The sequence below is a fragment of the Lontra canadensis genome, unplaced genomic scaffold (assembly GCF_010015895.1).
Source record: "Lontra canadensis isolate GAN:19392208 unplaced genomic scaffold, GSC_riverotter_1.0 scaffold5, whole genome shotgun sequence".
Taxonomy (NCBI): domain Eukaryota; kingdom Metazoa; phylum Chordata; class Mammalia; order Carnivora; family Mustelidae; genus Lontra; species Lontra canadensis.
In genome coordinates, this window is record NW_022630999.1 from 14,732,382 (window position 1) to 14,793,329 (window position 60,948).

At 39.6% G+C, this 60,948-nt stretch overlaps 1 protein-coding gene across 8 annotated transcripts; it reads left to right on the forward strand.

The window, feature by feature from the left end:
- The first annotated feature begins 5,672 nt into the window (after window positions 1-5,672).
- Window positions 5,673-59,438, forward strand: FBXO38 (F-box protein 38). Of its 8 annotated transcripts, none has more exons than XM_032851476.1 (22): window positions 5,673-5,767; window positions 13,985-14,175; window positions 17,935-18,068; window positions 20,894-21,057; window positions 21,263-21,428; window positions 24,152-24,289; window positions 25,612-25,749; window positions 28,174-28,267; window positions 29,484-29,614; window positions 33,067-33,237; window positions 34,875-35,017; window positions 36,104-36,314; window positions 42,807-42,926; window positions 44,255-44,434; window positions 45,957-46,691; window positions 51,694-51,794; window positions 51,994-52,096; window positions 55,136-55,302; window positions 56,575-56,720; window positions 57,354-57,457; window positions 57,730-57,843; window positions 59,250-59,438. In XM_032851476.1, exons 2-22 carry the CDS (start codon window positions 14,048-14,050, stop codon window positions 59,426-59,428), a joined length of 3,567 nt encoding a protein of 1,188 aa, XP_032707367.1. In that variant the 5' UTR covers window positions 5,673-5,767; window positions 13,985-14,047; the 3' UTR covers window positions 59,429-59,438. The 8 variants fall into 8 exon arrangements, with proteins under 8 accessions (XP_032707367.1, XP_032707369.1, XP_032707374.1 ...); XM_032851478.1 differs by having other exon boundaries at window positions 45,957-46,466; XM_032851483.1 differs by lacking the exon at window positions 45,957-46,691.
- Window positions 59,439-60,948: the final 1,510 nt, after the last annotated feature.

Here is a 60,948-nt window from a genome sequence, read left to right on the forward strand (position 1 = left end):
TTCGAGAATCAATTCCATTTACTATAGCACCAAGAACCATAAGATACCTGGGAATAAACCTAACCAAAGAGGTAAAGGAACTGTACTCAAGGAACTACAGAACACTCATGAAAGAAATTGAAGAAGACACAAAAAGATGGAAGACCATTCCATGCTCTTGGATCGGAAGAATAAACATTGTTAAAATGTCTATACTGCCTAGAGCAATCTATACTTTTAATGACATTCCGATCAAAATTCAACCGGTATTTTTCAAAGAGCTGGAGCAAATAATCCTAAAATTTGTATGGAATCAGAAAAGACCCCGAATCGCTAAGGAAATGTTGAAAAACAAAAATAAAACTGTGGGCATCATGTTACCTGATTTCAAGCTTTACTACAAAGCCGTGATCACCAAGACAGCATGGTACTGGCATAAAAACAGACACATAGACCAGTGGAACAGAGTAGAGAGCCCAGATATGGGCCCTCAACTCTATGGTCAATTAATCTTTGACAAAACAGGAAAAAATATACAGTGGAAAAAAGACAGTCTTTTCAATAAATGGTGCTGGGAAAACTGGACAGCTATATGCAGAAGAATGAAACTCGACCATTCTCTTACACCATACACAAAGATAAACTCAAAATGGATAAAAGATCTCAATGTGAGACAGGAATCCATCAGAATCCTAGAGGAGAACATAGGCAGTAACCTCTTCGATATCAGCCACAGCAACTTCTTTCAAGATATGTCTCCTAAGGCAAAGGAAACAAAAGCAAGATGAACTTTTGGGACTTCATCAAGATCAAAAGCTTCTGTACAGCAAAGGAAACAGTCAACAAAACAAAGAGGCAACCCACGGAATGGGAGAAGATATTTGCAAATGACAGTACAGACAAAAGGTTGATATCCAGGATCTATAAAGAACTCCTCAAACTCAACACACACAAAACAGACAATCATATCAAAAAATGGGCAGAAGATATGAACAGACACTTCTCCAACGAAGACATACAAATGGCTATCAGACACATGAAAAAATGTTCATCATCACTAGCCATCAGGGAGATTCAAATTAAAACCACATTGAGATACCACCTTACACCAGTTAGAATGGCCACAATTAGCAAGACAGGAAACAACATGTGTTGGAGGGGATGTGGAGAAAGGGGAACCCTCTTACACTGTTGGTGGGAATGCAAGTTGGTGCAGCCACTTTGGAGAACAGTGTGGAGATTCCTCAAGAAATTAAAAATAGAGCTTCCCTATGACCCTGCCATTGCACTACTGGGTATTTACCCCAAAGATACAGATGTCGTGAAAAGAAGGGCCATCTGTACCCCAATGTTTATAGCAGTAGTGGCCATGGTCACCAAACTGTGGAAAGAACCAAGATACCCTTCAACGGACGAATGGATAAGGAAGATGTGGTCCATATACACTATGGAGTATTATGCCTCCATCAGAAAGGATGAATACCCAACTTTTGTAGCAACATGGACGGGACTGGAAGAGATTATGCTGAGTGAAATAAGTCAAGCACAGAAAGTCAATTATCGTATGGTTTCACTTATTTGTGGAGCATAACAAATAGCATGGAGGACAAGGGGAGATGGAGAGGAGAAGGGAGTTGAGGGAAATTGGAAGGGGAGGTGAACCATGAGAGACTATGGACTCTGAAAAACAATCTGAGGGTTTTGAAGGGGCGGGGGGTGGGAGGTTGGGGGATCCAGGTGGTGGGTATTGTAGAGGGCACAGATTGCATGGAGCACTGGGTGTGGTGCAAAAATAATGAATACTGTTATGCTGAAAAAATAAAAAATAAATACATAAAATCTTAAAAAAAAAAGGTGGATCTAGAAGAGAGATTTGCAAACTCAAGGTAACTGAAACATTGTTCATAATAGCCAAGAGGTAGAAACAACCCAAATTTCCATAGATGGATGAATGGACAAACAAAATTTTGTATATACATACTATGGAGTACTATTCTACCTTAAAAAGGAAGGAAATTCTGACACATACCACACAGGGATGAAGCTTAAGGACATCATGCTAAGTGAAAGTAGCCAAACACAAAGGACAAATAATATATGTTTCCACTTATCTAGAGACAAAAAGTGGAATAGTTGCCAGGGGCTGGGGGCCTGGGCAGGGATGGAAGTTGTTTAGTGGGTACACAGTTTCAATTTGGGGAGATTAAAAAAAAAAGGTTCTGGAGGTGGATGGTAGTCATTGTTGCATGACAATGTAAATATAATTATTGCCACCGAAATCCATTTAAAAATGTTTAAGATGAAAAATTTTATGTTATGTATATTTTTACACAATTTAAAAAAACATGTAAAGAATGATTCATGTGCAGACTCAAAACTATTTGTACTGGTTCGGTTACCAGGCTTTCTTTTTGTCACCTGTGCTAACAAAATCTACAGATGTCCAAAAAAATTAAAAACAAACAAATGAGGTTGTTGGTAAATTAAAGATGGCCACAAATTCTTTGCTACTCCTTCAATTAAGAGGTGGAGTCTTACTCTTTTCCCCTTGAATTAAGGCTGGCTTTGTGTCTTCTTGACCAATAGACTGTGGCAGAAGTAACTTCTGGGATCCAAGGCTAGATCATAACAAGTCCTACTATATTGCTTGGAACAGCTCACTCTCTGCATGTACAGTCTCTGAGAGCTCCCCCAGTAAGCATTTTGTTGTGAGAAATCCAAACCAGAGAAAGAGGCCATGTGCAAGCACTCTGTGGGATAGCTCTAGCTGAGCCTCCAAAGAGGGATTCCAGCCTGAATTGCCAATAACATAGCATTCATTTGAGCCTGAAGTAAACTACAGTTTCAGCTGACATCTGACTGCAAATGTGTAAGAGACCTCCAAGCTAGAACCACATAGCCAAGTCCAGTCAACCCACAGAATCGTGATAGATCATAACAAATTGTGTTAAACCACTAAAATTTGCTGTGGTTTATTATGTAGGTACCATAATGGTGTTCATTTATACTTGAAAAACCTGAAGCTGAGAATGGAAATGCTTGCTCATGGTCTCTGCCAGTAAGCAAAGGAACTCACACTTGAAGCACATATTTCTAAACTTCTAGACTTGTAACGCCTGCTCTGCTGACCACTGAATACAGGTTTTTAGTTGAAACAGCTATAAAAGGATTTACTTCTCAAAAATTCCTGTATTTAATTCAGAGCTGAGTTCTGCCACATTACTCAACTCCAAGGGTAATGTGGATGACCCCAATGTGCATGGTACCTCCTGCAGTTGTGCATTACCCAGGCCCCAGAGCCATAAGAAAGGGACCTGAACAAACCTGTCCCCATCCTCAACCAGAGCTTGTTCTAAGTGTTAATGCCTTCTAACAAATAGTTGGCCCTTGTCTAAGGGCCTAAGAAATTTCAAGGGAGAAGAGAGGTTGGTACTAGAACCTCTGAGAGTACCAGAAGTAAGACATATTTAAAAATTTAATTAAGGGGCGCCTGGGTGGCTCAGTAGGTTAAAGCCTCTGCCTTCAGCTCAGGTCATGATCCCAGGGTCCTGGAATCGGGCCCTACATCGAGCCCTGCATCGGGCTCTCTGCTTGGCAGGGAGCCTGCTTCCCTCCCTCTCTCTACTTGTGATCTCTGTCAAATAAATAAATAAAATCTTTTAAAAAATTTAATATAGGGGCGCCTAGGTAGTTCACTCTGTTAAACGAGAGTCCTGTGTTGGGCTCCCTGTTCCTTGGAAAGCTGGCTTCTCCTTCTGCTTCTCTCTCTCATGAATAAAAAATAAAATCTTTAAAAAAGTAATTAAAAAGCAGGGAGTAAGAATTAAAAAAAAAAAAAACAAAACCCAGTGGTTCAGGGCCATTTAGCGTAGGGCAGATTTCTCTGTAGAGGGCAGAGCTTCCCTGGTGATGCTACTGTATAAGAGCAGGGAACACTAGCTTCTGACTCTAATAAAAACCCATATCACCAAGGAACAAAAAAATCTTGGAGTTTAGTAAAGGGAAGCACACCTGCTACCTTAAAATGTTAAAACTGTGGTGCCTGGGTGACTCAGTCGGTTAGGTGACCAACTCTTGATTTTGGCTCAGGTCATGATCTCAGGGTCCTGAGATGGAGCCCCACATCTGGCTGTGCACTAAGCATGGAGTCTGCTTGTCCCTCTCCCTCTGGGACCAACCCCCCAACAAAGGAATAAATAAAATCCTAGAAAAATAATGTTAAAATGGGTTTTTAAGTCTATTTATACACAGCAGGCACTGATAGCACTCAGAAAACATCTCTATTCAGCATTTATTACAATATTTGTAAATAAGCTTTCATTTCCCTTTCTAAATTTGAAGTAGGAAACATATCTTATTTGTGAGTATTTCTGGTCCCACCATAGTACTCTTTACTGAAGGAGGAATGCTAACCCCATTCGGTAATACATTCAAACAAAGATTCAACCCATTTGCACTGAAGTAAACTTTATTCAATCCCTTGTATCTATGCCAGGCTCAGTGCTAAACATTTTCATATATAATCCCTATTTGTTTTCCTAAACAATCCAGAACTCAGGAAGAGCCAAGGTTTGTTTTACTGTTTAAGTTCAAATATGAAAGAAATGGATGGAAGCAACTAACATGGGAACAGGACTTTATTTTCACTTACAGGAATAACGTCACGTGAAAATGGGGATTAAGATGAACAGTATATAAATATGATGAGGTTTTGTTGCTTTTTCTTCCCAGAGCCCTAAATCAAGACACCTGATTTGACACCTGGAATGACATAGCTAGAACTGTGACTGCCACGATAAGCTGAAACCTATGATGCTAAACCATAGCATCATAGAAAGAGGAAAAACCAGTTTGGGCATCAAGAAAGGACTAGGAAGGGCAGCGCCCCCCCCCCCCCCCCCCCCCCCCCCCTCCACAAAGAACATTTGGGGAGGGGCCCCCCCCCCCCCCCCCCCCCCCCCCGCCAAAGTTCATCTTCAGGTCTTTTACAGCAGAATCGTCTAGTTGGCCTTGTGTCTTGTCAAACTGGGTCTCATGCACACTAACTTTCCTAAAGGTTATTTGTACCTATTTTAGTTTATGCATTTTGATCAATTTCACTTACATGTATGCCCCGGTAAGAACGTGGGATGTGGAGGGTAAAATTCCGAGTTTCAGTCCACCTGTGTGACATTAAGTCAATTAATCTCTGAAGAAAAAATTTTATCCATTAAACAATGAAAAAACTGATTGATTCCTAACCGTCTGTCAGAGTGGTAGGGAGTTCTTGATGGGACACTCACGTGAGAGCCCTTTGGAACCTATAAAATACTGTTAATTATGTGCAGAAACAACGTCCCCAAAATAGAGAGGGGCGATTTTCTTTTTTCAGCTAAACGAATTCTGGAAAAATCCCTACTGGAACGCAGTGGTTTTGCAAATGTCAAACGCAAGGTCCAAAAGCTTACCCAAAGCCCGACAGCAGCAAAGTGAGACGCAAACCACAGAAAGTGACTGCTGCCCCAGCCTCAGACGCTGGGCACTTCCGGCGCAGCAATGCAGTCACGGAAAGATGGACGCGCTCCATCACCCCATGAACAGCCACGCTCAACATGGCTGCCATGAGTCGACGACAGCGTCCCACACCCAACATGGACATATGGAACGAGCCCAGCCCCGGAAGGCAACCCTCCGGAAATGCCCGAGCTGCGGCGGAAGCGGAAGCGCCGAGACGGTGGGGGCCGCGGGAAGTGTCGGTCGCGTTTCTCCCTCCCTCTCAACCACAATAACAGACGGAGGGCCGGCGTAGGTGAGGCGGCGGCGGAATGGGCCCGGGGAGCGGCAGCACGCCGCAGAGCGAGGGGTGTGGGCAGGGTGTCGGCGGGGTGGAGGCAGCCGGGTGGGATCTCCGGGGCTCCCGAACTCCCGACCGCCTGGGCTCTCGGTCTCGGACTCCTTTCAGGCCTAGAGCTCCCGGGAGAGCAAGGATTGGGTTTGTGGGTCTTGGCCTTGTAGGCCTTGGTTACGGGGTTTGCTTACCTTGTCCAGAGGTGGCCGAAGATTCTAGCATACAGAACCCTCTTTGGGTCTCGGGTTTCCTCAGATTGGGGGCGGGGAGAGGGGTTGGCCTGGGCAATTTATGGGACACCATCCCACTCCGAGCGTCACGAATTCTACGATTTTTACGTTGTCAGTGTTTAAGCCAGTAAGTTAAGGAAGACCTGTAGTCAGTGTACCGAGGGATGTCTCTGAGCAAGACGCAATGAGTACATTTTTTTGAGAGGCGGCCAGCCCTGGGATCAGGAGCCTCAAGTTTTAGTGTTACCTCGCCACCGACTCCCTGTGTGACCTTGCCCAGGTGCATTACCCTCTCTGTAGCGCAGTTGGCTTATCTGTAAAATGAAAATGTTAGTAGCTTCTGATACATCTCCCAGTTCTGAAGATCATGTTCTCAGCTCCTTTTAAAGGAGTCTTAGAGACAGACCTGAAAAGCTTGTTTTCCCTGCCTCCTGGGTAACCAGGAGTTGGCCGATAAGAGATGTCTACCGTGTTTCTTTCCAGGCACCAAACTGGCCAAGGGCAACTGGGTACTTAGGAAGGTTCTTGTGCAGGGAGAAGCTCTGTCCTGACGACTTCGTTTTATAAATCTAGACCAGCAGGGTGAAAACACTCCTGCGTGAAGAATGGGAGATCTTGTTTTTTGTCTTAAAGCTGCTTTTAACTTGCTGTTACTTTGGGCAAATTCCTTTGCACTCTCTGGACTTGAGAGTTCTCAGCTGGCAAATGAGCGCACTGGATTAGGACACTGATTCTTAATCCTCTTTCCCATACTCTCAGCACAACTGAAGAAAGAAATAATGGCTTTATAAGACCAGGATATTCTGGGAGAGAGAAGAGGTGGGATGTGGAAAGCTACATATTGTGTAGTCCTATAGACTGAAAAAATCTGTGCTTGTAATTTTTAATTTCTGACAGTTACTGGTTTAGGTGACCCTAAGGGTTCTTTCCTCCTTTTAAAATTTACAATGCTGTGATTTCTTATGTTCTCTTAGGGTAGTGAATATGGACTTTGTGTGTGTGTGTGTTTATTTATTTTTTAGGATTTTATTTTAAAATAATCTACACCTAGCATGGGGTTCAAACTTAGAACCCTGAGGTCAGGAGCCATATGCTCTATCAATTGAGCCAACCAGGCACCCCTTGCGTGTGTTTGTTTAAATGAATGTGTGCCTCCATGTACACACTTTAGTGAAAAAGATATGAAGGCATAGAATAAGAGAAAAAGGAAAAACGACTTTTCAGTAAGGCGAAGTAACGTAGTAAAATAAAATTAGTCTTGCACTGGAGTTTAAGACTTGTATCTTTGCTTCAGCTCTTGTACTTTCTGACTTTGTGTCTTTGGACAAACCAGCTTACCCCTTTAGGTCTCACTTTTCCTTATCTGGAAGGTGAAGGGTTGGACTGGATGATTTCTAGATCCTTTTGGCACTAGAATTCTATGTTTGTTTTTTTATTTGAGCAGTTTGGTCGATGTGCTGTGGCACCTCTTTAGGCAAGAGAGGCTATCCTGGGTAGTAGGCATGGAAGCTCTCTGATGTTAGGATCTGTGATGTTAGGTCAGATTAAGTGACATGCAAGATTATTTTGATATGAGCAAACTGAAGCCAATAGAAACTAAAGAAAGGCATTAGAACCTGAGCGGCAGGAAAGCCCTCGACCAGATGGATGATTGAAGATATTGGGAAGTTTTAAATGGGAGAGGGGTATTTTTGGTGAGGGTAATAAAAGATAATTTAGATTATAGTAATGGAAATGACTGAGTTATTAAAAAAAAACTGGTGTTAGAGTCTACCTGCATTCTAAGACAGTAAGTTTCATGGGAAGACAGACTTTTCAACACCTGGCACTTAGTAGGCAGTAAATGATAGGGTAGATAATGGATGAACAGATAACAGCTATCAAGAAAAGGAGTTTTTCCATACAATTGTTATTAATTAGATACAGAATGAGAAATTGGTTCAGAATTATGAAAATTCTATCGGACAAGAGATCCCACAGTTTTCTGGTTAGTTGTAAGTTAGTTTATCTCTTCGTTGTAAAGTGTGTTAATAAGAGACAAACGTGCTTGGGAAGGCCTGGTGTGGTCTGAGGAAAGGATTAATTAATAGAATAAGTCAGGGATGGTGGAGAATGTTGACAAGATGGTAGAGGTATAGGAAGATTTTTATACTAGACATTTAGGAAGTGAAGGAGTGGACTCATAAAGGATTTTTGTAGATATCACCAATTGTCAGAATTGTGAATAGTAGGTACTAAAACCTCTACAGTGGAAATAGGATTAAAAGGAAAAGAACTTGATATTGCAAGGAAATGTTAGGCCTCCCTTGCAAGAGGTGGAGATAGCCTTAAGGGTTAGGGATTAAAATAGATGGGGATAAATTTGGGGGCAAACAGAATGAACTGAATTAATAGAGGATAGTATAGTTCTGTTTGGGAAAAGAGGAGATTTGACTGGCCATTTGGAAGGAGAAGAGAGCACACCTAAGAGAAATTGTATTGTGGAAGGACTCCCTGGCTTAAAGAATACACACAGATAACTCAGGTTACTACTTAGAATGTACTTGCACCACCCGGACGATAAAGGTGCTTCCAGTGGCTAAGGTCTGCGAAACAGACAGCCACCGAAAGACCATAGGATACCCAGGACTGCTAAAAGCTGTGGTGTGGGACCTTAAATTAGATGGACCACAAACCCTAATTTGTGAAGCAGGGTGTGGCCAGCAGAAATTCTATCAGAGCATCCAGAAGCCCATCTCAGAGCACTGGGGCATAGCTCTGGAATGCAGAGGGACAGCTGAGGTGCAGAGCCTGACTTGATGATAGGGTGTGTAATGTAGGCTGAGAAGTTTGAAGACACTTAATACATGCCCTTGGGCAAGTGACTTATCCTCTCTGGTTCTGTTTATCCATCTGAAAATTGAGGGAGCTTGTCTTAAGGACCTCTGGATGAACTTTGATGTATCTGTGAAGCCCCTCAAATTGTGTATGAAATTCATCGTGCATGAGTATGTTTTATTTTCCTCTTGGGAAGAAGATGTGCAGCTTTTACCATAGCCTCAGATGGGTTTGTGACCCACAAAAAATTAAGAACTATGTGACTGGGTAGCCTCTGAGGGCCCCTTCAGCTTTTTACATTCTGGGATTCTAGACTTCTGTCAAAATGACATTTCTTTGTGATTTGGAGTCTGAGTCTCCAGAACTTGGCTGGCCCTAGAAATAACACCTAGTGCTGCAAAATAGATTCATCATGTATTTGTACTCACTTCTCTCTTACCGTCTATGACTCCTTTGCTAGATCTGCTTCAGTGTTTCATCTTCACCTGCTGTGGATTTTTTCTTCTTAGCCCTTTCCCTTCTAAGCTACTGCTGCTTTGCACCTTCCCTCCTTTTTTGAGTTTCTCAAGTGGCAAATGGTGATATGTGGGCTCTAGGGGTAGGAAGAAACCAAGATACAGAAGGCTATTTTTCTATTCTCAGTTGCTTTTGTCCTTTATCCCACTAAAAGAAAAGCAATTAAGAGAGGGAGTGCACAGACAAGAGAGACAGCATCATCATTTGGATTTTGCTCATTTTGCACAGTTTTCTTCTCACACAGAGTTGCCAGGCCTTTGTTACTCTCAGCATAGCCACCTCAATGAAGATGAAGCCAGCTTTAGTTGAAATAATTTTGTTTTCCTTTACGGAGTTTGAATGGTGGTAGGGGCAAAGAAATGAATTCTTTTTAACAAGGAAGCTTTTTTGTCTCCTGGATAGTTCCAGGACACCTACTTGGAGAGGACTGATGGCTTTCCCCTGACTGTGGGTCCTGACCTGTTAAACCCCTACATGTGGGATGGAGATCTTATCTTTTACCCTGGCCTTCATCTCCACGTGTCCCCCAGGGGATTCCTGCAGGGGAGTCACTACTCCACTCACTGCCAAGTAGGTAGCTACATAAATAAGTCTTCAATTCTAGGCATCATACAGAAAATATACGTATAATTTCACCTAAAAAAATGCTGCTAATTTAGGCCCTTCGACAGTTAGTGTTAATGCATACTGTAAGTTAAATAGATTTTTGTGGGCTCGCTAGGGACCCTATCTCTGCATAATGTTCTGTAAAGTCGTATCTGTGAGTAAGTACTTCTGAGTCCTAAACAAGAGAACATTTATAAACCAGTGATATTTAAGATGCAGTCAATTTGGTTTAAAAATTCAAGGGTCGGTTGTACACTGAAGCATTAAATCTGATTCCCACAAAATCACAGCTTGCAAAATAATAAGGAACAGCAAAATACAGAATCAGAAGATGAGGGTATAAATTGTGATAGAGATTTGGTGAAGAAAAAGAAGGGAGAAAGACTAAGAAAGATTTTTACTTACAGGATGAAAAGTTGGAAACATCATATTCCTGAAAGGCTAGAGCTGTCAAGATTCTTAAAAGTGAAGCATGTGCTAAAAATACGATAGCTGGAGAATTCATCGGTGGTTGGATTGGTCAAAACTGGTTAATAGTCCTGTTGAGGCATTTGTAGGTGCCCCTAGCTGTTTGTTTTGTGTTTCCTGATTGGATTAAAATCTGGTTGCATTTTGCTAGGTTATAAGCTTGTTACTGAGATTGTGGAGGGCTGTGGTAGCAAACAGGATGCTCAGAGAGCAATGGTTTCTAGCAGCCTGGAAGCTACTGGATGCCTCTGGAATAATGGAAAGACTGATGGATGTTCATACATCAGATATTTGAGGATTTATTATGAGCAAAGACTTGTTTTCACCTAGAGGCAGGAAACTAAGATTCCTTCCCTTTTCCTGGCTGAAAATGGCCAAAAAAATACTACACAAGTTTCTGTAGGAGAAGCACATGTTAAGTCTCAACAGGGAGCTCAAAAGAGGGGAGAAGTTTTCACAGAGGACTTAACACTTAAACTAGATTTTGAAAACAGATTAATGCTGTTTTAGGCAAAAAAAGGGAAGGAGAGGACATTCTAGTTGGAGTTAATAGCTTATTAGGAATGAAAGGTCAATATTTGGGGGAACTAAGGTTGCTGGTGGGGCAGGAGTGAGTGTCCTGAAGAACAAGTGGTTAAGGATTGAAAGATGAGATTGGGAAGGTGCCATGGATGAAATTAAAAAGATTTTATCCTGTGGAAACTGGGATTCCTTGTGGGCTGATTTGTTTTTTGTTTGTTTTTTAAGGGGTATAATATGCAAAACAAATCTAAATGTTCAAATAAGGGAGAAGAGTAGAAAAAATAATCTTTGTTACTTTACTAAACCTCTGTTCTCCCCAGAGGTAACCACTGTTGATATTTTGTTGTGGACCTTTCCAGAAACGTCCCATACAGACACAAGCATATTTGTCCTTTTTCTCTAATGCAAATGAGGTAATGCTTTTGAATGATCTACATTTTGCTTTTTTCACTTAATGTGCAGTCAGAGGAATGGTTTAAAAACATAATTCTGGTTTCAGTGTGGAGTATGGTATGGTAAGCATTTATTCAGCAAATTACTTATTGTCGGCATATTGTGCTGTAGGCTTTGTTCCAGGCTCTAGGGAAATCACTGAGGAAGACATTGTCATCCAGGTGAGGGTTGATAGAGGCCTGAAAGCCCGAGGAAGGGGATGCAAGAGCAGTATTGTGGTAAGATTGGTAAGAATAGCCAATCGAGTGCCTGGAAAGTGAGAGATCCCAGAATATTGAGGCTGATTTCACGGTTTCTGTTTTGGGCATCTGGTAAACTAGAGTAGGGAAAGTAGGGGTGTGTGTGTCTGTCTGTCTGTGAATGTGTTTTGGGAGGGGGTGGTTGTGGAGAGAGTTCAGTTTGGACATACTTTTGAAGGATGTTCAAAGTACTGAGATGAAGGTTTCTAAGAGGAAGTAAATGTCAGAACTCAGGAGAGAGAGGAGCCAGAAGTGGATTCTTTTTTTTTTTTTTTTTTTTTAGTATATTTGTAGTAGCAGTAGTGGAATACAGAGTGGATACAGTTGTCTCAGGCAGAAGAGAATTCTAGGTTGAATTGGCAAAAAAGACTGAGGAGTGCTCATAGAGGAATGAAGAGGACCAAGAGGATGTCACTTTGGGGGTCGCAGGATGTGAGCGTTTCAAAGAAAGACTGGTTAACAGTGCCCATGCTACAAATGGGTCAGGTAGGGGAGCCTTGAAGAGGGTATATTGGATTTCATGATGAGGAAGTCGAAATAACCTTAGAGCAGTTTTGGGAGCCATTGTAAGATGGAAAGATTGATTTTGCTGGGGAAAGAGCGGTGAATAGGAAAAGGTAGGCAGTGATAGGAACAGAGGAGTATATTTGTAACTGTTTTTGTGGGGTGTTCTGAGTACAAACATTTATTTCTCCCAAGGTAACCAAAATGGGATGGACATTGAGAAGGCAAAGGAGAGGTCACAAATTCAGTGCAAGGTATAGCTCACGCACCTACTTTCTGCAGAATCGCTTAGGTCTGTACTGCTGGTGCTTGTTGATACTAATCCACACACAGTTGTGTAAAGGTATTTCTTTGGTTTCCTAAGCCGTGGCTGAAGAGACAACAAATTAGAGGGGGGCTTAGAGGTAGGTATAGGGATATGTCTGTGCACGTGTGCGTGCGTGGAATGCAGGGAGAAGCGAGCATGCTGCCACCTGTGAGCAATTACAACCAGTGACCTGTCAGTGAGGGAAGAGACCAGAACACACACAGGCACAGGAAATTGGAGGATTCACTTAGTCGTGCAGTTTGCTCCCATTTATTGGCGATGCAAAGAATTCCCAAGAACTCCACAGACTTCTGTAGTTCCTGAGGAGAGGTATCATAGAATATAATGGATATTCATATAGATGTCCTGAGGTCATCAAGAAAGGGTTAAGTTTTATTGAGTCCACTTTGTAGGAAAATAAAAAGTCCGCTTTAGAAAGTTTCAGTGGTAAAGGATTATAATTAGGAAAAAGGAAAATGTGGTCCATGACATGGAGCCAGTACTATTTTAGAGAAGCACTGATTTGGAACTGCACTTGCGTGCATCACAGCAGCATGATGCAATTTAAGCTCTCATCTAGAGTTCTTTGAGTTTGAGTCCAAAGCATTTTGGAGAATTTTACCAGTGATAGTTGATCATGCTACTTAGAGGACACTGTTTTTACATGGTTCCCTCTTAAGCTGACCAATAAAATAAAACAAAGCCCTCTGGGTGCTTGCTCATCTGACTTTAATTCTCCTTCCACCCTCCATCCGTTCCTTTTTCTCCCTCCTCACCTCTCTTCCTCTGTCACCAAAGCTTATTCTAAAAACAGACAAAATATACGTACATTTGACACAAAAGTGAGTTAACCTTCGCTCCTTAATGTTTACAGGAGAGGGAAAAGGGTGATTTTATTCTCCATCTGAAGTTGTACATAAATAGTGTTTAGTTTTTGAGCAAAAGGTCTGTATATTTTATCAGATTTATAAAGGGACCTCGGACCCACTGATAGTGTCTCATTCCCTCACTTTATAGGTGGGAAAATGAAGAATTAAAAGATGACTCGAGTTCATAAAAGTAGTTTGGCACATCCAGGACTAGAACCCAATATTCCTCTTCTGCCTTCTGTGTCAGGGGCAGTTCTAGAATCAGGAGATCCCAGAACTGGAAGGGGTTTTGTTAACCTAGTTTAACTATTTTACCTAACAGGTGAAGAAATTCATGCTTGGGAAAGTTGAGTGGATTAATTAAGAAGCAACAGTACAAAATAGAATCCAGAACTCCGGATTCCTTCCATTTTATTTATTTTTTATTTTTTTGCTCATTCTAAATAATGCATTTTTATATTCTCTACTGCTTTTCAGAAAAAGATGTTCTGTGCATTTTGTGTAATGTTTTTATTAATTTGAATGTAGTCTGTATCTTTCTCTTTTATAAATTATAAAATAAACGTTTTACAAACTAGGTTTTTGGGATCATTTCTGAGTCTGAAGTTGGTATGCTTTCATCTTCTCTACTCTCTGCTTGTTTTCAGGTGCTTTGAATTCAAGTTATCAAGAGGGAAGATTTGTTCTTTGATACTGGAGCTAACACAGCAATGGGTCCACGAAAGAAAAGTGTTAAAACATGTCTCATGAATAATGAAATCATTGAGGAAACAATATCTGATGAAACAAAGGACTATATGAATCAACTTTCACATGAAGTGCTTTGCCATATTTTTAGGTAAGATTTTGTTTGGTTGACTTTTACCCCCGCCCCCCACATCGCGTGTAAGTAGGAGCAAATTCTAGGAGTGCGCTGTCTAGCATGGTAGTCATTAGCTACCTGTGGCATTGAAATAGAAGTGAAATTAAATTAAAAATCAATCCACTTCCTCAGTTACACTAGCCTGTATGTCTTGTGGCTGCTATGTAGGACAGCTTACACAGTGAAGATAGAGAATACTACTTGGTTGCAATAAGTTCTATTGTATAGCCATTTTCTACATTAACATCTCAGGCTTCTCGAAATTCGTAGTGACTGATTTGTTGACTTTTGTTATTACAGTACCATGTGTGTACAACATAAGGCAGTGTTTGACTTTTTTGACTACAGCCCACAGTGAGAAACATTTTCTTCATACGCACGTATATGTAAGTGATTGGAATCAAAGTTTCATGAAATAATACCCATCATTACTGTATGCAGTGCACACATTAAGTTGTTTTATAGTAAATTTTTTTCCAAAATCTTCTTTTAAATTACAGTTTTTTTCCAGACTTCATTATAAACAAAAGTCAAAGAAATCAAAACAAAAAACCCCAAAAGCCTGTCACTTCCAGTTTCCCCTGCTTTCTTCTTTCAGTCATTATCCATTTAAATAAACAACCCTAATACACTTTGGCTCTGGAGTTGGAGACCTGAGTTTAAATCATGAGTCTTTCATTTACTTGCCTTGGACCAGGGATCAATAAAGGTGTTATTATAAAGATTCAATGAGATAATGCTTTTGAAGCACTCCGTATACTGCATAGCATAAATGCTTGTGGACTGTTGATGGTTTTGATCCCGTTCTGCCTTTGTTCATATTGCTATATGGTCTTCATAATGACCACTATGTCACTATGTGCTCACTATGACACAATAATTGACTATGTCACAATAATTGTGACATAACTAAGTCACTATGACACAACTTTTCTCTTGTAGTCTGATGTCTGGATTGTTTTTCAGTTTTTCTCTTATACAATTGCAATGAACTTTTCTAAGCATTTGGATTTTCCACTATTTTATTTACTTAGGGGAAATTTCCATTTATGAAGTTTAAAGAAGTGTTCTGGATTTTTGAAAATTACTGAATATTTGCAGAAAAAGAAATTTTATTTTTTAAAATATTTATTTGAGAGAGAGAGAGAGAGTAAGCACAAGCTGGAGGAGGGGCAGAGAGAGAGAGGGAGAAGCAGACTCCCTGCTGAGCAGGGAGCTTGATGCGGAACTCAGTCCCAGGACCCTGAGATCATGACTTGAGCCATAGGCAGACGCTTAACCAACTGAACCACTTGGGCATCCTAGGAAATTTAAAATAGAGATAGCAGAGCTACTTTAGGGAACCACGGACATTTTATTTCTCTTTTCTAACATAAATTTGGATTTATCTTCTTTAGTCTTTTAGTCTTTATCATCTACAGTTTGTTGTTGTGTGACATAGCATAGTTTTGGCACAGTTCAGTTCTGTCCGGGAATAGGAAGTCCAAAATAACAGAATTTTTTTAACATAACAAAATGATACTGAAGTTCATTTGGAGGAAAAATGTCTGAAAATTTTTCAGAAAGTTTCTTCAGGAAAGGAGTCTAACCCTACCATACAACAATTGTACCTACAATACAACAATGAAGATTTGGTACTAGAGATGTTAAGCAGACAGCTGGGTAAAACCGTTTCCATATTAAGCCCCATGTGGGGATTCAAACGTATGTCGGGATCTAGTTTATGATGGTATTCACATCGGTGAGGAAAAGCTGAGTGGATTAATCCGTGATGATGTCATAACCCAGGAATCACTTGGAGAAAGTAAAAAAAGCATATCTGATACCAAATCCTAAATGCATCAATGAATTAAACAATAAAGCTGTTAAAATCCGGGAAGAAATCATATGTAAAATTGTTCCTAGGGATGTATGTTAGGTATTTGAATAATAGGAAGGCATATTATAAACAAATTGGCCATATTTTAAGTTGAGAGTGGATATGATAATATTTTGCAATTTAAGCAGAACATTCAAATGGAAGGAGTGGAATCTCGTGTCACATCTTTTTAAAAATGTATTTGAAATGCCTACAACTCTTCGATTATATATCTTTGAAGAAAAAATACATTTCTTTTCCTCAGGGCAAATACGAGGTAAGATCATCTTCATGAGACTATGATCTGTTTGGATTTAGAGGGAGTATATTTACTCAGGCATATACTTTGGATAACAATCAGTGATTTGAGGAAAAAAGACTTCAGCGTATAAGTTGATTCGGAAAACAAATTGACTGTTTTTCATTGTTTATAAAATGTTTATAATTTCTGGAAATTATCCTACTTAAATCTGAGTTATGGAGACTGTAAATTAAGTTAGCAATAATGCTTTTTTTTGTAGAAAATTACATTTTATTTTATTCTCTTTAAATAGTTTGAAGGGGAAGAGAGAGTGTCCAGAGGTAGCAAACATGGAGCAGAAATGCTCAGCAGGCATACTTGGACTTTTCTTTTAGAATTAGCTTAGTTTTTAGGAATTAGAGTCAGACCTAACTGTGTTGACATCCTTGCTCTTCCTTCCTCTTTCTAGCTGTTGATTTTCTGCAGGTTAACTTTTTTGAGCTGATTTCACCACTTGTAAATAGCACTTGCTATGTCAGTGAGGGTTCTAGCAGGAAACAAGTTATTTACACTTGACTGGAATTTGAAGATCATTTAATGAAGGGACTATTTATAGAGGTTTAGATGGGGTTAAGGGAGCTAATAAGGAGTGCTAAAGGATTCACCTAGGAGACTAGGAATAGCAGAAAGCCTTTGCCCATGGTATGTGTTGGCCTAAATCACCCGATAGCGGGAAGGGCAGGTAACACAGCCTAGCAGAGAAAGAAAGAAAGAAAATGGATTGGGGGAGGGCAAATAAAGAACCACCTACTTGGTAAAGTTGTGAAATAGTGACTATAGTACAGTGTCTGTGATACAATACAAGCTTAGTCAAGGGTAGTTTTTACTCTTTTTTTTTTTAATTTAGTTGTGTATGGAGGAGTATTCAGGAAGAGAGAGAGGTGAGATTTTCTGATCTTTCGAAATATATTGCTTTTATTGGAAACAACAAAAGTACAGGTTAGTTGAAAAGTTTCAAGAAGGAAGAGATAATGGAAAGTTGGAAAAGAGGAAATTGTAGTTGAAATGAGGTGTTTTCATTTAATGCTAGTGCAATACTTGTGTGTGATCTAAACGGTAAAAAGATCTAGGGAAAAAATTATATACTATAAAGTTGGTACATGTATGTTGATGGAGAAGATAGAGTTTCTGGGTGTGTTGAGGAAGCAGAAAGGAATTTTTTTTAGCTACTACAGGAAATGATTTCTGTAAAAGCTATAAAATTATATTGGCCATGTTTAAACTGATTGGTTCTCTCTCAGATTCCCTTATCATCAGGCCTTGAAATTCACTGAGATCCTTTTTCTTCCTTTTTTTTTTTTTTCTTGAGATTTTCTTTGTAAAAGCTTAAAAGGAGCAAAGCAGGTTTTAGCAAATATGGAGAGAACTCAGTATTTATTTGGATGCTTGAGTATTTGCTGACTCATCTGTTTTTAGTGAACAGCTTTATGTGCATGTTAATCTTAAAACCCTGCAAATATTCTTAAGGTCTTATTTCATTCAAGGAGTAGGAGAATGGAAGAAGGACAAAAAGTAACCTGTTGGTGAGAGGAAATACTTACCACTTGATAAATATGAGTTTCTTTCTCTCACAAAGGTACCTCCCTCTGCAGGATATCATGTGTATGGAATGTCTCTCCAGGAAGCTAAAAGAAGCAGTGACCCTATATCTGAGAGTGGTGAGGGTTGTGGATCTCTGTGCAGGGCGGTGGTGGGAATACATGCCGAGTGGTAAGTGGATCTAACCTATAAGGTACCCTGGAGTCCTACTGGAACCTCGTAATATTCCCACCAAACATTACTTGTCTTTAAGATAGGCAATATAAGTCACTTTGTAGGTAGGGAGGCAGAATTTATCTAAATTAGTTAGGTTCATTTGGGTTGAGAAAATGTGTTTTGCCTGAGGCTTTACTGGTTTTGTTCCTTAAGGGACTATATCAGCCCGTTCCACACATGTAGCACTGGAGAACTTAACATACGTCTATTATATTAGACAAAGTGGCCTTCGTTCCATGATGCAGGTTTTCATAGGTTCCCTGTACCCCTTAATGGCATCCTCCAGTTAAACAGATATTAATTTGTGTAGAGCTGCTCTAGCAAGCCACAGAAATTGCATTTCTGGCACTTTCATTTCTTTAGCACTTTTGGAAGGCTGTACAAGGTCTTAAGAGATTCTCAAATAAGGCATTGGTCTTGTAGGTGAAGAATTCAGAGTTAGTAGCCTAAGCACACAAGTGGATCTCAGGTAAAGAGACCAGAAAAGAACATTGATGACTTCGTTAAACAGAATACACCTGAAAGGGAAGAATTAAAATGAAGGGCCAATCAAGGCTTGTTTTTAGTTAACACCAATCTGTTAACTAGTGACTTTTAGTTATTGTTGTATACCAATTTTGAATGTCTTGTTTAATGACATTTTATCAGCATTATCCAGATCCTGATATTTTGAAAATGGGATGAGGGTGGTGGTGGTGGGGGGAACCTTGGCAGAAGTGAAGTGGAACCGGATAGGACTCTGCGGTACTGGAATATTTTTACAGTTTGGGGTGGTATAGCCTTTGGAAAGGGTCATCAGTCAACTGGTAACTCTTATCAATTGCCCTCTTAGTTATCAGTATATATACCTTTTTGTGAAGAACATTGCAAAGACCTGAGGGTAGAACTTAGCTTGGTGGAAGGCTAACTACGGTTGTCTTCAAATACTTCAAAGAAACCATCCTAAGGGAAAAGGACTCCTTTTATTCCAGAGCGTGCTCATTTATAGCAGGAAAGAAAAAAAAAATGAGGACAGTGTGAAAATGACCATCAGTCCTTAGATTAGATTTGCTTTCATAGAGGTTAGACCAGCAGGAATTCTGGCAATGGGATTAATGCACTGTGTAAAGAGGCAGGATAGCAGAGCTCCCATGTGATGCAGCTTTAGCCTTGACACTTCTGCCTCTTATCAAATTAGAGAAGAATCTGTCTGCACATTGCTGACTTCTTTCAGACTGTGACAAATACCTGTGAACCCAAGGCTTCCCATCCCCGCAATGAATGTAAAAGAGGATCAAGGCAGTCTCTAGCCTAGAATAAGATCTCATTAACCCTGCTTACTAATGCCACTCTGGCAATAGTTTAACTTGGAGTTTAAGCCCTGATTCTCTATATAATAATAATAATAATTCTCTATATAATAATAATAATAACAATTAAGGTTTTTACATAGTAATAATAATAACTAAGGTTTTTATGTAGTACTTTATGGTTTATATATGTGATCTCTTTGGGTTTTCACACAATCTCAATAAAGAAGGTGGAACTATACCCATTTTTCAATGGGAGGCAACCTGTATTGTATGACAAAAGAGGGACATTGGCAGTGGTCAGAGTCGGTTTTGAACTCTGGCTACTCACACAGTAGCTTTTAAATTCCTCCAAGCTTATTTTTTGCATTCCTAAGTGCAGTGATTACCTTTTTCATTGGGTTGGGAGAATAGATGAGAAAACATAGAATTGTTAGCATGTTGAGTGGCTCTGTTAGTGAAGGTTACTCTACACAGTGATAATAAGAACTCTTAGTATAATCAGACCAAGTGGTCTTTGAGGTCTCTTATTTTCAGTTTTGTGATTCTAAGGTTAATACAGTCATCTGGACCAGCCCTGTGCAAATAGAACAACTTGAAAACTTTAGTATGTTAAGACTTGTTGATTTGGGGCTTCACTTACATTCTTGAGAGTTAATATTTTTGTCATTAGTGGGCAGACAATTGGATTTCTGATAACCTCCGTTAAAGACAAAACACCCCAGATAATAAAGTATCAACTGTGTGAAACTTGTCTTCCTGCTTATCTCACCAAAACCCCTGGTGTGAAAGTAATGCCTCTCCATTCCCATCTGGTGCATGGAACACGGTCGGCCTCCCAGATAAACAGCTTTGTGTCAGCTCAGTATTCCTTCAGTTTGGTTCACTTATGTTCTCTTAGCTAACTTGATTTTTTTCAGAAGAATGAGCTCTCTGAAATGTCCAGGGAGTGGTGGTTAAACACAGGATAAAGTAATTTTAAGAAATGGGTAGACCAAGAGAACCTATTTTGAGAAGGGATTTTGGTTAGAACTGTGAACTTCCTAAAGGTGAGGATTATATCTTTCCCCTTTTTTAGTTGTGTGCCCTGCAGAGCCCTAGAGGTTCTCTGGACCAGAGAGCTGATCAGATAGGTGGTCCTTCCTCACCTAGCAATGCAGTAATAGGTGCGAGTTATCCAGGTTAAATGTGTGTTGTCCCATTGAAGATTTCTGTGCCTTAAAAGCAGCAGCAACAAAAAGGCGATCATAAATTAAAAACCTCAGCTCTGTAAAATATTAATTCAAGATAAGTGGGATTTCTGAAACACTTCCTCTATTACTAAAGAAATATATTATCTGTTTAATCATTTGTTCAGCCATAGTGTTAGTCTTACGAAACTTTAAAAAGGAAACCTTTTGTTGTTAACTTTTGACAGAAATGACAAGCGCCTAATAAAGTGTTCATGAACCCAAAGATGAACTTGCCTCTAAATGCTTCTGAATTTCTCAGGCTTCACAGATTCCAGTTTTCTAACACTATTGAAGAAGATGCCAGATGTCGAACAGCTTTATGGCCTTCACCCTAGATACCTTGAGAGGCGAAGGGTACGGGGCCATGAGGCTTTTAGCATTCCAGGCGTTCTAGAAGCTTTGCAGGCATGCCCAAACTTAGTGGTGAGTGTACCTAGTTGAATATTTGGTATCAACTAATTGATGAAATAATAAATCAAAGAATGAACAAATATGCTCACTCACATGCAGATTTCATCCATAACAGACTTTTAAATTCCATTGCATACTTAGCATCTTAGATACAGAAATAGAAGCTTTGGATACAAATTAATAGCCTTTCTTATGCTTGCTTTGCATTATTTTCTAGGGTGTAGAAACTTCTCATTTGGAATTGGTAGAATCTATTTGGACATATATGCCACATGTTCATATTTTGGGGAAATTTCGTAATCGTAATGGAGCATTTCCAATTCCTCCTGAAAATAAACTGAAAATTCCTATAGGAGCCAAAATTCAGACTTTACATTTAGTTGGTAAGTACATGTTTCATGGGTCACCTGTGACACCTCAAAATGTTTTATAACTGAATAGTCACTGAGAGGGAGTAATGAGAATTTTAGAAATAGCTTTGTTGATTGATGATGGCCAAAGAAATGCTTGTGAGACATGTATACAAATTTATATTTCCCATTAAGGAGTCCTAGATAGGGGCTGGAGGGTTAGAGAAATAACTGCTTCACAACCAGTCTGTTCTGTTTTTGAAAACCATCTGAGTAGTTTTGAAAGTTACTAGGGTGTGGTGTGGTGTGGTTTGCTTTGTTTTGTTTGATTTCACAGAGTGGGAATTCTGCCCTTGTTCTTTGCCCTTTTGGTCCTGGTTTGACCCTTCAGAGAAGAGTTCTCCAGTGAGACTTTCTGTGGTGATGCAAGTGTCACGGTTTTGTACTCTCCCGTGTGGTTCCCTCTGTGGCTAGTGAAACAGAGGAACTGAATTTTTATCTTAGGTTCATTTATCAGCCACATGCAGTAGTGGCTACTTTATTACACAGCTCAGCTCTAGAACACTAAGGAATAAAAAGCCAAATAGCTCTCAGTTTACTTGTATCTTCTCCAAGCAGAACATTCCCCTATGTTCAAACCAGAAAAAAATCTGCTACTTTTCTTTTTCTCTGAGAAATGGGAAATGGGGTGTTCTTTTTCTGAAGGCCCCTTATTTGGAGTGATTGTGGCGTACATTCTCCATGCAAATAGTCTGTGTCCCAATAATTTCTACCTAGGTAGATAATAAGGGCAGATATTTTCTCAAATTTAATTTGCCATCTCTGACTTACATTATTGAAAGGGTTTTGGGAGGACTCCTGTTACTGTAGTCTGACTTATAATATTTATTTATTACATATTTTATTTAAATATCTGTTGAGTATCTGCTCTGTTCTAAGCATTCTGGGCATTGGTGATGGTCTTAAGGACTAGAAATTTCTGAAACTGGGTCAGGTGGTATAGGGAGTGCAGCAGGATGGTAAGGAGTGGGTCTTAATTGGGGCTTATGTGCACAGTTATGGCAGAAGAAGAATGCTCTCTATCCCCCTTTTATTTACATGCTCAAGGGATGGTTGTGATTAGGCATTTGATATCTAGTTTGAGACTGGATTTTTAGATAATAAAGTTAGTGTAGTATCTGAAATTTACAATATAAGCTCTAAAGTCAATGTTTTTATATCTTTATATTTCCCATGATTCCTGTCATTGTTCATTGCAGGTACAAGCTGTTGGTAAATTTTGTTGAAATGCATTCATTCATTTGATTAATTCAACAGTTTAACACCGCGATGGTGTTGTAAATGTGTATAGTAAATTAGTGCACATGCTGGGAAGACGGTAATTGTGTCCTTTGTTTATAGAATGGGTTTGAAGCAAAATGTGGATTGGGCATAGACTAGAGCTTCCTTGTCTGGTGGATCTGTCTCACTCTTTCTACTCTGAAGTTGCTAATCAGAATTACCACTATCATGGTGGATGCTGAGTGTACATTTTTGAGTTCTGCATCTTTAGTCTTAGTCTATACTTCTTTGCCTCTGCCTTTCTTCCTTTGGTCTCAACCTCAATTTTATTTCCCATCAGCTGCCATACAGGGTATATGCGTAGTTCTAGGCTAAAGGTCGCTGCTTTTTGGGAAGGGGCAGGTTAAGGGATACTCCTTGTAGTAGGAGCATCCTGCAGAATTTAGCTTCTAAAGACTCAGTCATTCAGGGGCTCTGCTAGTTTGCTTTCTCTAGTCCCCTTGCTATCAGGGCTTCTACCAACTTCAATTTGAACTTGTATTAAACTGGTTTTTTGCCAGCTGCTCCTTGTTAAAAAAAAACTTTTTTTTTTTGCCAGCTGCTCCTTGTTAAATGCCATCACACTGGGTCCTTGGAATTTCTCTCAGATATTTGTGTCACTTCCTTGGCTTTTCATGAGGCTGTGGTGGTTAACTGTTGGGCAGGTTCCTTGATCTGCTTTCTTCCTTTTAGAACTTACAAGTTATCTATCTTTTTTCTTCTTTGTCTCCTGACTTTTCCTTCCACTTTACATCCCCTTTCTCTCACACAGTGTCCTCTGCAGGTATGACTCATAGTGTTAAGTCACTTATGGGTCTGAAGGATAAAATACCTTCATCAGTTTGAAATATTAAAATATATGACTGATGGGTTTCTCACTTTCTCAGAGTCATGCTGACTGGCTTCTCCTACGCATTTACAAATCGTTAAGGTTCATTCATTTGTAGAAATAGCTTTAATCTCTGTCTCTGGGTATTATGGTATTTGAAGCCAGCTATCCTGCCCATGTTTTAGTTTTCTCACTGGTGGGACAGTGGGCGTTGGTAATCAAATAGTACTTTTGTGTATTCCTTCCGCATAATTTTGTTTTCAGGAACCTGTTTTCATTTTATATCTGCTGGCGTATGTATGTATCCTGAAAGAGTTGCAGAGTTACGAGAAAGATTCATGTGTATAAATCGTGGAAATACTTTTAAGATCCCATCTCCATATGCCTTTCTTAAAGAACTAACGAAGTAGAGTGTTCATGGTTTGCTCAGATTGTTCATTACAAGCCTGTTTTAGATAAGCCAGACTTGATGGGCTTTAATTAGGTAATTCTTTCTGGCGAAAATCTCCATGAAGGACAAATTGTCAGCTTGAAAAGTAGACTGTTGCACTTTTATGCAGAATACAGAGTTTTTTTGTGATTTTTGTCTTTCCGTATATGTTTTTAGGGGTGAATGTTCCTGAAATTCCTTGTATCCCGATGCTAAGGCACCTTTATATGAAGTGGGTAAGACTCACTAAACCACAGCCGTTCAAAGACTTTCTTTGCATTAGTTTACGAACTTTCGTCATGAGGAACTGTGCAGGTAATGGCACATAGTTACGGTAGAATTATACCTATGCTATTCTAAAAATATCCTAAAGCAAACTCTGTAGCTATGTTTGTACATGGAATTACATTACATTACTATCATTTATGTTCAGTAATTTATTCACCTTGTGAAAATAAATGTACTTTTTGGTTTAAGGTCAGTTGACTCATGATTTGTGTTTTACCCTTAGTGGGGAGGGGGGGAAGCATCACGGTGTCTACATATTTTTTACAGGTACTTTTTACTTTCTTACTTTTTTAATTTTTTAAAAGGTTTTATTTATTTATTTGACAGAGAGAGAGGGAGAACAGGCAGGCAGGGGGAGCAGGAGAGGAAGCAGGCTCCCCACTAAGCAGGGAGCCCAGTGCAAGTCTCGATCCCAGGACCCTGAGGTCATGACCTGAGCTGAAGGCAGGGGCTCCGACTGAGCCACCCAGGCGCCCCTCACTTTTTACTTCCTGTAGGATTGTTATAATGGATCTCTGTCTGATTTCTGGTTATGTCACACTATGATCTTGTAAAGCAGAAAGCACTGCTTTATGGTACTGCCTTTCTGTTCAGAAACCTTCAGTGTCTCTGTTGCCCTAGAATGTCAAGTGGGAAATATTCTGCTTTAAAGCTCTTAATAGCTGGGGCCCCCTCTCGATATCTTTTTTCTGAGTCATTACCAAGATGTACCTTCTTTTATTGTCAGGCTTGCCTATTCACTGTCCCCTCTGCCGTCCTGCCAGCCTTTACCTCAGTGTCTGTCTTTACACTGTGTTACTGTTCCCTTGTCCTAGGGTGTACACTTCCTTCCTCTTCTCTTATTCTCTTCTTTTTTATGTAGTACAACAGATACTATTTTTATAGTAGATATGTCATGCCTTTGTATTCTTAGATTATTCAGTTTTATCTCCATGTCTTTTGCAAGCTCTGTGGTAGATAGGCCTGTGTCTTGTACTCTTCCATATCCCCTCCTGCGGCACTGCTCCCAGAGAGAGGTATTTATGATCCAGCTCTTTACTTGGGTGAAGGACCACATCCTCAACTCAGCTTTCTCCCTTTAGTTATTTTGAACTCATAGCTATTGAAACTTCAGGGGATTTACAAAAAATACTAAACATTCCTCCAGCGTTACTAAAAAATCCTTATGCTGAATAAATAAATACATCTTTATCAGGCTAATACGTTCTAATAGATAAAAAGTATAGAGAGTTACCTACTTGGCTCTCAGTTTCGCACATAGAATTTGTAAGTTATTTCAGCTGCTGGTTTGAAAATTCACTTTTAAATAAATTTACATTGTTCCATTGAAGTATTTTTTACTCCCCTAGGGCCCACAAACTCCTTGAAGTATGTCCCTTTAGTAACAGGCTTAGCGTCTGCCCGAAACTTGGAACATTTGGAAATGGTTCGAGTCCCTTTCCTTGGAGGTCTTATCCAACACGTGGTTGAAGACAGTTGGAGATCAGGTATTCATTTTTCTTTAGTTACTGAAAACTTTACAAATCAGTTTTAAAAATTACTATGCTTTTGTTTGTGAGTCTTTTTAAAAGAAATTGCTTGTTAGTAATTACCCTGTCTGGTGCATTTGATGGACAGTAAGTAACCGTGAGCATGGACTAGTACTCATTTTCTTTTCATGCAGTGCTAAGCCTTCTCAAAATAAATAGTAGAGTGTTAAAGCACGTTTTTTGGCTTATTAATCCATATTACTTAGTTAACCAGACAGCTGTTATATTTGGAATTTTTCTGAGAAATATTAACAGGGATTTCTAGAGTCCGTTGGTGAAAAGAGATGGGTTTTGAACTTGGACATTTTAGGTCTACAAAAGAACTAAGGGATTAGTAATGATAATGTCTCACGTTTGTCTAATACTTTAAGGTACATCAGTGCTTTCATGTTTACACTTGGTTATTAGCTTCATCTCAGATGATGGCTTTTAAAAGGAAAGTATATTTTACTCTCTAGGTCCTTTAATTATATTTTAAATAATGATATATAACAATGTGCTCCACGTTAAACATCTCATTGCAACACAGATACCACAGAATTTAGCGAGGTAGATAACTAACAGTTGAAAACAAAAATCTAACTTTGTATATTCAGAATACAAATAGAGTATCATTAAGTACTGTTGGTATAAGTTGATGTTATTAATACTATTAAAATATGAGTAAGCATGGCATTTTTAGGCATTCTGTCAAGTTTGGTGGAAGTACACTTAAATTAAATTGTGAAGGGGATGGAGCAGGCTCCCTCAGGGTCGACAGCTTTATTTTTATTGTTCATGGCTGTAGCTAACAGGAAAAAGTCAGAGAGGGGATAAGAAGACCACAGTGGAGCCATTCATTAGAGAGAAGACTACAGATGCCAAAAGTGAAGAGTTTGTATAAATGTCCTGAAAGAAAAACGGACTTTTCTCCCCTTATGAGCATTTAAGAATGACTCTGCCTTATATTTTAATTAAGGAGTCAGTTATACCTCACACAAAAGTTAATTCCAAATGAATCATAGATCCAAATGTAAAAAACAAAACATTTATTTAAAAAAAAAAAAGTAGGAGAATGTCTTTTTAACCTAGGGTAGGCAGAGATTTATTAAACAGGATACCAAAAAATACTTACCATAAACAAAAAATTGATAAACTATACTATATTAAAATTTTTTTTCTGTTCATCAAAAGGCATGATTAAGAATGAAAAGCAAAGCTTCAGAGTGTAAGAATCTATTTGAGATACAGGTATCAAATGAAGGACTTGTGTCTAGAGTATATGAAGTACTGCTAAAATTAATGAGAAAAAGGCAGACAACCCAGTAAGAAAAACAGAGATACAACCAGAATACAAAAGACTTCACAAAAGGGGATAACCAAATGGTTCATAGACATGAAAAAATGAGATATGCCCTTAATCATTAGGGGAATGCAAAATAAAACCACAGTGTGATACACAAGCACTAAAATGACTATGCCTAAGTATGACTGATAGGAAGGAGACTTACAGGGCTTTCATACACTGCTGGGGCTGCGTATAAATCGATATATTCCCTTGAAATATTGTTTGGTAGTGTCCGTGCATAGCAACAGCGGCCTTCCTGGTTTCATTTATTTATTTATTTTTTGCCTCTCTGGTTTTAAAGCCAGTAGAGATGCGTACGTCTCTTCACCAGGAGACAATGCCCCAAATTGTTCATAGTAGCACTGTTCATAATAGCCTCCCGATGGAACAGCCCAAATGCCCAGCACCAGCAGCGTGGTGATGCACACGTGACGTATTTGTGCGACGGAGTATTGCAGAGCAATGAGTGAAGGAACTGCCACTGTCTGCAGCGGTCTGGGTGAAGCTGCTAAACAGAAATTTCAGCAGAAGAAGCCAGACACAAAAGTACATATTGTGGGATTCTCTTCATAAAAGTTTAAAGTCAATCTTGTGAAAATTCACTGTGCTGTGTTCATTAATAATTTGCATACTGTTTTTGCTCTGTATTTACAAGTTTCGAAAACATAAAACAGCTGAAGTTAAAGGAGGGGTGGTCTTGTCCCAGTGATACATTGGAGGCTCAGACTTGGGCTAGAAAACGTCAGGATCCCTTCTTTACAGGTCCCTTATGAACTTCTAGCTTCCTGAAAATCCTTTCTTTTAACAGTCTCAAAAATTTGGAGTAATCTTCCAACACGATCAGAATGCCTCTTCAGGAAGACAGTGTCTGTTTTCATCTCTTCTTAGGAAATGACTGGTCATTGCAACTCATTTTGAGTTACTAATTTGAATGGAAAAACAAGTTTAGATTTACTTTTAACCAGATAAATGTCATCTAAAATGCATATAAATACTTTACTAAAAGTGCTGTGGTTGAAGGAAATACTGTTTTGTTCCTTTTCTCCCTTAACTAGGTGGTTTTAGAAATTTGCATACTATCGTTTTGGGAGCTTGCAAAAATGCTCTTGAAGTAGATCTTGGTTACCTCATTATCACCGCTGCTCGTAGGTATGTTTCTTCTTCGTGTTGTCTTTTTTCTTAGAGTAGTGTTTTTTCCTGTTTTGTAAAGATTGGGGGAATGTGTGTAGGAAGTTTGATTATGCCTTGTCTAGATGTGAAATATAAAGGAGTTGTTTAAATAGCATTAGAGCATCACTTGGTAGTGGTAGTCTTCTTTTACAACTGATGACAGCTGAACTGCCCTCCACACCCATCAAGCTCTTGCAGGGGTGTGGTCTCATCAGAGAAAAGCAGTCAACATTCTGGAGGTCCACTAAAAGTCAGCACTGATGCACTGGTGTCTGCAGCTCTCTTGGGAACCATTCTTTCAACCTTCTCTGATTTTTGGAATTATTTTAGCTAGTTGGTGACACTGTTTGCTATTCAGAAATCAGTATTTTAAGTCTGCTTTTTAAGAACCCTGACCTTGTAACACCTTTATATTTTTAATATAATACCTTTATATCAGTTTATGCCACGTTTATGGTGTCCTGCAGATCAAAGGTCTACCTCTGCTTTTATATTGCATTAAGATTGAGTTAACCATTTCTTTTTTTTTTTTTTTTTTAAGATTTTATTTATTTACTTGACAGAGATCACAAGCAGGCAGAGAGGTAGGCAGAGAGAGACGGGGAGGCAGACTTCCTTCTGAACAGGGAGCCTGATGTGGGGCTCGATCCCAGGACCCTGGGACCATGACCCGAGCTGAAGGCAGAGGCTTTAACCACCCATTGAGCTACCCAGGCACCCCTAGTTAACCGTTTCTTTTCAGTTCCAAAACTCTTGCTTTCCTTGTAAAGAATGTTATGAGTATAAATAAAACTGTTTCTAAGTTTTAGCAAGTAGGTATTCTTACCTGTTATGGAACTATGATCTTTGTTAAAATGGCACTTTTAACAGCAGCATAAAAAAAGATGTTGAATAATCAGCACCAGATGCAGATTCTGACTTTGACTTAATCAGGTTTAAGCAAACATTAGAAAGGATATACGATTCTTACTGTGTAACTTGCTGTTAATGTAACTGCAGTGTACCACCTAAGACATGTCCACACTTAACAAAATGCTCCTTTACAGGAAACATCTCTAATGTTTTTTAGTAGAGGAGAGGAAAGTTGTTTGCATGTGACATCTCAGTAAGGTGAATTTCTTTCGGAGCCTTTTGCTAGGAAGAACCTTTGATTCTGATGTTTTTTATTTTACTCTGATATTTTTCTTTTCTATAGGTTACATGAAGTTCGGATCCAGCCTTCCCTAACCAAAGATGGCGTCTTTTCTGCCCTAAAGATGGCAGAGCTGGAGTTCCCCCAGTTTGAAACACTTCATCTGGGATATGTAGATGAGTTTTTGCTGCAGAGTAAGACTCAATCAACCATTTTATTCCCTAGAATTGCTGTAGGGAACTTACTTGACAAACTGAAACTTGAATTGAGATGTGTGATATTTTCTTGAATATAAGACCGCTTAAAGTCTTAGGGGCTCTGCCTTCTTGAAAAAGGAACTTTTAATTTAAACTTGAAGTGTCAGTGATTTCTTTCCCCCCCGTATTGCCTCTGACGTAGTATATTATAGAAAATATAATGATTAACAGTATGCAAAAAAAAAAAAAATCCTTACCTACATTTGATATTGTCTTCATTTTACTGCCCAAGTTTCTTTCCCATTCTGCTTCATTTTTTTCACAGAATGTCATCCTTGGTTCCATTTGTTGAATTTGATCTGCCACACTTCTTGAAGCTTTTGATGGTCCTCTCAGATGAGGTCCCATTCCCTGTCCATGCTCTTCATTTCCATAATAAGCCCGCTGGGGGTTCTGGATTTCCCAGATAGTGTGAGCACATGATGGTCAGTATTCATTTGATGATGATTGCTGTTGGAAGGCTTGTTGACAGCATTTTCTGGAATGTATTTACAATTGGGAACTCATTCCTTTGGGTTTGAATGCATGTCAATTCATTATTCAAGCTTTTTTCCTACATGACATTAATCAGACATGCAAGAGCATTTCCACCGTCAGCATGTTTTTAGTTTTTGCAAGAATTGTTTCTTCCCCGTGTAATTTCTAACGCGTCTTTCTTAAACTCACTGTCATAGCAGATGGCATTTTTTCTTAGGATCTAGTTTGCACCTAAAAGAACACAAAACTTGATTCCTCTGGTCAGGACAGTCTAGGTCAAACAAGTGACTGTTGTCCTTTTTCATTTTTAGTAGACATCTCTGTTGTTTTGTTTGCTTTTTCTTTGTTGCAGTGCTCATTACTACATGTGAAGGATTAAGAAATCAAATCATTATCTTTTTGCCAGTTTATTGGGAATTATTTTTCATTGTATAACTTTGAAAAAGATTGGCTTTTCACCAACATAGCTTTAAAATGCTAACCTAGTATAGTCATTTCATGTAAAATTAATGTATTTGATACCAGGCTTTTCTGGTTTTGAATGAGGTTGCTTACATTCTCTGTTCTGTTTCTACAGTACCTTCTGTGTAACCCAGCAAAATTTTTAGCTTTCTGTAATTTTATTTTTTCCTCTTCCCCAAAGCTCAAAACTTCACAAATTTTGTATTTTCAAGATGGCCACATTTAGGCCCACTGAAAGATTTTCTTTTGAGGGTTATCTTTATAACCAGCTATTTCCCAATTGTGTCTCTTTCCCTGAAAGACACATTCCATAGAAAAGCACTTTATCTTTTGACTACTGCTACGTTACGCTTTTCAGCATGTTTCATAGTGTCTTTCATATTGAAATCTCTGTCTTGACCTTTTCATAAACATTTCTTGTTTTCATATTTGCTGCAGTTCATCCATTTCTCCAGATACATATTTGCCTTCGACCCTCCAAAGACAGCCCAGGATTATCTATCACTGTAGGCGCCAGGTGCCTCTAGCAGCATCCAGGGAGGAACGCGTGGTCACTGCTCATACTTTGTCACTTAATCTCACTCTTCGCAGTAATTTAGATTTTGAAGTGCCTCTCCTGAGGGTAGGGGTAGCATCACCTCTAGTAGAACTTGGATCTCTGTTTTGTTACAAAGACTTGGCCAAATACCAATAGAAACATCACCCTTGTGCCCCGTACATTTATGGGAAAAATGATAGGGCCATATTGGGGAAATGGATGTGCTGAAAAGCAGATGCTGTGTGTTAAGGTCGTAGAAGAAAAGTGTTCCAAAGATGAATACTTACAGGGGGTTTTTCCTTTCATAGATTTATGGTAGCAGAGTTTTATTTGAAGGTGATAGGGATGTAAAACTCGTTAAAAGCCAGAGCAGTGTTGTTTTTAGTGCTGGGGCTTTGGAGACGGGGGAGAGATGGAATTGAGACCTGCCTCTAACAAATGATGGGACCTTGGGCAAGTTACTTCTTAAGTCCATGGTTTCCCATTTGTTAAGTAGAGATAAGACCACTTGCCATTTTTTCCGTGGGTGGTTTGGCGTCTCAGTAATAAAACCACTGTTATCATACAATCTCTGACCCTTAGAAAGCATTTAGTAAATGGTAGCTTTTACTCTTTTACTTTAGGCTGATCTGTGGGCTAAAGAAAAAGAAACAGAAATGTGTTCTAGGTGATGTCATCAGAGTTCTTGAGGGAACATGACGATCAAGGAGAACCCAAGAGCTGGAAGAAGGTGGTGGTCTCAAAAGGAATCAATGTATGATGGATATGTTATGTCAGGTTACAACATTTATGCAGACAAGAAACAGGGTCAGTTCAAGATTTACCCAATCCTTAGAAAAATTTCAAGTCCAAAGGGCAAGAAAAATGTTTTTCAGCAGGCTAAAGAAAATGGCTCAGCTGAATTGTAAAGGACGGATTAAGGTAAATCTGCAGAAAATGGACAATAAATATAAAAAATGGGGACTGTAGGTGAGAGACTGAAACTATGTGGAGAGTAAAATAGGAAGAGTTTGGAGTTAATAGTTGTTTTAAATCCCTGTAATGTGTGTGGGGCATCTTCACCAGAGCAACAGTGTTTTCTTGTACTTGGTGGCAGGTGGTAGTAAGAACTGTGAGAGATGTTTATTAAGTTCCTGTCTCCCCAGCACCCTGCTGGTCATTGAAAATGTGACGGTCACCTAACTAGACACAGTCCCTTTTCCTTCAGGTTGCTTGTAGTTAAGCAGACCATCCTGGAGAGTAAGGACAGGAACCGGGGGAAAATGAGGACAGGAGGCAAGGAATGAGGTTGATTTCCAGTGCCACCACAGTTTAGGACGAGGATTGTCTTTTACTGATACCCATCCCCCACCCCCATCCCCATGCGTGTCTACACGATGGGGGGCACTAAAGCTCATTGGCAGAGGGGGTGGGTGTATTTGAGTTAGAATTCCATTTTCTGGGGATGGTCACATCTTTACTAACCAATACCATGTGTTCTAAGAATGACCCTGAATTACCAGTTTACTCTTTTCTATGCCTGGGCATACCTAACTCCAAAAACATGATCCCGATACCGTAAAAGAGAATTACATATTTAAGATCTTATTTTTCTTTTTAAAAGCTAAAGCTAAAACTTCACTGTAAGTGTGAACCAATGCAATATATCCCTCAGTTTTACTTTAAGAATTTTTGCTTTTTTTTCCCTTTTCTAGAGAATTGAAAATGTTTCTGTTAGCTCTCCCTTGACTTTTAATATGTTTTTATTTTGCAAGATAAGTGGCATTTGCACCTAAAATTGTATTCAGACTTGAACCTGATGATGGATCGATGACACACAACGATCATAGAGAGTAATATACTGGATGTTAAAATAATCAGCAACATTCCATGACATTTAAGAATCTTTTTTTTTTAATTGATTTCTCTTTAGGTAGAATGGCGAATGCAGATCTGGTAAAGTATGGCTTGGCTGATGTGGTAGAAAATCCTGGTATCATCACCGATATAGGGATGAAGGCAGTCAATGAAGTTTTTTCCTGTATCAAATACCTGGCAATTTATAATTGCCCCCATCTTCATAACCCATACAATTGGATCTCAGGTACTATAGGCTTAACTATGGCTATGTCTGCCTGCTATCAAAATAATATATATTTTTGTTTTTTGTGTGTGGTATGAATTGTATTCCTAACGTAAAATGTAGATATTTTATAAGATTGGTCATACAAGTGCTGGGAACCTTTGATAACCAAGTTGGAAGTATTCTGTCAGTGCCTTTTTGAACTCCTGAAGTTCTCTGCCTAGAAATTGTCTGGGTTATGGAGTCAACTGCCCTGATTTTTTTTTATATATACTTCTTTGAGCCAGGCACATAAAATTAAGGTTAGGAATTGTTGCCTGGGATATTACATTTGTTTTCTCTGAAGTACCTTCAAATAGCACATTATCTGAAAGGACAAAGTGGGTATGTATTTAAAAAAAAACAAAACTTTAGTTAGGTGACATATTTAGCATTAACTTGTGAAATTTTCATTTGCCTTAAAGTTTTAAGCTTTTTCAGCTCTCCCCCGCCACCTGACCCCTTATATATAGAGTGTGACTTTTGTACTTGATACGTTTCCTTATATGGGGAGTTCTTTTTCCTCCCCTAGAGAGTGCTGTTATTTGTTTCTTTCAGGGCCCTTCTTAAATACCTAAATTCACAAACCTTTAAATTCCGAGCTAGAGAATTTTCATTGTGACATCCCCTTTACCAAGTCAAGCCCCCTCACTGACCTCTGCACAACAGCCTCCTTTCCTGTCTGAGTTGCCTCTTTCGGCTTCTGTAGCTCCTTATAGAGCCCATCTCCAGCCTCTTCTCAGGCTCTGGAGCATCTCTTGAGATTACTCATTAGAATGGCCATGTCTCCCCTACTGGAAGTGGAAATTCTGTCCCTAGTCCAGCTGCACCAAGAAGTTATTGGGAAATACAAACTTTAGGTGGTAGCAGGCATAGATCACTTTTAAAAAATAACATTTATTGGATTTTTGGTTTGTTTGTTTTCTTAAATACAGAAGTGTATAAAGAAGAAAACAAAAAATGGCCTATAATCCCATCACTCAGAACTCCTGTTAACACTTAAAAACTAAAAGTAATACATGCACTTGGTAAACAATACCAAACAGTGCAGAAAGGTACAAAATGAAAAGTCTCCTCTTCTCAAAGGTAACCACCATCAACAGTTTCTTGTATATTCTCTGGACAGATTATTTTGTGCATATTGCAACCTATACATGTGTAGCATTTAAAAATGATTTATATATCCAAAGGACCTTTTCAGGTATACCCTCTCCTGTAAGCTTGGTTTTTACACTACGAGTATTTGGGAGAGTTTTCCATAGCAAGCATACTCAATTTTCCTTCATTCTTTTTAACAGCTGCATAATGTTCTATTAAATGGATGCACCAACATTTCTTTAGTGTCCTATTGTTGAATAGGCATGTAGGTTGTTGAATGGATCACATTTAGATCAAGGTTCACTTGGTTTCAAGTTAATAATTCCCAAGCCATGTAGTTTCCACAATGAAATTAGGTAAGAAGACATCATAATTTAGTCATCAAGTTTTTGAGATCATGAGATAAAATCAAAGTGATTTAAAGGAAAAGGTTTTGGAAATCTTTGTGACCTAAAGCAGAATTCATCTGTAATGGAGAAAGTATTAGTTAAACTCTCTGGCCATGTCATTTCTCCCAACAGACCACTCAAGATGGACACGATTGGTCGATATCAACTTAGTGCGGTGCCATGCTTTGAAGCTGGACTCCTTTGGCCAGTTTATTGAATTGTTGCCCAGCCTCGAGTTTATTTCACTGGACCAGATGTTTCGTGAACCACCCAAAGTAAGTCACATTTGAGGGAATTGTTTATTTTAATACTCAAGGAGGAAAACAAAACCTCAGTGATTTTTTCCTAATAATATGCCCTTACATTGTTACAATTGGACTTTTTACTGCTATCCTCCAATGAAGGCATACAGGTTATAATTTGCATGGTGCAAATTTACCATTTGCTCTGGTAAGGGGTCTCCAGAGAAGGGAAAGGAAAAAGGAAGTGGAAAGCTATCTCTGTCAGTTCCGTAAGCTGAAGGTGAGATATGAGCAAAGGTGGAAATTTGAGCTAGGTCAAAATTTATTACACAGAGTAATTAGTTGGGAGATTAATTCTCTAATTAAGAACCTCAGATGTAAATATGTATTAGGGATTCATTTTGGACACATTTTACTTTGCTCTTCTCTCTTCTGTGCAGATGAAAATCCTGGAAAACCCGAGATTGTCTAGTTGTACGAAATGTTATTTTAAAAAACTGCTTAACCAGGGCGCCTGGGTGGCTCAGTGGGTTAAACATCTGCCTTCGGCTCAGGTCATGATCTCAGGGGCCTGGGATCGAGCCCTGCATAGGGCTCTCTGCTCAGTGGGGAGCCTGCTTCCCCCTCTCTCTCTGGCTGCCTTTCTGCCTACTTGTGATCTCTCTCTCTCTGTCAAATAAATAAATAAAATCTTTAAAAAAAATAATAAAACTGCTTAACTAATAAGACTTTCGCTGTCATTGTAATAAAAACAATGCTTCAGCTAATTATCTTCTCTCTCCTTCAGTTCTTAATGGTTACATTCCCACTGTGCAAGCAGTACAGTATAGCGGGGAAGGCTGAGGATTAGAGGTCAGATATTGGGTTTCAAGTCCCAGCTCTAGCACCTACCGGTCTCTTACCCAGATCTCTTTCCACTGCATTTCATCATCTGTAAATCCAGACCAATAGCACTGCATCTTGCTTGAAGTCTTATGAACCTCTAATGAGGTGCTTGATGCATATGTGAAAGTAGTGCTTTGTAAATATTCTTAGATCAAGGTGAATCGGAGGAATATGAAAAATGAAGTGTTCTATACTAACCAGAGTGAATACGCATGTGCTTTCTTCTCGCCTTAGGGCTGCGCTCGAGTCGGCCTGAGTGCAGGCACGGGAATTGGGGTTTCCTCGGCCCTTGTTAGCAACCAGAACTCCAACAATGACAATGATAACAATGCCCAGAATAATGCCAACATCCATGACAACAATCACCATCACCCAGATGACTCTGATGAGGAGAACGACTTCCGGCAAGACCTGCAGCCAGGAGAGCAGCAGTTTGCAGCCGACGGTAACCCAGATCTTTTGTGAGCTCCACACAGAAGTGATTTTTACTTTGGATTGTATTTCTCTGACCCTGTTCTGTTTCCTTCTCCCCGTATCGCAGTTTGTCACTTTACATATGGGGGACCTGGTTGACAAGGCAAATGGGGGGGGTGGGGATGAAATGTGCCTATCTGCTGGCTTGTTTCAAAGCTATCTTTGTGATGCCTCTTGTCCCTAGACTCTGTAATGGTGTACAGTGGGTACAGTGAGCCTTAGAGGCCTGGCCTCTGATTTAACTTTCAGGATTTGGGTGAAGGAACATCTCTTTATATCTTCCTGACCAGTAGATTGGTAGATAGAACTTCATTGGGGGACCATTTTTGGATGTTCTAGAACTGAAAAAAATGAATAGCAGTCATGTGCTAGACATTGGACACCTTTCATCATTAAGTCTTCACAAACATCCACCAAATAAGTACATGACCCAGTAAAGACCTATTGAATTTCACTTATGTAATTACCAGTGCATTCTTCAGTATTGACGGAACACCTGCTGTATCCAGCCCATGTGCGCTTGGGGCTTGTATGGCCCTCTCTTGGGGAGTGAGTATGAAGGGAAGTTGTTTTCTTACCAAGTTTTCCAGTTTCCCAGTTGGCCCTTAAGAACTAGAAAAGGAATCTCTTCAAGCTATCTTGTTTTCATTGCCCCTTTACTCATTCTCTTGGACACAGTGATTACTGAGAAATGGGGTGCCCTGATATTATGTCCCTGCTTTCATCATGAAAGCATAGGGTGTACAGAGCATACATTCCTTTAGGATTGCTCTGAGTATATTATAGGGCCTGACCTCTAAGAATTATCTGTAGGCGTTGTCTTCACCTCACGTGTTCTCTGTAGAACTCTCCATCTTGGCTCTTGGCAAAGTCACCAGTGACTCTCCTGAGAATGCTAGTGGTCATTTCTCCACTTTTGTCATATTTGACCTCTGAGCAGCATTTGTCATTGTTGCCCACTTCTACCTTCCTGAAAAATTCTTCTCTTGGAATCTCCAAAACTGTTTTTCTTGTGTCTCACCGGGCATGCCTGCTCAGATTCCTTTGCTTTCAGTATCCCCACTGTTCTACTTTGGTCCTTGATCTCCCAGTTTTTTTCTATACGTTTTCTCTACAGAAGTTCCTTCAGTCTCCTAGCTTTGTTATCATTGGAATATGGAATATTCCGATGAATTCCGATCATGGAATACGCCGATGAATTCCAAACCTTTGTTTCTACCTTTGATCTTCTGACTTTTTGAAGTAAACATGGTTATATACAACTTTATACTTTTTATTTCCACATGAGTACTTTTAGGCATTTGAAACTTACGGTTAATTCTTTCCCCTGACATCCGCCCTCCAAAATACAAAGACAGAAGTGCAGAGCCAGCAGGTGCTAGGACTGGAGGAGGAAGAGGAGGTCAGATGGTGTCCGCTTTATTCGCCCTTAGTGCCATCATACTCATCGGTGATGCCATAGGGACCTGGACTTCAGAAGACACAGACCGTCCACGGAAAACTGTTAGAGCAGCTTCAGCACAGACCTATGCAAAACCTAGGAACCCAGTTGTGGTTGGAGTGGATGTACTGGACAGCTGATAGTCTCCACTGGAAGTTAGATGGCCATAGGCTTCTCCGTACAGAATGGAGAATGCCTCCATTGTGAAGTCACATACTGGTGCAGCAGAGACCAAAGTGTGTACAAGAACGCTATATTTGATTTACAGAAGAGAACAGTGGAACTTAAATCTACTAAATTGTAAACTAAGATTTCAGGAGATAGAGACTTGCATACAGACCACATTTTGAGGTATATATTGTCAAGTACTATCTTCAAATGCTGTTAAAGGCTCAGAAGCAAAGGAGCTACATCAATGCCAGGTTTGAAGAATTAAACACCTTCAACCAGAGGAAGGCTCAGAACACCACTGATGATGACAGTACTATAGGGAACTGCAGGTTATCCTAAAACATTGGTTCCACAGATCTCCCTGAGTTGACAGTGTATTTATTTGTGTTATTACATTACATATCAGGTCAGTTCTTCTAAATAAAAAAATAGGAACTGGAGAAAGGCTGTGTGACTTTTGATCAAAACCAGGGGTGGAAAGAACAAATATGAAAGAGAAGCAAAAAAAGTTTCGTTAAATAGTGGTACAGAGATTCAAACTAAAAGCAATCAGTGGGACCTGGTGTTTGTTGAAATGATTAACATTTGATGCTTCCACTCTTCAGGTATGATCTTGATAATTTAAAAATTATTTTAGTTTGAAAGTCGTGTTGATATGTTGACTTTCCTTAATTTAGAATTTTAAAACTTCGTGCATGGGCCTCTGTGTGGTCTTGGAACAACCCCAGAATGAAGCAGAGCACCCCCCCCACTCTTTCTTGTCCTGTTATATTTAACTTCATCAGCTTGCATGAATTAGCAGAATTTAAAAGAAGAGCATCATGTAATTTTAAAATTAAAATTTAATTCGTACAAGTTAAGTGGCTTTGTTTATAAACTGCTATAATAAGTCATGGGTGTTTTTCAGCAAACATTATCATTAAGGTAATACATGATTTTGGAAATAAGACTTTATTGCTTTATAGAATAGTGATTTATCAGAATATTATAATTTGCTAAAGATTATCATTCTTAGATTTGCACTTCCAAAATTCTTAAGATTTAGAATGCTTTATTATGGGCCAGTTATGTTAATTGAGAATTTAAGTTCATTACCTGCATTTTACAGCACTCTAAAACTGAGGAATAGATACTCATATTTTCTAACAATTCACATTTGCCTAACATAAAATTACATGTGTCAAAATCATGCTTTTGTAATTGCTAAAGCATTTTGCCAAATTATTTTATTATAATTACTTTTGAGTTAATTGTAACCATAAAGCATAGTTTTGCCTCTACGTAATTTTGCTAAGTTTCTATCTTGATTTAACACATAAATTCTGGGTACTTACTACTTTTAAAAATGGTGTGCCCCCTCTCCCTTTCCTCACCACTGCCCTCTGCCCTGCATTAAGATAAATTAACCTAGGTGAATTGCTCTGCAGCTTTTATTTTTGGCAGTGATTCTCAAACTTGAGTGCCTCAGAAGTACCTGGAAGACTTGTCAAAACACAGGTTGTTGGGCTTAGCGCTCAGAGGGTCTGAGTTAATAGGTCTGGGTGGAGCCACATAATTTTCATTTCTAATAAGTTCCCAAGTGATGTTAATACTGTTGGTCTGGAGCCCAGTTTGAGAACCATTGATATACTGAAAATCTTTAGAAGTGAAGTCTGAGGGTGAACTACAGTGTGAAAAAAAAATGACAGTAAATGCATTCTGTTTTATATTTTGGGCAGATAATTGTCAACCACTAAATAACATTTTTAATATTAGAAATTATTGCATTTAAATCATTTCTTAAAAGACAGTGATTTCTCCTTTATTTTGTAACATTTAGTAGAGGTTTTGAATTTCTAATCAGGCTTCTATAGAAGAGACCAGCTAATATCTTTGTAAAAAACTGCTCAGATCCATTAAGATTTATGCTTACATATTATAACAGGATTTTTTTTTACAACTGAAATAACATTTAAACTGAGCAAAACATTTGGTAAACATTGATATTTGATTAAAAGATAGGGTACATAATTTCTGTAAGTTAAAATCACTCTGAAAAAACTTTACTGCCCTAATGATATAATATTCTGAAACAAAAAAATCTAAACCAAGAATCATTTGCACTTTCCCTGGTCCGAGGGTATTGCCATCTCATTTAAAAATCAAGATACTCTCTCTTTTTTTCTTTACGACCCACCTGTCTATTCTCCATGGCATCGAGTCCTTTAGCAAGAATTTTTTTGACAGTCTTCAAAGCATCTTGCCATTCAGTCTACATTCTCCTTGCCTATTGTACCACCATTGTACCACATTTTTTTTTATCTAAGAAAGCAGGGTGACCAGATAAAAAGTAGGGTGACCAGATAAAAAAAATTTATCTGAATGCTTTAATACATTTCAGATTGCACTCTACTTTCTCTCTTGATCAACTAAAATTAGGTCTTAGAGCACCCAGAGCAGTGTTGTTAAAACATACACCCGATGATGTTGCTCCCTTACTTCAGACTCCAGTAGCTTCCTACTGCCTTAGGGAAAAAAGTTCAGTTTCTTGATTGGGGCCATAAAACCCTACATGATCTGGCCTGTTCCCACCTCACACACCACGCTTCCTGTGTGCCAGGCTCGCCCCTCTATCACACTAACTGCTGTGTCTTCTTGGGATTTCACCACTTTTTCTCTGCACCTAGGAACAGTGACACATTGGAGTAGCTGCTTAATAAATATTCAAAGGAATGAATTCAGTGAGAGGGGTTAAATATAAAGTATCTTTTGGATATTATATGAAATACTTCTGCAGGTTACCCTGCAACCTAAAAAGCTCTTGCTCAGCAGCTTTGGAAAACCCTATCCTCATAGGCATATGAATGTACTTCCATTCTAATGGTCTGCCTCTGCATATGAGAAATAATTCTGAGCTTTTTAGCAGGACTTTCTAAGCTTTTCACAGCCTGTGGCCCAGGCTGCCTTTTTAGCCTTAATTTCTTTTACACCCTCATTTCAGTACAAACACTTGTTCTTTCTATCACTGGAATACTTACTCTTCTGGAAAGCGTAGCATGCTTCCCAGTGTTTGGGAAATGTTACCTCCTATCTGTGAGAACTTCCCTGCCCAACAAACTAGTTGCTCCTTTTTCATCTATATTCCCCTTGCACTTGGACTGTTGAAGCACTTAGCAAGTCTCTTCTGACCTAATTCTACGTATCCAACATCTCTGTTAGAACATGCGCATTCTCTTTGAGAGCAGGGATTATAAATGTCCCATCTACTCATTGTCCCTGTACTGTAGCAGACTCAGGAAACAGACTTTGGTTCACATCCTCACAAATTACTTCCCTCAGCTGCATAAATGAGGCTAGTAATAATGTCCTTGTGAGTTTGCCATAAGAAATAAATAAGGTAATGTATATAAAAGCATGTAGCCTATAGCCAGGCTTGGAGTATGTACATGATAATTGCTGCTCTTCATGATTGTTCATAAGAATTGAATGAAAGAAGAAAATCGATTGGCTTTTATCATGGAAGATTTGTAGGCAACGTCAGACCTTCTTTGGGCACTAAAAGAAATGTAGAAAATTGAGGTCTGGAGTGGGGCAAGAATTTGAGATGGGAGACTGAATGTAAGGGGAAATGTGGTTTGGTGTATATTAAAGGCCAAATCCCTTTGTCCCCACGAAATTTCCAGTTCTACTGTTGTATATCCCAGAGACATTTATCTGAATGGTATCGTTCTGTTGTCATCCTGATTTGTCTCATTTATTTGTTAACTGAATTTATTTTGTCTACTTAAGTAGATTCTTTAGTTCTTTTAGGAACAGAATCTTGTTTTCTCTTTTCTTGTCATCCAAATGATTGGTTGACTTCCCAGGTGTAGCCCTTGAGCAGTCCTAAGCATTGAGGATACGGTGATGAACAGGCTAGATGCAGTCTCTGGGGCCGTTGGGCTCATGGCCGAGCTGCAGATGGAAAGATAGTATGGTTATGGCGAGACTCAAACTGAGATCAGGCGCACAAGCTTAGGTTGAAGAGGGTACTGGATTGACTGCCTTGAATGCTGATTTGAGGGACTTGAATTTAATATTGTAAAAAACTGGCAAAGCCAGGAATTATTTCCCTTAGGGTCCTCTTGGAAAAGTGAGCATTTTATCTTAAGAAGATAGAGTAAGCTAATTGAAGCTCATCGGTCTGAAATTGTTCACTGTGCTCATCTTCTAGAAAGATAGAAGTAAAATCACACATTCCCATTCACTGACAGGCACTAATAACTATCATGAATTCTTTGATGTAGAACATTTGAGTGATAGTAAAATGTTAACAATGCGCTAGTGTATTTGTTCATAATCCTTGGCTTGGGTTAGCTGAAAATGATACCAGATCCTTCAGAGAGTAGGGGAGGAAGTGTACAGTTTGAGCTTGCCTGCCCAGTGCATCCTGGCGTAGCTGGGAGATAATACAAGACTAATCGCTTGTAAAATGATCGTGAGGTCTTCCAGTAGCTGGCCCTCACTACTGTCTGGCAGATCGCTTATAGGGAGGCACAGTTGCCTCCTAGTGCCATTCCTGGTGACATCTTCAGGAGTGAATGTGGTGCTTTTCTTCTCTCCACTGTGTGCCGCTCTCCCTGCTTTCCTCTTTCGGTGATGGACTGGCTCCACCAAATGCTGCTTTCCTGTCATGATTTCCTCTCCCATAGAACGGCTGGGCTGGGCACTGCTTGTTCTCATCTGTGTGATGAAGCCCTGTCATAGGCTGTTCTTCCAGTGCGGACCCAATAATCTCGGGGCTGCCACAGATTTGCCTGCCATTGGGTTTGGTTTTTTTTTTTTTTTAGACTTCTTTTGGTTTCACTTTGACTGTGTTTATTTTTGTTGAAGCATTGAATGAGATGGAAGACATGGTGCCAGAAGACGGAGAGGTGGTGGCCGCGAGTGGACAGGAGACGGTAGCTCGCAGTCAGGCGGTTATCCCTGTGGATGTTGACGAGGAACAAGCAGGTAATCATGTGACTTCCACATTTGTGGTTATCAAAACTTGGGCCTGACTCTAATGAAGAAAGTGAAGCACTACGTGATTATTTTTGAACATTATGGCTGGTGATGTGTTATATGCTATTTATCATTGGCACCGTCTTATACTGATACTCTCCTTGCTACACACATCTATATATTTTGTTAAGGTTTGTGATTTTTTATAACTGTGGCAGCAGCTTCTCTTTCTATATTGGTGCTCACACATGCGTGTTTTTGTGTGTGTGTGGGTGTGTAGAAAGAAAGCACTCAGATTATTGATGGAGAAAATAAATGACCTGACTGAATAGTTTGCTTGTCCTCTTCCTTCATTGTGATGGGGAGGAGCAGGGGTGGAGAGGTCGACCTGGTTAGTTAACAGACCAAGATCTTGTCTCTCTTTGCCCCTGGGTGTGTTACACAGGCTCCATGGAGTCATAAGGCCCTTAAAGATTACCCAGAACAACCCTGTGTTTTACATATGGGGAAACTCATAGTCTTTCAGAATGAGTTTGAATAATTTTGCTTCAGATCACTCAGCCAGTCTTAAAGGGACAGCACTGAGATTAGAACCCAAGTTTTCTTACTCCTGGTCTGTTGGAATGCTAATTTGTCTTTGAATTGAAAATATCTTTAACTATCCTTGTTTTAAGTGTCTTACAGATGCAGTCACTTATTCAACAAATATTTATTGAGTGTTACTCTGTGCCAGGCATTGTACAATGTGACAGGAACAAGACAGGCAAGGTTCCTTGGAGCTTACACTTTATCGGTGGAGTGAACTTCAGTCATTTGTCAGAGAGATTTGGGTCATAAGACTAAACTTTTACAAGCTGTACTGCCAAGCAGAGAAGATACTTTTTATATACATAAAAGTACTCAACCAAACTGTAACATGCATCTAGCCTTTCAAGACCATATCTTGCTACTTCTAATGAGAAAGCCTATATTCAATCAAAGAATGTAGAGTTCGCCAGTCTATAGGTGTCTAAGGTTCATCTTCCCTTGCTTTGTCTTTATTCATACATTTGCAAAATTGGGAAACTAGGTGACTTTTTAAATGTTTATTATGACTTACTTGGTTATTTTTAGGATTTATGTGTCCTTTTCAAATAGTGAATGTCCTCAAGGGGGATGCCATACGATCTTCTCTTTTGATCTGCCTTTAGAAACGTGTATATTCCATTAACATGAGTGCTAAGAGAGGCTACATAGAGCCAAAGCATCCCTGTGAGCCCAGATCCCTGTAAACAGTACTTAAAGTGAGAGCCTTTTTTGGCAAGAAGTAACTGTTAGGCCTGTGCTTTTTGTTTTAGGACCCAGTGGTCTTCAGCGTGTAGTAAAACCAACCCCAATTACTGTTCATGATTCAGAGAGTGATGATGAGGAGGACAGTCTAGAACTCCAAGAAGTCTGGATTCCTAAGAATGGTGCTCGGCGTTACTCCGAACGTGAAGAAAAGTCTGGAGAGTCAGTGCAGTCCAGGGAACTGTCAGGTGAGAAGGAATGTCTTGCTGGGACCGGTTAGTGGGAGCCAGCATGAGAACTGACAGACACACTTGACCTTTATATAATGTGTCCCTGCCACGACCTGTGGTGCAGTTAACACTCCTTATGGAATGTGACAGGAGGTGAGAAGGACAGTAGCCCAAGGGAGAGGGCAGTCTGGGTGGCGCTCTCGAGGACAAGTGTAGCACAACAAAATATTGTGGAATTGTGGAATCAGGGTTCAGGGAAGGGAAGATGTGAGGACTGTGACTTCCACAGTGGGGGCTTTAGGACCTTGTGGCGTCAGGGTATCAGGGATTAGTGAGAAGCCTGGGCTTCACGTGGGGGATGACTCCTGAGGTGTCCAGAGCAGTGAGAAAACAACCACTCCGCCAGCTAATACTCTGTCCAGTTGCGCTTAGTCAGTGTTGGTGGCTAGTTTGGTGCTTGAGGGAGTCCTGCAGTTTGTCTTAGGATCCCTGCCTCCTCTTACATCTAGTCAGCAGCCTCTACCATTTGTCTCACCAAGAAACTTTAATTCTCTTAACCTTCGGTTCATTCTTCTTCCTTGTTTTTCCTTCCCTTCTGTTTCTCAGAACTACGGGCATGTCACTCTGAGCAAAGGATGAGGTTTTTAAAATTTGTCCACTAATTTCCCTTGGGTACCCCACTTCTTAATATGTTTGAACGTTCGGTGTACATTTAACACGGGCCCTGAAATATATAACCACTTTTGGGTGTGGAAAGCTTAGTTCTTTAGACTTGGAATCATTTACTAACCAATGACTGATTACTCCATTCTTATTTTATTCCTTTCAAGAAATTCGGGTATTTTCACACTGGGGTCGAAAGGAGCATTTATGGAAACTAAAATTTAGGAAAAGAAGTGTAACCAGCTGACTAACCTAATGTTTCCTAGGATGTACAGTTTCTGAATTTAGAACCTATTTCTGTCAGCCAGAGAAAATCTTATTTAAGTATTCCTTTGTATATTCATTGAGCCTTACTGTGCCCCAGGTACTGGTAGGTGCGGTGAGGGATGCAGAGATAAATACATCACGATCCCTCTCTCCTAGGGAACCTCTATCCTGATGGAAGAGTCAGGCCAGCAGTGTAGATGGTAATATGCAGGGCATAGCCTCCAGGGGCGTCGGGGTGGGGGTGCCCGGGAGATTGAACAGAGGCGCAAGGCTGAAGAATGGGTGAGAACAAAGGCCCGGAGGTAGCACGGCAGGGGTATGTTCAAAGAAAAGTTTGGGCTAGCATGTAGTCCGCACGTAGAGGGGCGGATAACAGACAGCCAGCTTGGAACGAGGTCCTGGTGGGCCGTGGAGGCTGAGCGGAGAATAAACCAGGTGGGCACTAGAGACCATAGAGAATTTGTGAGCAGCCGAGTGATGTGGTCAGCATTGTACTTGAGGAAAATTAGTGTACATTGTTTCCTGTTCCAAATTTACTCTTGCCTTTTGTCCAGAATTTGTACTGAAATCTTTTCTTTTCCTCGGGCCATTCTTCTTTTTCTGTAAGCAGTAAGTGGAAAAGGCAAGACTCCACTTCGAAAGAGGTACAACTCCCATCAGATGGGCCAATCGAAGCAGTTTCCCCTCGAGGAAAGCAGCTGTGAGAAAGGCTGTCAGGTCACCAGTGAGCAGATCAAAGCCGATATGAAAGCAGCTAGGGATATTCCCGAAAAGAAAAAAAACAAGGATGTTTACCCCAGCTGCAGCAGCGCCACCGCCAGCACAGCGGGAACCTCCAGCTCACACAGCACTGCTTCTCAGAGCCCCGACTTTGTAAGGACGGTGAACAGCGGCGGCTCTTCCGAGCCTAGCCCTTCAGAAGCGGATGTGTCCAGGCAGTGTGTCTGCTCCCCCGGTGGGTCAGAGGACTCTGAGGCCATGGAGGAGGGTGATGCAGAGAGTTCTGTCTGCCCCAGATGCTGCTGTCACAGGCCCCAGGAATCCCAAAGGAGAACTAGCAGGTGTTCTGATGAGGAACGTCCTTCAACCAGCCGAGCCTGTGTTGTGAATGGCCCGGATGGTACGAGATCCGCCTTTTCCTTTAGGACTCTGCCACAAGGGGGGTCTTCAGGCCCAGCACATGATGAGAGGACTAATGGGAGTGGCTCTGGGGCTACAGGTGAGGACAGGAGGGGGAGCTCCCAGCCTGAGAGCTGTGACGTGCAGTCTCGTGAAGACTACCCTCGGAGGCCCCTAACAAGGGCCAGGAGCAGACTCTCCCATGTACCGCTGGTATCTGAGTCAGGTATGACAATGCCGCCAGGATTAGCACCTGCAGGGCAGGCCTTGCCAGGGGCATGAGCTCGTTCCATAAGCTTGCTTCCATCAAGCCAGTTTGGCAGATGGAATTCCGTGTTGGGGTTCTGTGATCGTACAGGGTTTAAACTAATTTTCAGCAGTGGTGCGGGTGGGGGGAAGGCACGTGAAACATCTTGTAAAACCTCCAGCCCAGGAAAACTCAGATAGTTAAGCTTCTGGGAAAAATATAACTCTGTATGTTGACCCTAAATACCATACTGATTCTGATGTCTAAGTCCCAGTGCAACTCTGCTCCCAGCCCGTATTTAGGGAAGTTACGACTCTTAGTGAAGCTTTAAACCTTAGCCAAAAGGTAAGGACCTGAAGTTGCTGGGGCTGGGGAACATAGCATATGGGTATACTCCTCTGTCTGCCTCTGCATTATTTAGTAATTCTTTCTGAAATCTAGTTTTGCTTCCAGTTAGGTTTGCCAGGAGGTAAGCAGGTAAGTAGGTAGTTTGGCTGAGAATTATTTTTGGTGAAGATATATTCAAAACATATATATGTATATAATTTCATTGATAACATTTATAATGTTTATGCCAAGGCATTGGATTAGATGGGGTAAGCACATTTCTCATAGTTCTGTTTATATTTCTGACCTTACTTTTAAGTAATCTCTCCTGCCTTTATTAACTCATGAATAGGTATCAATGAATAATATATTTTAATTTTCTTCAGGTCTCCCTTAATTTGAAGATCTTAAAATTAGCTCCAGAATGTAGAGTTAGTTCTTTTTTTATATGCTAAATAGGGCCAGTCATATCATATGGAGCTAAACTAACAAAAATAAGCTTTCATAAGATAAATATGAGACCTTAATTATGTACTAATCATAGTACCTTAAACTCAGAATAGAATATGAGTTTTGTTCACACATTTCATTATGCTTTACAAACACTAGGTCTGCCATATGATGAAAAATACATTTCCCTTAAAATTTAAATGTTTTATTGTACTTTTTTTTCTTATACATAGCACACAATACACCATGTTAGCCATTTTGAAGTGTACATTTCATTGGCATTAAGGACGTTCACACTGTCCTGCAACCATTACCACCATCCATCTGAACGTTTTCATCCTCCCAAGCGGAAACTCTGTGCCCATTACACAGGAACTCCTGTGACGATGCCTTTTGTTGCGTGGTTTTTCATGTTTGTCAAGTCAGATCTACTTGTTTACCTTTATGGTTTCTTTATTTTCTGCAGTGGGAGACCTTCCTTATGCATGGTTCAGATCATTGTTCATATTTTCTCATTCTTTTATCCATTTGCTTATTAGCTCTTTATTTTAATCTGTGGGAATGAACTTAATTTTTTTATTCTAAATTGTCAAAGTTGTTTCAGTGCTGTTTATCGGCATCCATTCTCATTCATTATTTTGAAATGTTTTTTGTGTCATGTGCCTGAGATAAGCTTAGTTTTGTCTCTGGGCACTCTGTTCTCTTCTAGTGTTGTGTCCTCTTTTTTCTTCTTCCTCAGAATTTCCTGGGCTAGTTACGCATTTCTCGTTTATTGTTATAGTTTTTACAATAATTTTGTCATGCTCCAAAAGCAAATCTTGGGATTTTTTTTGGAATTCCATTACATCGATCTACTGAAAAGATAATTGTTATTTTTACAATGTGGAGTCTTCCTTTTTAGGGACTGTGTTGTCTCTCATTTTGTCTTTTGTCTCAGTAAATGTTGTTACTGTTTTGTGGTGGGGTTTTTTCTTTTTGTTTTTAATATAAATACTTAATATTAACCCTAGGGGCTTTGACTTTTTTGTCGTCTTATGCTCCGCTGTCCTCTACCATTTCCTTCTGACTTGTTTCAGGTCTAGAACTGTTCTTAGGTTAAAGAATTCTTAGAAATTAGGGGGGAAAAAAACCCTCATTTTTACTTTCCTAGGTAAATTATATCTGTCGTGATTTTTTTTCAATTTGAGATTTCTAATGTGTGTTTAACTGTACAGTAGGTAAATTACTACCTCATATTTTTTCAACAATGCAAATGTCCATTTTCTTTCAGTAACAACTTTGCTGGAGAGAAAGTGCTGATTTTAGTATTCTCTGGATCTCTTTTGGAAAGAACAAGTTATTTGAGTAGCTTTCAACTTGCTATTTTTGATCTAGCATGTTTTTGATATCTCTTGGCCATTCTGCTCTTCAGAGTTTTTAGGCGAAAAATCCACTGTAATAAAGGAACAAAACTTGATTATTATGGATTTTTTTTTTTAAATCACTTTTTCAAAGAAAATGTTTGAGTTTTTATTTTGGTTTTCGAATTATGGCCTTATGTTGTGTTAAAACCCTGTTAGAAGCTAACATAGCTATCTTGTGAATTCTTATTTTGGGAATAAATACCTGTAAGTTGTTTGTATCCTCATTGTATACTGTATAAAATATCACAAAAATAACTACTTGGATTATCAAAGAATAACATTTAAGATTAATATGGTATGGTTCTCATAAATACTAACTGCTTTCTCTGACACCCCAAAACTGAATTGGTTTGTTTTCTCTGTTTCTGTAGTGTCTCCTACACCAATGTTAACTATACTGTGTTGTAATTCTGTGTTTTACTGTCTGTCTTTCCAATAGACTGAGCTCCCATGAGGGCAGGGACAATGTCTGCTTATTTGGCATTTTATTCCCAGCTTCTAGCACAATGTGTTACATGGTATGGGGCTCAGTGAATAATTGTGAACTTAATAAGTGGTAGGAACCAACGTGAGAGGTATGTTGACACTGGTTGATGTATGAAATCATGAGAATTGTCCCCAAAGAGGGAGGCATGAGGGAAGAAAACATGAATTCTTTTTTTCTTTTACATTGGGAAGCCTTTGTTTTTAATGCTCATCTACATGTAAAATGTGACTCTGTTTTACAACTTTTCTTAGAAAATATGAACTGCCAATTTGGGTACTCTGGAGAGCAGGAAATTTAACTTTGAACCCCATGTTCTGATCAGTTAAGGGAGAGAGCATTCCTGGAAGGTGAAAAGTTTGAGAATCAGATCATAAAAAGAGAATGCTACAGAAGATTCTAGTTTCAACACTGCCGTAGAGGAATGGAAGCAGATCTGGTTTTTGTTTGTTTTCATTTTTTGGGTACTGGGAGACAAACCAGGTCCTATTAATTGGTTGTAACAGGTGTATGAATTTTATCTGTCATCTGAAATGTGCTACCTTTAGCAGATTCCTTGTCAATAAAGATAATTAGATTTTGCATGAAGTTCCTTCAGGAATACTGTGAAAGAAGGCCTTCAGTGGGCTGGCTACATCAATAGTTCTCTTCTTTTTCCGGAACCCCAGGGTTTTGTTTGGGTTCAGGGTCTTTAGAGGAAGTTCCATGGGTAGAACTCCTAGGCTCTCTTTTAGCTTTCAACCAGAGTAGCTCCTTTCAGTTGGTTTGCGTCGTAAGATTTCACAGAGGTTTCAAATGGTAGAGGAAAGGTTCTGGTGTTGGGCGGGTGGCGGGCGGCGAGGCACTTGGATTAGATCTCTAGAGTTCCCATCTAACTGAAGCCTTTTGGAAATTTGCAGTATTGGCACCTTGTTTCCTTATCTTTCTTTCTAAACTTCGTTTGAAGTTACTTACCAAGTAGGATGTTTGTAATCTAGTAGTGGTATCCAAAGGCAGTGGGGTGAGATTTAATTCATGAAGATCAACCTTACTGCATTCAATAAATGCTGTCCTACAGAACGCTTGTCAAAAATGAGGACAGTGATTTTTTTAGTGTCATGTCTTAGAATGTATATGTGCTTGTTAAAGTTTCAGAGATGAATTTAGACCTTGCCTTTAAATAAAATCAACACAATATTTGCTCTTAAAATTAAACTGCCAGGTTTTAGAACAGCACTAGTAAATGAGTTCGGGCTTTACTAACCAGGATCTGGCTAGTTAAAAGACTGCAGGTTTTCTCATTGTCTGGTGTTGCCTCCTGGGTCCACCACTAAGACCGTGGCAGGCTGCTCTACCGTCCCTTGTCTCTGTTTCCTCATATGTAAAACGGGGAGAATAATCTCTCTCTCAGGCTGTCTTCAGGATTCTATTAGTTATTGCAAGTAAAACCCTTAGTAAAGTGCCTGATGCACAGTAAGCGCTCAGTAAATATTTGTTACTATTGTTACACCATTTCTGCACCTGCAGTGCACTCCTTCATTCATTCAGTGAATGCCGAGTGCCATTTGTTCAGTAGATGTCCATTTTAGATCACTGCTAGTGGCTGACATTGACAAAAAGGTGAAATAAGGCAATGTTCTTGCCTTCAGGGAACTTTTAGTTTAAGTGGAGAAACAAAACAAGTATGCAGGGAATTCAGAACCACTTAAAAGTTTTGCGGGGCCCCTGTAATTTGTTAGAGTAAGTGGTATTTGAGCTGGACTTTTCAGGAATGGGTAGAATTTCAATAAGTGAGGTCAGGAAAGGTTGTTTGAGGCAGAAGGAGCTAGAATGATTTTGGTTTCAGATGCTCTGGTGGTGGCAAATGACTAGGACATGGTTTGGAATAAAATTGAGACTAGATATCAGGCCTTGAAATATTTTTACTAAGCAGTAGTTAGTAATTTAAAGTTCAGCAGGAAAGTGGTGAGTTTAATCCACCAGTAGTTTGGGTTGTTATAGCCATCCTAAATACTACTGGGATTTAGGATGGGTATAACAAGGAGTTAAGTTAATACCCAATTAGATTGTTGATAGGGCCAAAGTATGAGAAGGGATAATCCTATATGATGTCAACTGGCTTGAGATAATGGAGGGCGATCTTGTTTTGGAATAGTTAGTTGGAAATAGCGGTCATGTGTTCTGTTGGGATATAATCCGGTGATACCCTATTGGGAACCAAGTCATAGATTTGAGAGTTGCCTCGATAGAGTTATATGCAATACGTGGTTGAATGTGTTCTCTTGATGGAAAGAAAGCTAATAGCTGAAAACTGGATTTTCCTCTTGCCTTTTTCTAGAAGTTGCCAAAACAAAGCCACGTCATGCCATGAAGCGAAAGCGGACAGCAGATAAGTCAACCAGTACCAGTGACCCTGTCATTGAGGATGACCATGTGCAGGTGAAGGGAAAAAAAAGCCCACTTAACTTTCAGTTCAGCCAAATTCCTGAATAATGGTTAAAGTTTCCATCTTTTTAATTTTTTGCCCCAAAAGAAGAAATTGGTAATACTACTTCTTAACTTGTGCCAATGAAAACCTTTACACTTTAAAACAAAAATCTGCAGAAAGACACATCTTTTAACATTTTTCTCCTTGTAGGTCCTTGTATTAAAATCCAAAAATCTTGTTGGAGTCACTATGACCAACTGTGGAATCACAGATCTCGTGTTAAAGGACTGTCCCAAGATGATGTTCATCCATGGTATGGATCTAGGCCTGTGTCATCCAAAAGCATCACAGATGAGCTTAAAGAATTAAAGACTCATAAATACTACAGTAACATTTCTTTATTTTTTTCAAAGGAATCATTACCTTGGATTATTTCTGATTCTGTCCTTGTTCTGTAGTTCTCAAGCAGCTCCTCCATGGTATTTGTGAGGGAGCACGTGAGACTTCATCTTTTAAAACAGCCTCTCCTTTGCTTTCCTCCAAATGATAATTGCTACTTGATCTGACGGAGTAGATTTACAACATGGTGGGCTTTGGAGTCAAGTAGATCTCAGTTCGAATCCTCTCTCGACCGTGGGCCGTGCTATATGACATTGTGTTGTGTGTTTGTGTTTTTGCCGGAAGTGGGGACTGTGCCTTACATACTTAATGGCGGTAGGTCTGATTGACATCATCAATCAGAATTTCAGTTCGTGGCATGTTATCCTTAGTTCAGGCTTTTCCTTTTGGTCCCATTGTCCCACGTTGCCCGTCTTATCAGCCTTCACCGCCTCTACTCATTCCTTTAATAGTGCATCTCTACTTATCCATGTATTTACCTATGAACAAATAAGAGGGTAGGGTATTTTTTATGTGAGCTTTTAAAATTTCGCATGTATGATATGTCCATTTCTCCATTTTCACTCAAAATTATGTTTTTTATACCTATCCGTGTAGAATTATGAAGATATGACATGTTTTTTGCCTTGGACAAGTTATATATTGTCTGTGTTCATTTTTTTTTTCAATTTTAAATTATACATAATTATATCTACCCTATAAACACCTATTTTTGAAGATTAAATACAGAAAGTGCATGTGCATGTCTATGTGTATATGTACACACATATATAGTGGAGGGTCTGACCGCTAACTCAAAGCATACCTAATATTATTAGTTTGTATTATATTTGTACTGGAGTATTAGGGGCTTTCTTTTCTTTCTTTTCTTTGCATTTGTCTGTTACTTCTAGTAAGCAAAGCAAAGAAATCCTTAGCAAACAGTTTGTCATACACTAGGAAAATTCCAGAAAGAAGAGATAAAACGATTTAAACGCTACCTCTCCTGAATTCTAGAAATCTCTAGACCCTATGTTCACCCTTAAGAGGTAATACTTTACTCCATTCCAGTCAACGAAGTTTTAAAATATCTACTAAATGACCATCTCCTCTTGGACTTTGCTCCTAGACCATAATCAGGGGGCCCTTCAGAAGCCCAGAGGTTGTAACAGCAGAGGAGCCCAGCCTGGCTTAAGGCAGTACTGTTAGCACTCTCCCCTCTGAGATCTGAGAATCTGCCTCGCAACCTTTGAGCTGCTTTGACTTCCTGTTCTTTTCTCTCTTCATCTCTTGGAGAATATCTTTTTCACCTCTGCACTTGACTCTGAGGATTCATTCTCCACATATCTTCTCTAAACCTAGTGATGGATCGCATGGCCTCAGGTCCTGCCTTTTGTTTGCCCTTAAACCAAATTGTTTAGCTCAGCTTATCATGAGACCAGGGATCCTAGGTAAGAATCTCTGTCCCTGGATATTTGCTGACTGAGTTAATGGTGGGTGAAATGACTAACTGAGGCCCGAACTGACCTCAGCGTTGTCTGGTTTTATAGTGCAGAGCCATCGGCTCCATATCACCATCTGGTCCTCTCTCTTTTCCTTCTTTCCTATCACCTGCCCTGCTTCTCCTTCCTCCTTTCTCCAGAAGGAGAAAATGAGTCAGAAAGGCAGAGACTTGCTTAGCCTTCCAACATCAAGTTAGTTACAGAGCTCAATTGCTCAGCAGGTGATGACATTGTGTCAAGATGTTATAGAAGAAGTCTTTATGAAATGTTGAAGAGATCAAGCGTGTTGGCCGTCTGGTTTTTTTGTTATCTTCCATCTGATTCTCTCTTGAATTGGACCATTTTGAAATCTATAGTAAAAATCGAATCAGAATGAATTTTGGGGTAAAAAAAAAGGAAGGGGATATTTTTCTGAAGTTAGCCTACTGTTACAGTTAAATGCATTTATTATATAGCACCGGTTTCCTCTGTAAGCCGACACTTATATGTTAAATAGGGAGCATATTTAATCGTGTTTCTGGCCAGCATTTTTAGTGGAACTCTGCAATGATGGGTATGTTCTGTATCTACACTGCTTGGTATGGTAACCACTGGCCACATGTGACTGTTGAACACTTGAACTGTGGCTAATGCCTGAAAAGCTGAATTGTTCATTTTAATACACTTTAGTTTTAATAGCAATTTAAAAAGAAGATGACCACATTGGACTATATAGCTTCAGACCAAAGTATCCAAATATTTTGGGTTTTTAAAGGTTTTGCTTTTATGCTTATGATAGGAGTTAAAATCAACTCTGCTCATTTCCTGTGGGTGAATATGTGATAGTATTTGTAAATTGTTCTAGGTTTATTTGAACATTACCCATAAGATTGTATAATTTAATAGTTACCATCATTCATTCTTTTTGGTAAGTATTTTATAAACAGTTGTTATGTTTAGGAAAATTACCCTCTGGAACATGGACTCTTTACCAGTAAAATCTTAGCTAGGAAAAAGTACCTTGACATTCCTTCAACATGATGGTGACCGCCTTCTTTTAAACAGGACAGAATTATTATTATTATTATTATTATTTTTAACAATTTTACTTTGAGAGAGAGTGTGCACATGAGCACAAGCACGTGGGCCAGAGGGAGAGGGAGAGACTTCCAAGCAGACTCATACTGGGTGGAGAGCCTGATGTGGGGCTCAGTCTCACAACCCCAAGATCACAACGAGAGCTGAAACCCAAGAGTCGGACGCTTAACTGATTGAGCCAGCCGGGCACCCTATGACATTTTCAAATCATTTTGATCGCTGTTAATTGTACTTGATGACAGTGCTTGACCTAGGTTAGAGATGTCCCCCTCTGCAGTATTTGTTGCTAATACAGATTCTCCCAGTCCTTCTAGAATGATTCCAGATGGGCTATACACTGCTGTTTTAGTTTGTGTAAAGTATCTGTAGAGCTTACCATTGTTTTCCTTTTGTAGCTACCAGGTGCAGGGTACTGAAACATTTAAAAGTAGAAAATGCCCCCATTGTGAATCGATTCGACTACGCACAATGCAAGAAGCTGAACATGGATCAAGTGCTAGATCAGATCCTCCGGATGCCGCCTGACAGAAACCGCATCATATACCTACGCCCGATGCAGCAGGTAGCGAACTCGCTCTGCTCTTTTCTGAGCTTGTTGCAGTGATTTGGTTTTTTAGTCTTTGACCTTTTCGACTCAGAATTTATTTATCTGCTCAACCTGTGATAATGAGTCTTTAGATTTCTACACAGTTCTTTTAGCCAAGCTAGACTACCTGGCCAGTCTTCGTCCTTAATACTTCTCTGCTTGATTTTTGTGGGTTTTAGCAAGCTATATGATGAGGGCCATCGTTAAAATTTAAGTTTTTATACTTAACAAAACTTGCCTGTGCTTATAAGAGCACAGACTCTGGTTTCAGACAGCCTGATTCAAGTTCTTATTCACTGACTGGGAGCAGATTACTTGGCTTCTTTGTCTTATTCCGTTATCTGTAAAATTAGAATAAAAACCTACACCGATGATAGTTAAATGAATATATGTGAAGTGACTTTTTATCATATCTGCATAAGAGATGAATATTGGCTGAACCTGTTATGGTCCTCATTTCACAATGTATGTAAATCAGACTATCATGCTGTATGCCTTAAACTTACACAGTGATGTGTGTCGATTACTTCTCAGTAAAACTGGGCAGAGGGGAGGAGCAATCATTGTATGTATGACTCTGTGCTTGGTGCTAGAATAAAGTTTAAAGGAAATAATAAATAATCGTTACAGTCAGCGTTTAAGCTTGGCCCCAGAAGATTCATTCCAACAAACATACCATTTGTTGTCTATCGTTTTCTGGGGTTGAAGAACACATAGTGCATCATCCTTCTCTTGAGAACTTTGCTTTTCCAGTAGGAGGTAGACATATTTGCCATTAAGATGGTAAGGTGGGATTGCTTCAATAGAGATGGGGAAGAGGGCTCCTTGAGAGGAAGGCAAGTGAACAAAGGGGACAAGGGAATGTGTTCTTTAGGCTCGGCAGTAGGCCGGTTTGAATAGGGTATATAGAACCTACACACTCGTGGCTCTGTAATGCAGCCAGTACGTAGAGCTGTGGAGGACATAATCAGAAGTGGATCCCCGGGGTCAGTTACCTGCATCAGGATTCCCTGCTTTAGTGGGTGTGTATATAACAGGAACATGTAAATCAGCAAGTTTGCTGAGAAGAATTTTACTAAGCCCCACTCCCAGCATGGCAAGCTGTGTTCAGGACTGAATGTGACTGTTTGATTTTCAAATCCACCAAAGATTTTAAAACAGGTTCCAAAGAAAGGTGACTCATACTCTAAAGAGAGATTTGCAGGGCGTTCTCTTCCTTGGTCCAGAGCCCTGTGATGTCTTCCGCAGGTAGACACACTGACCCTGGAGCAGAAGCTGTTTAGCGGCCCCTACCCCTACCATATCTGTATCATCCATGAGTTCAGTAACCCTCCCAACGTCCGGAACAAGGTGCGCATCCGCAGCTGGATGGATACGATAGCAAACATCAACCAGTAAGTAATCTGTGGCCCCGGAAGGGTTTTTTGGTCATTTCCTGTGGCAAAGGGTCCCAGAAAGGAATCCTAATTGCTCTTTGTTTGAAATGATTTTGTCTGAGCTTTTCAGGCACTGAACCATAGGACATACAAGATGTAAAAAATGGAGGGAAATGAGTACTTAAAACTGAAAAGCATGCGTATATAATTGTAACTTCATTTCTAAACTTAGAGAAAAATTGCAGGAACAGACCATACATGTGCATTGACTTCATTCCTTTAGCCCCAGTGCATGGCAAAGAGATGAAATTAAAGATCTTTAAACTTAATGTTTCACATCATCAGAAAGTTGGACTTCTTTATGGATTTGTTATATAAATGTTTTATTTAGCACCTTATGTACACAAGACATTTGATTAGAGTGGCTTGCTTTCTTTTCCCAGTAGGATTTTGAAGATAGTGAGGAAAGTAATTTTGACCTGACTAGATAGGTATCCTCTAGTTGTCTACTTCTGTTAGCTACTTAATACTTCCTTTGAGATGTTCATTGGACTTTAGGCCCGATACAACTTTGACAGGTCCTTTCTTCCCCACACCCTAGCACTGTATCCAGTTTTGTAATTTTTACTTAATTTTTCTTGTTGCCTCCAGAGAACTCATTAAGTATGAATTCTTCCCTGAAGCCACACGAAGTGAAGATGACTTAAAGAAATACCCCAAGTACCCCTGGGGGAGAGAAATCTACACTTTAGAAGGTGAGCATTGACCATTGATTGGGCACCTTCATAGCTGCTCACTGATTAGATGGAGAGACAGGCCGTAGCAGGGTAGGAATGGGTGTTCTGAGTATCTGCCGGTAGTAGGGACCAGATGCATACTACTGTCCCTCTGTGAGTCTTCACCATCCCCAAAATAATCCGAAGCAGATGAGAGAAAGCACATTGTACATTCTGCTTACAAAGTATTACAGTGTTTGGCCCTGTTCTTACTTCCACACCAGCAGCACTGTTAATGTGTTTTCTTTTAGGGGTTGTGGATGGAGCTCCATATTCCATGATCTCTGACTTCCCTTGGTTGAGATCATTACGGGCCGCAGAACCCAACAGCTTCGCCAGATACGATTTTGAAGATGATGAAGAAAGTAATTATGACCTGATTTTTATTCTCTAGTTTGAATATATCCTACTGTGTTAGATACTTAAAGTTTTGTTTGAGTTAAAAGCAGTGTATGTAGCCTTTATATTGCTTCTCATGTAAATGGGGGTATTTTAAATATTTTAAATTTTTAAAAAATGTTATTTTAATTCAGTTAACATATAGTGTGTGATAGCTGCAGAGGTAGAGTTCAGGGATTCGTCAGTTTCCTACAACGCCCAGTGCTCATGACATCACATGCCCTCCTTACTGCCCATCACCCAGTTATCCATTCCCCCACCCATCTTCCCACCCAGCAACCCTCAGTTTGTTTCCTGGATTTAAGAGTCTCTTATGGTTTGTCTTCCTGTCTGATTTCATCTTACTTTATTTTTCCTTCCCTTCCCCGGTGATCCTGTTTTGTTTCTGAAATTCCACATGAGTGAAATCATAAAATTATCTTTGTCTGATTGACTTACTTCACTTAGCATAGTACCCTCTAGTTCCATCCCAGTGTTGCAAATGGTAGTTATTTTTTTTTTGATCACTGAGTAATACTCCGTTGTGTATATGTACATCGTGTCCAAAAAAAAAAAAAATACAGAGCCACCCTACAACCTAATAATTGCACTAGTAGGTATTTACCCAAAGGATGCAAGCATAGTGATCCGAAGGGGTATCTGCACCCCAGCTGTATAGCAGCAGTGGCCACAATAGCCAAACTGTGGAAAGAGCGCAGCTGCTCATGTAAATGTTTTTATTTGCCTTTTGTTGCTGTTTGGTTCTCCCCCTGCCAGTAGCAGCTCTCAGTTTGTACAGTAAGTTGACTTACTATGGATATATAAAGGTTGGTGGGCAGGAGTCCTGGAGACAGATTTTTCTACCTAGATGTTTTTGTTACCTAGATGCTTATAATTTTCTTATTCTTGACTAAGAGTTTGTCAGTTGTATTGTTTTGAAATTGTTCCATTTACACAAATGATTATTCTCCTTATGAACCGCTTCTCATACATAGAGGAACTTACAATTCAGGTGTAGCTATTTGGGGAAAAACTTGAAGGCCCTTTTGAATAGAGTTCTTCTGAGTGTTAGCACACTTGAACATCCATTTGTAGGAAGTTTTAAAAACATACTTTATGAAGAAGCCAGTTTGGAAGAATACACATACGTGTATCTGTGACTTACCTGTCTGGTGCGTTGTCACATTGGGCCTTTAATCATGCGCGCTGTCCGTGGCCCCAGACGTGGGTGGTGGCATGGCATGTGTAACATGGGGCCCAGTCCGGGAGCTACACCTAGTTCAGTGGCATCACATTACAGCACATAGGCTTTTCTCATGTACCAGCTTCACCAGTGACCTTCAGATGATTCTCATAATCCTACATGTTTCCCCTTTACTTTCTAATTTCCAAGGCACCATCTATGCTCCTCGAAGGAAAGGGCAGCTATCTGCGGACATCTGTATGGAAACAATAGGAGAAGAAATCTCCGAGATGCGTCAGATGAAGAAGGGTGTATTTCAGAGAGTAGTGGCCATTTTCATCCACTACTGCGATGTCAATGGGGAGCCAGTGGAAGATGACTACATTTGACTGGCCCCTCCTATTTATTTCCCAGGTATTCTGGCACAAGCCAGAAGGGGTCGCCCAGCAGCTGGCAAGTTCCACAAGGATTCAGGGCATGCAGTTTGGAGGCCCTGGCACATTTTGGTATATAGGAAATGTATAAGGAACATTGAAGTTGTATACAAAGATTTGTACATAGAGGAAATATACAAAGACAATTCCTGAGTACCACCTTTATATCATATGTTTATACAATTTAATTTAAGAATTCATTTTAATGAAGGCAGATAATTGGAAAGAGTTCATTTTGTTCATTTTTCCTTAGTTCATAAAGTTGTCACTTTTTGGCTGAGCCCCCATTTACTATATTCTTAATAATCATTGTCATCCCCTTAAATCTGTGCCTTTTTCTTCTCGAGCAAAGCTGTTTGAGTAAATCTGTTGAAGAGTCTTTTTGTCTTGTGTGCTTTTTTCTGTGTTATTATTAAAACCAACGAAACCCTATAGGAGGCAGCTTTATGTTTGTGTACAAAATGGTGATTCTTTTTTTTCTTGGTATTATAGTTGCCGTTTTTCTTAAAATCAAAAAGATTTATGAGTTTAAAAAAAAATTTGAGTTTGAGAGGGAAAATGGAAGTTTCCAAAGCATTTCTAATTATTTATTTCCACATTCAATTGTGTATATGCTTTATCTTGAATATAAAAATAAAAGTTTATTAAAAACGTTTTTCTTGCCTTGGACCTGAATCCCTGTTTTTAAAGAAGAGTAGCAAATAACTGCACAGAAATGGAACGTGTAGAGTTGCGTCTAAGTAAGATTCCAGTGTAATCCTGTCTCTCGTCTCTTTTTTCTCTAAAGTCCTGTGGCCGCAAAGTAGTAAGTAGAGCTCTTACGTGACTGAACACGGGGAAGGGCAGAATTTCCCAAAATACCTGGTCACTAGGAGATGGCCTTTCTCCTTTCTCAGAAGAGAACTTCACCCTGATCTATGTCTCATTATAGGACCAGGGGTCAAGAGCAAAAAAAGCTTTTAGAGCAACACCTATGTTTGAGAGAGAGCTTTGCCGCTTGCTAGCTGAGTGACCTCACAAATTGCTTAAACTGAAAATCTGTGGAAAAATTTTGTCAACCCTTTCCAAATGGAATATGTACAGATGATCTCTATGAGGTGTAATGGCCCTTAGAGACTGCCTAGTCCAACCTTTTCACTTACGGGGATTGAAGCCCAGAGAAGGAAAATTTCTCAGTTATGTTCAAGAACTGGTCAAGGCTAGATAGGTAAGAATTGAAGTGTCTGTCTGATTCCCACTGGGCTGCCTCAGTATCACGTCCATAGGCATGCAAGGGCGCCAACAAGTTTTCCTAACACTAAAATAGTGTGAATGATCACCAGTGTCTTTTCATCAAAGTTCTTTTTCAAGACAATTATTTCTATCACATTGGGAAGAATTGTCCCGTACCACGTTCAGTCATCTTTTTATTACCTTATTTTTAACTCCGCCAATCTCCCTTTTAACTAAGAGTGTGTTGTACTCTCCAGTTTAGA

What these genes read in the sequence shown, in the direction of transcription:
- FBXO38 (XM_032851476.1), top strand. Translation starts at nt 14,048, where the DNA reads ATGGGTCCACGAAAGAAAAGTGTTAAAACATGTCTCATGAATAATGAA. An exon ending in GCAGCAGTTTGCAGCCGACG is followed by an intron (nt 36,315 to 42,806) that starts GTAACCCAGATC and finishes TTTTTGTTGAAG; the next exon opens with CATTGAATGAGATGGAAGAC. An exon ending in TTTTGAAGATGATGAAGAAA is followed by an intron (nt 57,844 to 59,249) that starts GTAATTATGACC and finishes CTAATTTCCAAG; the next exon opens with GCACCATCTATGCTCCTCGA.